The sequence below is a fragment of the Pteronotus mesoamericanus genome, unplaced genomic scaffold (assembly GCF_021234165.1).
Source record: "Pteronotus mesoamericanus isolate MK-2021 breed Mesoamerican mustached bat unplaced genomic scaffold, CSHL_Meso_final contig_52, whole genome shotgun sequence".
NCBI lineage: Eukaryota > Metazoa > Chordata > Mammalia > Chiroptera > Mormoopidae > Pteronotus > Pteronotus mesoamericanus.
In genome coordinates, this window is record NW_026555189.1 from 13,822,572 (window position 1) to 13,892,646 (window position 70,075).

A 70,075-nucleotide genomic window follows, 5' to 3' on the forward strand; every position below is an offset into this window, starting at 1 on the left:
AAAATAAAATTTATCTTAGAATTTATCATAGGCATATCGTGATGAAACTACAAAGACAAAGGGAATGTTGAAAGCAGCAAGAGAGAAACAACTTATCATATACAAAGTTTCCTCAATAGGATTAACAGCTATTTCTCATCAGAAGCCAGGGAGGCTAGAAGACAGTGCATTGACCTTAGAGTGCTGGGAGAAAAAGCCCATAAACCAAGAAGTTTATATCTGACAAAACTAACCTTCCAAAATAGAGAAATAAAGGCATTTACAGATTAAAACAATGGTAAGAAAATACTAAAAATACTAAAAAATACTAAAGGGAGTTGTTCAAGCTGAAATGAAAATACACTAGACAATAGCTTCAATCCACATAAAGATCAGTAGTTAACAGCAATTGTACAGGTAGATATAAAAGACAGTTTAAGTATATTTTTTTGTTTGTAACTTTTCTCTACTATATGATTTAAAAGACAACTGCCTAAAGCAACAATTATAAATCTATATTGATGGGCATACAATGTATACTAAAAAGTAATATATGTATATGACAATAGTAGTTCAAAGGAACGGTGGTAGTAGAGCTGCATAGGAGCAAAGTTTTAAAAAAAAAATTTGTTTATTTTAGGGAGAGGGTAAAGGAGGGAGAGAAACATTGATGCAAGAGAGGAACATTGATCAATTACTTCCTGTATGTGCCCTGATTGGGCACTGAATCTGCAGCCCAGGCATGTGCCCTGACCGGGAAACAAACCAGTGACCTTTTGCTTTGTGGGATGATGCCCAATGAACTGAGCCACACTGATCAGGCTAGGAGCAAAGTTTTGTATTAAGTTGGTACAAATTTTATAGTCCTAGGGGGGACCACTAAGAAAATAAGTCAAAAAATAGAGTAAAAGATTGACAAGAATTAAAATGATGTGCTAGAAAATATCTATTTAATATAAAAGAAGGCAGGATTGGGGTAATAGAGGGGAAAAAAACATAAGATATAGAAAACAAATAGTAAAGTGGCAGGCATAAATCCTACCTTTTTGGTAATTACATTACATAGAAAAGGATTAAACACACCAATCAAAAAGCAGCGATTGGTGCCCTGGCTGGTGTGGCTCAGTGGGTTGAGCGCCTGCCTGCCTGTGAACCAAGAGGCCGGTCAGTGGTTCTCTTTACAGCCAGGGCCTGTGCCGGGGTTGTAGGCCAGATCCTGGCTAAGGTAGCAATGTTTCACTCATACATCTACATTTCTCTTTCTCTCTTTCTATCTCCCTACCCTTCTCTCTAAAACATAAATAAAATCTTAAAAAAAAACCCAAAACCCAGAGATTGGTAGGATGGATAAATTGCCATGATCCAACTATATTTTGTATACAGAATTAAAAGACACACTATTAAAAGACACACATAGGTAAAAGATAGAAGAAGATATACCATGTAAACAGTAACCAAAAGAGAGCTGGGATGACCATTCTACTATCAGACAAAATAGATTTTAAGATAAAAATTGTTCCTAGGTGCAAGAGGTACCTTTTATAATGCCGAAAGGGTCAATCTGTCAAGAAGATACAATCATTGTAAACATACAGGTTCCTAACAACAGAGACCAAAAATATGCAAAGCAAAACCTGATAGAAATGAAGGGAAAACAGACAATTCAAGAATAACAGTTGATTTCAGCTCCCCACTTTCAATAAAAGATAGACTAAGCAGAAATCAAGGAAATACAAGACCTGAACAACACTAAACCAAGTGCCCTAATAGCCATCTATACAACACTTCATCCAACAACATAGTATACACATTCCTCTCAGACATGGAACGTTTTCCAGGATATGTTATGGCAAACATACATTATGGCATAAAACAAGTCTCAATTAGTTTACAAGGATTGAAATGATAAAAAGCTATGAATCAATTAGAAATCAGTAACAGAATGAAATTTGGAAAATTCACAAATATGTGGAAATTAAACAATACATTCCTAAATGACCAGTGTATCAAAAGAAAGAGAGAAATCACAAAAGAACTTCGAGCAAAAATTGGAATTGAGATCGATCGATCCCTGAGAGCTTCAAAAGGTAGTGTTTGTGTAGAGCACAGTTTGCAAAATACCATTCCTGGGGGACACGCTGCTCTGAAAACCCTGCTGGCAGGGGTCACGGAGCAGGGGCCACGCGCAAGTGGGCTTTATCCCCCAGACCCTAGTTCAAGACCTGAGTCTGACATGAAGGCATCCGCTCCTTGTTTTGATTATGAGATTTCCCCGGCAGGATCCCAGCATTGGGGTCCACACATCCCAATAGTGAGCCAGCAGCTGACTGTTGTCAGCCAACTAGTCAGAAATTGATTTCCTCCCTCATTGCTGAGGTATCTCACCTCCCTGGTTCTTCATTTGCCAAAAGGAAATGATATTGCAGCTTCAGCTTCTGGAAGTCCTTGCCTGATGTGCAAGGTGGGTTGGGGGTGGGGCGCGTGTACAGAGACTGGGCGATGGTATGAGGTTCTGAGAGGAGAGGGGGCTGGACTAGGTGTCCCTTGTCATCTGCTGCAATCCCTTTTCTGTGGTGTTTCTGAAATCCTATTGGCAAATGTCCCCTTGCTCCTTGGGGTTCCTTTGATGATCGTGGTGGGGGTGGGGGTGTGTGTGTGTGTTTCACATACACTCTCTTAGCTCTAGAAATGGAAGAATTTCAAGATCTTTATTTAAGTATATATATATATATAAAAAATACAGTACGTCTCATGCACCAGTGTGGTCAATATATAGTCATTATCCCTAGAACAATCATGACAATGATAGGAAATAGAAGGTTACAGGAATTTGTTTATTCAACTAAAACAACTGAATTAAAATTGTTAACCTAAATAGCAACCTTATTATGCAAAACAAACAAACAAATAAACCCCACCTTATATGTTTGTGAGAGCTAGAAATGTCTAAGTACTATTAGTAAAAAAAATTACAAGAAACTAGTTATTGGTTAAAAATAAAGTCAGTGTTATCTACAACCCCTGACAAGGGAGGGGCCTTGCCGGAGTGGAAACCTTAGTCATGACCAAGAGTGAGCTGGAGGATTTGCCTCCTTTCCTGCCACTGCCTCTGAGTGATGCCCCTTCTCCCAGCTCTTTGTTCTAGGAGGTGCCATGTGTGGCTGGAAGTGGGAGATGCACATAGGACTACAGGGCTTGGGCAGGGCAGAGGCCGTGCCTTTTGCAGGGTGTGCCTGAGGGATGGGGTCCTGCTGGGGTTCCCTGAGATGTGGCAACAACGAGGTGTAAAGGCAAATCGCGTGGCTCCATTTTGCAGCAATGTTTGGGTTTGGACATTGGCCAGAGTTGCTCGTTGCTGTGGGTCATATCTTGAGTGCCTCTCAGTCAAGAGATAAAGAGGAGAGAGAAAAGAGCGAGTGTGAATGCATGGCCAGGCGAGGCAGAGATGGGAAAAGCTGTTGCGCTCGGGAGCATCTCTTCTCACTTCCCAGGCAAAACTAGAGGAGTGTCAGGGAGTCTCACACTGGGGTTGCCACTGCGCTAGGCCCTCTCCAGGGAGTGTGGGTATGGAGGGGGCCCTCACCCTATGGTCTGTCATATGTGGTCTCCACTGTCCCTCCAAGATGAATTCACAGTTGCTAAAAGGTTCAGCCAGCCGTTTCCCTGACTTCGGTTGAATTTTCAACGCTCAGTGCAGTGCAGTTGCAGGTGTGATGGACAAGTGAGGTCACTGAGGACCCAAGGTTGGGAGCTGCCAAGGCCCCTTCCTCCCTCGTGACGGGCCTGGGGAGGGGCCTAGGAGTGGTAGGAGCCTTGGGAGGGTGTTAGGAAGGTGAAGCAGGGCAGGCACCCTTTGGGCTGGGCTGCAGAGAGTGCCACTGCAGGTCATGTTCCCATGCCCTCTGCTCCCCACAGACGGGCACCAGGGCTGCACCACTATCACCAAAGGGTTTAGGGCCCTCAGGGGAAGACCTCTCCCTGGTAATTGAACATAAGCTCTTTGAGGAGCCAGAGAAAAAGTCGCTGAGTCGGGCCTGTGGCCCTGGTGGTGGGTTATGCGGACTCCCAAGCCAAGCAGAACCCTAGCTTGGGTTTTCCAGCATTTTGGGGGTAGCCATCCCCGAAATACGTTCCTGGACATTTCAGGGGCCTGCAGTCTGTGAGCCAAGGTGATGAGGTCCCTGGGACCCACAGGGAAGGGCTGCTGGGCTAGGTGTCGGTGCTGTAATTCGGGGGCTCAGGGGCTGGTGTCCAACGGCTGGGGCTGCAGTGGTTTGGGTCCCCAGGCCCAGAGGCTCGCAGCCCCTAATACCCCAGCTCCTCCCGGGAGTCCGTGCTGTACAGTTCAGCCAACATCTTGAACCTGGGCCCCCAGTCGTTGAGGAAGTCATAATCGACATCCGAGTCAGAGGAGTGGGTGCCCAGGGAGCTAAGGGACTCCGCGATGGACTCGGAGCCCTCGTAGTCGAACAGGTGCAGCGTGTCGTAAGGCAGGCCGCTGCTGTCTTGGTCCGCCTGGTCCTTCTTCACCTCGATCACAGTGGCCATGTCCCCGGGCTCTCCGGGCTTGGTGAGGGGCGCGTGCCGCAGCGGCTTCTGCACCTGCGCGTACACTGCTGGCGGCACGTCCCGCCTGGGTCGCGGGGGCTTGGCTCCACCGTGGCGCGCAGAATTGAGCACCGACACGTCGTAGCTGGTGGTGTCCATCTCGCCACCGCCCTCCTCGTCGTAGGTGACCAGCTGCTCATGAATCTCCAGCGCGCTTTTGCCTTGGGCACGGGCTTGCTTTCGGAGCCGCCGCCGCAGGAAGATGAGGAGGGTGATCACTGCGAGCAGCGAGCGAGCGGTTAGAGGGAGTCAAACGCGGCTCCGCCGCCCGTGGTGGGGGCCCTCACCCTCCTGCGCCCTCCTCCCTTCCCTGGGAATTCCTCCGACTGGCCAGTGAGACCCCAGCCCCACACTGGTTTGCTTTGGTCCAGGTCCCTGGTGGGTCCACCTCCCTGTGTGGGAGTCTCTGCCTCACCCTATGCCCGTGTGGTCCTGACTGGCGCTCACAGCCACTGGTAAGGATGGGAGGAAGAAGGGTACAGAGCTGGCCTCCCTCACGTTCATTCCCTCCTTCAGCCCCAGCCTCATCGGCCTGCATCCTCCTCCCCTCCCTTCTCATACTGCTGTGGAAAACCCTTTGTCACTTCTGAAGGCCAGCAGCGGGCCAGCGGGCAGGGCAGAAATGGGGAGAGGGTTGGAGCTGGGATTGGAGCGCAGAGATTCAGAGCCATGGCTCCCTCATGGATAACAGGGGAGCTGGCAGTCAGGGCGCTCATCCCAGCAGCAGCGGTCACTCTTGAGCACCTACTATATACATGCTGGCATGATATTGGCACATTTTCACGTTATCCCACTCAAGGTAGGTATTCGTATTTCACTTCAGAGTTAAGCAAACTGAGCTCAGGGAGGCCGAGTGACCTGCTGAGACTCACGGTCAGGCAGAGGTGAAGGTGCTGGCCCTGTGCAAGGCTCCGAGGGGTGTGGGTGTGTGAGAGTCTCTAACCCCTGAGCAGGGGTGGACCGTGTGGTACTGGCTCCTAAAATGAGGCTCGGATCATCCCCAGACTTTATCCTTCTAGCCTCTTGAGTTTCTTAACACACTATTACGTTCATAGATAAAGTTGGGACACCCTCTCTGAACCTCAGCTTCCCTGTCTATAAAGTGGAAATGATGACTTCTCTGCTCTGTTTATATCTGGTAAGGTGGTTATAAGGTTAGTACAATTCTACACGTGGTGGCCATGCTACTGTCATTATTATTCATCATTACTCAGAGGGGAATCTGGGTGTGGACCCTCCGCCACGGAAGCCCTCCAGAAGAGGAGCACACGCAGGGGCCCTCTCAGGGGGCTCCCGGCAGGAAAGGCCTGGGGTAGATCGCGTGGGTCCCATCACTGTAGGGCAGAGGGTGGCCTCCGGCTACCTGAGGGTGTCCTCAGGAGGACCAGCCCCTGCCCCACCCATGGCAGGTGACATGCAGGAGAATTTGCGCCTCTGGGAGGAGCCCCCGCGACCAACTGGTGGGAGTCGGTGGATAAACAGGGGCGGTGAGTGCCACACTGCCTCCCAGGCCCCAAGGGGAGGAGGGTCCAGTGACCCACGGTGGCAACTTGTGTGGAAATGCCCTTTATCCTCTGCCTCTGTTCCCCATCTCACGACCCCTCTTCCTTCTGGGCTTCCTGGGAGTACCTCCTGAATAAAACACTTGCACCCCAATCCTTGTCCAAAATGCCTTCGGAGGCCCAAACAAGAAAAAAGATGTCAAGGCAGAAGGAAGCCTATGAAAGGAAAAAAAAAGAAAGCTCCCAGAGGTCATCTAAATTAGAAGTTTTTTAAATTTTGCATTTCTTTCCAAAAGATGAATGGGAGCCCCTGTTTTTAAAATAGATTTTATGTAAATAAATTCCTAGAACAGTGCCTGGTACACAACGAGTATTCAAACTACTTCCCTCGCTCCCCGCTTGTCCATCCCCATCCTAGGGGATGTGCCTAGGGAGGTGGAGCTGGCAGTCCCATTTCCCACAGCAGCTCAGGGTGGGGTACCGGCCCAGGGCTGCACTGTGCGCTGGGGGCAGGGCTGGGCCTGGAACCCTCACCTCTTCCTCCTCTGGAGCAGCCCCCTCGGTGTCCCCTCCCCACCCTCCCGGCACTAACCTGTGATGGTGAGAATGCAGAGGAAGATGGCTACCAGCGCCTGGATGCTGATGCCCAGCTGGGCAGCTGCCTCCTCACAGAAGGTGAACTCGCCACGGTCGTTGCACTTGCACACCACCACGCGCAGCGTGTTAGTGCTCGTGAGGCTCGGCCTCCCGTTGTCCGAGATGAGCACGGGCAGGTCGTGGACCTTGGTGTGCTCCCGGTCAAACTGCCCATACTTGACTCTGATGTTGGCCGTGTTATCTGGAAGCACCAGGCCTCAGAGTCAGGTTGTGCTGCTTGGAGCGCCCGTCCCCTTGTCCACACTGACAGTGTGGCCTGCCTCCTCCAGGGAGTCCTCCCTGATTGTGCCAGCCCATGTGCCACCTGGGGTGCTTCTGTGTCCTTTTCATCCCTTGCCTTTTGTTTCAGCCAATTGAGCACAAGTCTGTTCCCCCAGAGAGCCAAAACTTTGGGCAGCAACTTGGACTTAGCTACTAAGAATGGCTTGGCCAGAATGTAAAATCCTTGCTTTCTATTTCTGTGGACAACTGATAAACCTGACCCCTCCTTCCCTAACTTTACTCTAATAATAGGTGACTCTCTTTCAACTTAATTAATGAATGTACTATTTCAGTCTTTCAGAAGTAATCAGGGGGAAAATGAAATTTTAAAAAGCCTTTTAGCATCAGGCTAACTTCTGAGGCTCTTGCTGTTATGCATGCAAATTGGTTAGAAAGTAAAAACAATGCTTATGTTCCTGGGGGCAATGAAGAAAAGATTACATACAGAACTGAGAATATCTGAGGCGGCCTGGAATTGGGACTGGGCTCTGGCCCAAATATTGGCTCTCCTCTCCTAGCTCCGGTCAATGGCTTCATGTACAGAATTCCCCAGGGAGCTTTCTAAACCTGCTGATTTTCACAATCCCCCCCCTCCCCGCCTCCACCACCTTCTTGCTTTTCTTCCCTATCCCCTCCCTTCCACATTTCTGAATCAGTGGCTTCTGGCAGAGGTCAGATAATCTGCCTTTTGTAGGTTCCCTGAGAGGTCACTATGCTGATGGTAAGGGGTGGGCCTGGGGGATCCCTGCTCCAGGATTTGGAGGGGGAATTTGACCAGCTGTGTCGGGTTGGCCTGCTCAGAAAGCCAGCTGAAAGCAAAGGAGGCCATCTTTTTTATTTCAAATGAAAGCCAGGTACATTTCATAATTAAGTAGCCCTGCCTATTATAATTGAGAGTAAATGATATAGGCATTGGCACTTTATGGGAGAAATAAGAGATTTTTTTACTAGAGTCATTTAAGGCTATAGTGGGACATTCACGCTCTCAGTGAATCCAAGACCAACAAGCTTGCCTCCTGGTCACACATGGGTGTCTTTGGAGTATCGCTTAAGCTGCCTGCCCCACTGCACACCCCCTGTGAAGTGGGATTGAGGCGGACCTTGGTGATGGGGTGGTAAGTAGTTTTGCTATATTACTTACTAATAAAGACAGCTGAACATGGAATGGTCTGTCATTGATTGTCAACCCGTCCTGGCTCCCTTCCCCGCCCCACAGGAGGCTGCGGCTAATCCTCTGGGTCTGCCCCTACTCTCAGGAACCCCACTTCCTGACCTTCCTTAATGGTTGCAAGGGCTGTTTCCATAAAGGGGTCCTCATCAACCACAGTTTTGTCTGTCAGGGACAGGCAGGGATTCCACCCTGTGCTAGGTGAAGGATTGCTCTATTTAGATTTAAGGGAAATTTTTCCCTCCTATTTTTTTTTAAGGAAGCTGCCGAAGCCTAGGGAGACCAGACCTGCCTACTGTTGGCTGGAATTCAATCAACTCAGCAGGATCCCTCTCCTAAGCACATACTTGTTGGAAGCTCTGATTGGCTACTACTGACATCACAGGGCTCTCTGGGCTGTGATTGGTGGACCAGATTCTGTCCCAGGCTCCCCTGGTGGTAAGTAATTATTGTAATTGAATTAAGACAAAGTTTTCTGTATCCTTGGCATTTTGGATTTCACATTTCTGGTTGTGACTCCTTGGGAGTGACCTCAAAGTTCCATGACAGAGTAATCTGTAATTGTGCTGAACTGAGATTCTGTGTGAGAAGGAATCCCTTGGCTAGTTCATGAACAGAGCTGACTGTTTGCACCCTATATCTATTCTGTGCACCTAGCATCTTACGGGGAATGGCAAGCCATGTGGACTTGGTCAGGGCACCTCTGACCATTGTACAGACCAAAAAGGTATGTGGCAGAAGTTGTGCAAGATGTGCCATAACATGAAAACCCCAGTGAGGGCCTGCCGCCAGTTTGTTGGCTTGGTTCTTGTCCCTGGCATATCATGACTGACCGCCCCCAACCTCCCCCCCCCACCCCCGCTGCCAAGAACCAGGCTAACTGCTTTCGTGCGTACATACTGTGATTATCTGTGAGGGTGAAGTTGGTGTCTTCGGTGCTCAGGGAAAATTTGAACTTCACGTCCCTTGGCGTTATGTCCTTGTCTGTTGCTGAGATTTGCACCACCAGCTGGAGTGTGGAAAATGGGGGATGGTCAATGATGATGCCGAGGTGGCCTGGGGTTCAGTGATGGAGACTTTGGGTTTAGACTTGACCATGGCTGCCTCTCACTTGGAACACTAACCTAAATCATTGCCACAGATATATTCTTTGTACCAGCCCCCTCCCCTCCGTGTAGTTTCTCTGAGCCTCAGTTTCTCCATCTGTAAAGTGGGGATAATGATGTCTTTCCCCAAGGCTGTTGTGCAGGTTACATTAAGCAGCCGACTGGGTGGGAGGTGCTGCCCCGAAGCCTGTCCTGGACGGTTGCCCTCCCACCTGAGCCAGACTCACCTTGCCCCGTGGAGCGTTCTCGCACACTTTGGCATCGTAGTCCTCGGCAAACTCGGGGGCGTTGTCGTTCTCATCCAGAACTTCGATGTGGACCTGTACAATGGATTCTTTGCCTGTGGGGGTCCCTGAAGGGGGAAAGGACTTGTCATCATAGTTGGCTCAGACGGTGTGTGAATGGGATTCCTGGAGGGGTGCCCTTCCAACAGGAAGAGGGGACTGCGGACCCCTGGGAGAGAGGCTAGGGGTGGGGTTCTGGATGAAAGGAGTGGAAGAGGTAGGGCCTAAGCTTCATGTACAAGGATGCTTCAGTTATTTGTAAGAGTATAAAAGTAACTTAAGTGAATTTAAAATGGCTTTAATTAAATTAATTGAATTAAGTAATCATTAAACTAATCTAATGATTTGATTAAGTAATTGAATTAATTTGAACATGTGTAATTTATTAAATTAATTAATTATGAAATGATTTATAAGGTAAACAACCTAAGTGAGATTGGGTTAATAAAGAATGGACTTTAAAAGAATGGACTATGTGGCTATTTAGAATGCCCATGTAAATTACATTTTAAAATGTAATTAAGAAGAAGACATTTTAGCACCCTGAGAAAATGGTTCTGGGAGAAATTTAAGTAAAAATGCGGGATGTGAATTTATACAAATATTGTAAACTAACTGGAACATAAAGAGCCCCCAAAGCAGGGTAATCCAAAATCCACGATAAGGAGAATCGTTTGGCCCTTATTCAATGCATATTCCTTCGCCTCTTTTCTGGCTCACTGGATCTGAACCTCCAGGTAGTGGTGTGAGAAGCTCTGTGTTAAGAGGGGCCCTAAGTGATTCTCATTACAGGGACATCGGCATCCTGTTTGTTGGCAGTGCTTCTTAAACCATACTGTGCGTTAGATTCTGATTCAGTCTGGGGCCTGGCATTTGGCCCTTACAACAAGGTCTTAGAGGATATGGATGCTCCTGGTCTATCCACACTTGGGGATGAAGGCTTTATAGCGTCCCAGCCAAGCGGCACTTCAGTAGGAGTTTATGATACCTCCAGAGACCCGCCATGATAGATTATGACGATTTTGAATAAATGAGGGAAAGGAGAAAAGGTACCCTGGCAGATGGGGCTACTTACCACTGGGATACAGCTCTTTGGCCTCCACAGTCAGGTTATACCAGGGGTAGACTTCTCTGTCCAGTTCCTTGTCGTTGAAAATGTTTCCCTGCTTGTTTACTTGGAAGAACTGGCCCTTGTCACTGGTCCTGCGGATAAAGTATCTGCCCAGGGGAAAAGAGATTCATGACTTTCTAATGTTCTTTGCTGAGTCCAAATTCCTAGCACGACAGACAAGGCCCTTCAGGATCTGTCCCTTGCATTCTCCTCCGTCCTCCTCCCCTGCCCATCATACTCTACCATCCAGGGGGGTTCAGAGTAGTGAGGCGATCCCTCTGATTTTAGCAGTGTTGCATCACTGGACTGCGGGTGCAGCCTGAGACTCCTTTGGTAGCACTTTCGGGGCTGAGGCAGGGGCACTGTCCTGAACTACACTCCAGCTGGGATTGTTTTTTGTGATGGGTGAGAGGATACTTGGGAAAGATCCAGGAAGAGATAAAGAAGGAGCTGGGAGGGATAAGAAGTGAGTGAAAGACAATTAAGTTTGTGAAGTAAAAATTCTAATAGAAATCAAAAACGAAGGCAGGACTAGATGAAAAGAGGGAGCAAAAAATATATAATTATATATATTTGGAATATTCCAAATATATGTATTTGCCACTACTGAAGAAAATTCCAAAACAGGTGGAACAGAAGAAATGACAAAAGGTATAATAAGAGAAAACTTTCCTGATTTGAAGAAAGGCCTGCGTCTACACATTTTTAAAAAGAGGCCACTGATATTAAGCATAATTTTAAAAAGAGATCAACATTTAGATATATACTCTGGACACTTTTGAATTTCAAGGCTATACAAAGAAACTGAAAAGAGTCCAGACAGGAGAAAGTGCATTCTTATAAAGAGAAACTAGATTCACTTTAGAAAATCCCTATAAAATTAAATGCTAAACCACATTGATAGTAGTTTTGGAGCACAGTGTCTATAATATGAGTATTGTATGAGTACATCTAGGTGTTATGAACATAAGAAGGCAAAAGAACTATGGTATTTCTAAGTATGCAAGAAATGAGGAGGTATGTCGCCCACAAAGATGAATCCTGGAAAATATTGTTTTGAAAACTTCATCTAATTGAGAAATGTCTCAATATAAAGCAAAGACTTTGTGTGAGAGAAATTAAAATGAAACTATTGATTTATTATTACACACAGAAAGCAACGGGGTGTGTGTGTGTGTGTGTGAGAGAGAGAGAGAGAGAGAAAGAGAGATTTTTAACCAGAAAATATAATTCCAAGAAAACATAATTTTATAGATGGAAGTAAATCTCACTGACAAAAATAAAAATGAATGTACTATACCCAAATATTTAGGAGAAAAAAAATAGATTGTGGAAAAGAAAAAAACCATTACGTTTGAGAAATTGAAAATGTAAAACAAGATAAAAGAAGTAAAATTAAATATTTATGATGAAAAATGTAAACAGGTTAAACACAAGGCATTCCAGTTTAGATGAAAAAGCAAAGCCAGCTACATTGTATTCTTGAAAGACAACTTAATGCCAAATAACTGAGAAAAGTTAAAAGTAAAGGATGGAAAACTCATGTCAGGCAAACACAAATAACATGAACATAGGATTGACAAACTTAACATCAGGCAACGTGGAATTGAAGGCAAGATATTTAAGCTGAACAAACTGGGTATGTCATAAGGATGAAAGGTACAAGTTGTAATGAAGGTAAAATAGTTATAAACCTTTGTGAACAATATCAACATTAAAATACACAAAATACTCTAGGAAAAAGTGAACACAAATACACTTGGATTATATCACAAAACAAGTTAGAGCAAAAATACAAAATACCCTACCACTTGCAACTGAAAAGAAAAAATAAATCTCTTAAATAAACCCTTGGAACGATGAAGATTTCTTGTGATAAAAGTGGTCATTACAGACTATTTAAAATAGAATGGCTATAAAAACAGTAGACCCAGAACTTATGAGATGTGGCCCAAATGGAGGGGAATATTTTGTCCTTAGTAAGAAGACCTGACACCATAGAAACATTAAGTCCTCCAAAATTGATATATAAACATGAGTCTCATTAGAATTCCAGTGTTTTTTCTTTAACCTGGATAAAGAATTTTAAAGTTCATATGAAAAAAAGAATGTTTTAGAGTGCATAAAATTATGTAAAGTAGCCTTGACTGGTGTGGCTCAGTGGGTTGGGCATCCTCTTGTGAAGCAGAAGGTCAGCCGCTCGATTCCTGGTTGGGGCACATGCCTGGGTTGCAGGCCCTGATCCTGTTTGGGGGTGTGTGAGAGGCAACCAATCGATGTTTCTCTCTTGCATTGTTGTTTCTCTCCCTTTCTCCCTCCCTTCCCCTCTCTCTAAAAATGAATAAATAAAATCTTTTGAAAAAATATGTAAAGTAAAAGAAACCCAAAAAAGCAGTGAGCGAGGGGCTTGCCATAGACATACTAAGTTTCAGTGTAAAGCTGCTACCACAAAACAAAGTGATTTTGCCACAGAATAGATAGAATAGAGGATTCAGAAATAGATTCAGGTACCTACAGGAGCTTAGTGTATAAGGAAGGTCAGAAAATGATGAGTCATTTAAATGGTGCTGGCACAATTGGCTACTCATTTGGAATGAAATGTGATTGGATTAAATTCATATTTACTATCAAATGTTAAGTACCTCTAGGAAGTATGAGTTAGAACTATATCTTTTGTCTCAGAGGATAGAAGAGAGGAGTCTAGTTGAGATAGAAGGACAAATAGTGATGAAATGGGCATGGTATAATCCCCCCCAAATTTTTTTCAAACATTCAGACACCAAAACCAGACAAGCAAAGAACAAATCTGCCATGAATGTATCTTGATGTTTGTGTGGTCATGAAAAAAGGAATGACAGGACCATGTTCAATATGAGTTCGGTGAACATGAGTTATCTGGGAGTGGGGCCTGCTGATGTTTCTTTATCCATCTCTGTGTTGTTCCTCTGCGAAATGAACGCTTACTCCTCGTACAGTTTGGGGAAGACAAATGTAATAAAACATGTCTGGTGAAGAGGATTCACATACATTATCTATTTGGTTGTCCTCTTGACCATCAGATCTCCCTAGATGGGGCCTGTGGGAACCAGAGTCTAAAGAGCGGCTCTTCAAGGTTGAGCAGCCCAGATGGCCAGTGCTAGGTGGGTGTTCAGGCAGGACAAGACCCCACATGGCCACATGGGTCAGTGGAAGAGCTTGGGCTACTAGTCCCGTCTCTACCACTTCCCACATATGTACTGGGAGAAACAAGTTTCTCCTTTGGCTCCTGCTCTCAGTCCAGCAGGGAGAAGAACCTCAAGGTCAAGATTGGCATGATCACCTCCTTCTTACCCAATGTTCCGCCGCGTGGCATCAGGGTCCTTGGCCAGCACTGAGCCGATCAGAGGTTTCTTCAGGTTCTCCCGCAGCTGGAAGTGGTAGAAGGGCTGCTGGAAGACGGGGGGCTCGTCCACATCTGTGACATTGATGGTGATACGGGCCTTGTTTTTGCCAGAGATGCTGCCCACGTAGCGGAGGTTGATGGTGGGGTCCGTGGCCTCGATGGTGAAGCTGTATTGCTGGATGTGTTCATAGTCCAGGGGCTGTGGGCAGGAAAAGTTTGGTGAGCCCCTATTCAGAGTCAAGCATGTGGTATGTGGTCTTTATAGCAATCCTGCAATGCAGTTCTGGGATGATGCACATTTTGTAGATGAGGGGCCTGAAGCCTGGAGAAATTTCTAGGGTCATCAAGAGAGTGGCTGGGTCTGGCTGTCTTCAGCTGCCTCTGTTCCATCATTCCACCTCAAATGCTTTGTGGCCGCACTGTCAAGCCTGGCTCTATGCCTGGCCATGTTCCAAGTACTGGGGACAGACAGGGATCAGCCCCAGTCTTGCTCTCAAGGGGATCAAAGACTAGTGGTTTTAGCCACAGCTCCTTAAGGATGAGTGTTTTTGTATGTTTCTGCTCAAGAATCTTCACTTGCCTGCTTACTGCTCTCACCTGTCCAGAAGCCAATTCGAAGGTAGTCCGGTGGTCTCTCAGAACCCATTCTGGCCCCTTGTAATATGGGAAATTGGTCCTGCATGGACTGATGTGGTACTTATACTTCCTGCCCTTTTTGTCTTTGCATGTCTTCTCTGCTCGCTGAGAACTTTGGTACCATGGAGGCTGACTGATTCCCTTGGGTGTCTCTAGTCCCTAGTATAGTGCTGGGCCAGAGACAGACTCAGGAGAGGTCTGCTAGAGGTCTGAGTCACGCAGAAGGTTCTGGAATGTCCCAGTTGAGGTGGATCATCCCTGACTGAGGGCCTCTAGTCCCCTGCATGGTCATTCTGGAGGCTCTTTGTGCCCCTGGCCGGACCCTCCCCCGTCTTCCGGGTTCAGTCCATCTGACTGCTCTGTCTGTCAGCAGCCTCTGCCCACGGCCATCGATATCCCCACGGCACTCACCGTTTCCGCGTGAGCCGAGGGCTTTCTGCGGCAAGCACCTGTGACTCTACCAGTGCTCTAGCGGGTGGTGCCCAGGGCAGGCTGGAAAGTGCCAGGGAATGAATGCCCCCAGGTGCGGCCCTCTGTCCACACCCTGGCTCACCCTCAGCTGCTGCAACTCCGAGGCAGCTGCCACCCCGATGTCCCCAGTGACCATGCCCCATTGTCTACAGTGAAAATCTGTTCACTGAAGAGCCCCACATCATCTCCCTCCTTTCATGTGTCACTGCTCCTGGAGCTTCCTGGGATCGCCTTCCAAATAAACTGTTTACACCCAGATCCTTGCCTGACGGTCTGTTTCGGGGGTAACCCAGCCTAAGGCATCGACCTTTCCCTCCTAGCGGCCTGTCCCCGTTCCCATAAGCACACGGCCAGCTCCACACTGACCCAGACTGCACCTGTGATGACCTCTGACCTGGTAGCAGCCCCTGTGCAAGTTCTGGGCATGCTGGGAGCTCCTGACCCCGTATCTGTCCCCGTGCCCCAGGCCTGCAAACCTTCTTGGACTTGATGATACCCTCGTTGCGGGTGTGGTCTGTCTCGATGGTGAAGGTGTCTCTGTACTCGCCCTGCACGATGCTGTACTTGGTCTTCCGGTTATCGGGCTCATCTGGGTCCTCAACAGACAGACAGCCCAGGGAGCTGCCCACGCGGATGTCTTCAGGCACCGTAAATGTGTACTTGGCTGATGCAAATAGGACACCCCAAAGGGCATAGGATTAATGACATAGACAAGGCGATTGTCCCTCCCACTACCCTAATATATTCTCGTATAGGAAAGGGACATGGGACAATAATAATAATGCCACTAGAATTTTGAGTCCCAAGTCAAAGTGATTCTGCTCGCCTGTCTGTCCTTCCTTCCTTCCCTCCATCCATCCAACTAATTATCGAGCACTGGCTATGTGCCAGGCACTTTGCTAGGGGAGTTATTCATCTACAGGAGAGACAAGGAAATGAGTCCTGCTTTCAGGGACCTTAGGCCACACACAGCGAGGCCACTTGAGGAAAACTGGCCTGTCCTTGGGGTGCTTGAGCATTGGGGGTACAAGTAAAGAGCCTTCTGACTTCCTCCCAGCCCCACCCAGGGCATGTGAAAAGCTCTTGTCAGACATCTTTGGGGAGGATTGGCCTGTGGGTGGGGTCAGTGTCCTGAGTCTGAGAGCAGCAGGACAGTTTTGGGAATGTGTGCAGGGATGGGGAGCAGGTCCCTCCCTTCACCAAAATGACTTCCCTGGGCCTTAGGCCCACCCTGGGGTGGGGGAAGAGGAGGGGAGTCTCTTGGCTCTGTCCCTCGTGTATCCCAATCCCTGCTCTCCCCGGGGCCCCAGGGGAGGAGCTTACTCTGAGTGAAGATGGGGAAGTTGTCGTTGATGTCCTGCAGAGTGACCAGCACCGTGGCCGTGCCTGACTCCCCCTGGAGGCCTTGGGCGTCTTGTGCTTCCACCACAATCTCGTATCTGGCCTGCACCTCTCGGTCCAAGTTACTGTGTTTTGTGGAAATGACTCCTGCAAAAAGTGTCCCAGCAGGAGCCAGGTGACCCGAGGAGCTTGGAGAAAATGCTGCTGTCCAGGCCTCTCCAGAGAGCACCTGACTTAAAAGCACCCAGGTCATTCCAGGTGCATCGAAGGCTGAGGGATGCTGGTCAACCACCCCCTGCCTCCACCCCCTGCCCTTTGAGGCCAAAGCTGCCCAAACAGGTTGGTCCGGCCTTAGCCCTAGCTGCCTGGAGCATTGTGTGGAGAAAGAGTACGAGGCCAAAGGCCACCGCGAGACGCAGCGTGGAGAGAGCGCCGTGCTGGGTCGGTGATGGCTGCCTCAGCGCTTCACAGTGCGTGGCACTGTCAGTGCCGTGCACTTGCCGTATCCCTGGGCCTGGCCAGCTGGGCTTCTGTCTTGCTCCCAAGACTCAGTCGATACAGTTTTTAAAGTCTCATTGAGTGGACAATTACAATGGACTCTGTGCTCGCTATACGTTGTCTAATTCGTACTTTACAGCTACCATGCAGGATGAGTATCAGCAGCCCCATTTTTCGATGAGGGAACCCAGGCTTACAGAGGTTAGTTGACCTGCCTGAGGCCTTTAGAGGAGGTGAGTTGAAGAGCTGGGTTTGGAAGCCAGAACTCTCTGAATCCACACCCAGAGCTGCTAACCAGCTTTCACTCCTGCTTCCTGTGCCACTGCTTGGGTCCTTGCTTGGTTCCCAGAACTGGAGTCCATGCCTTGGGCACCTGTCTGCTTCCTTCTAACCTCACCAGCCACCTTGTCTTAACATGTGATACTGACCACCTCCCCAGGACAGTGTTGTTCAGTGGTCGGTGGCACGGTCAGACTGGACTTCCTCCAGCATCTGCACCTGGAATATTTTCCTCCCCCCCCCCGCCCAAGCCACAGGAGGGTTAGTCATACAGACCATTATTATCAATGCGAAAATTTTCGCCTCCTTTCAGTATTTGGTACAGGACAGAGGTGTGGTCTCCCACGGTGGGGTCATCTGCATCCACTGCTGTCAGTTGGATGACAGGGGTCCCTGCGGAGAGAGAGACCAGGGGTTGCAGCCTTGTGACTGCAGGTCCTTCACCCCAGTTGCAGATTAGGGCAGATGGAGCTCAGCGTGTTCCCTGAACCCACCTCCCCCAGGTCTGGAGGGAGGAAAGGCTGCTTTGTTCCCTAAAGAGCCTTCATGGGAACAAAGTGCAGGCAGGGGTAGGGGACCAGCCTGGTCAGCTTTGAAGGGAGCATAGAGAACAGGCGGTTTTCATGGATGCAGCTATGAGGGAGGGGTACATGATTGAGGTCATGAGGAGAGACCTAGGAGAGTGAGGGGGTTGCTTCTTTCCTCCACTAGAAGAGAGGAAACAAGGGAATGGGAGGGTGCCCCCAAAGGGGCAGGTGTCACAGCTCTTTTCCCCTTGAACTTCAGGATCCCCATACTTAACAGGAAGGTCTGGTCCCGGGGCCTTGGCCAGGGACCCTGGACCAAGGTGGGGGAAGGGAACCCTTTTCTGGCACCTCCTGGCGGCTTGGGGTAGAACTGAGGGATGAATAGTAACCTCTGGTGGCCCGTGGTCCAGGCTGGAGACACACCTTGGGGTGAGGGCTCTAGGCCTCCCCCTCTACTCCTGCTTGGATCCCAGAGATGACTCTTACTGCCCTGGTGGCAGAGTTGGCATTTATTCACGTGCGAAAGCTACGCTCTTACACTCTTACTGTGTTAGTCCTGAGAGTCAGAGCAGCGGGTGGGGTGTGCTGTAAAGCGTGGTCACACGTGTGTATCTCTTGATGGTTAAAGCTCAGCCCATCACCAGGGTCAGGCTTCAGCCCATGACCAGAGTCGGGGCCCAGCCCATGATCAGGGTCGGGGCCCAGCCCATGATCAGGGTCGGGGGCTCAGCCCATGACTCGGGTTGTCACAATTGCTGCCTTGAACTCACTGATCCTGGCCCCAGGCAGTGAAGTTGCTGATGGAGGGGGTGCTTTCAGGCTGCAGAGGAGGGAGAGGGACGGGAGCGGGACAGACTGAGTACCTACCCATAGTCGACATCTCGAGCACACTTGCATTGAAAAACCGGTGAGTGAACACAGGCCACTTGTCATTCACATCATGAACTTTGATGGTGAAGCTGGAAGGAGACTCCAGGTCTCGGTTGGTGTTCTTGTCCACCACGAGGGCAGTGAGGTGGTACTCGGAGACCTTCTCCCTGTCTAGCCTCTCCAAAGCGTACACGTCCCCTGTGTTCTCATTGACCCGGAAGACCTTGCCGACAGATTCTCCTCTGAGCAGGTACTTGGCGTTCTTGCTGTTCACACTCGATTTAATCTAGGAAAGAAGAGGTGCCCTGTGCTAGGAACGGGCAGTGGCAGCTGTGTGTGTGTGTACCCATGTGAGTGTGCAAATGTATGTACATGTATATGCACACATGCATGTTTGAGCACATGTGTGGTATTGGGGATGTGACACTGCAATTTTTAACAATTAGAGTATAGTGGTTATACAACATTACATTAGTTTTAGGTGTACAACATAGTGAGTCAACATTTATGTTCTTTAAGATATGATCACCACAGTAAGTCTAGCGACCATCTGTCACAGTACAAAGTTATGATATTATCGACTGTATTCCTTATGCTGTACATTACATCCTCATGACTTAATTATTTACTTATAACTGGAGGTGTGTATCTTTTATCCCACTTCACCCTTTTCATTCATCCCCCATCAGCCTCCCCTAGGGCAATTAGTTTGTTCTCTCTCTGAGGTTTTTTTTCTGGTTTGTGTTTTTTAGATTCCACATGTAAGTGAAATGTGTGTGTGTGTGTATCTCACATCTTTTCTATCCATTCGTCTGTTTATGGACACCCAGGTTGCTTCTGTATTACGAGGATTGTAAAGAACACTGTGCAAACATAGGGGTGCATGTGTATTTTTGAATTAGTGTTTTTATTTTTCTTTGGATAAATACCTAGAAATGGAATTGCAGGGTTGTGTGGTCGTTCTATTTTCAAATTTTTGAGGAACCTCATGCTCTTTTCCACAGCAGCTGTGCTAATTTACATTCCCACCAACAGTGCACAAGGGTTTCCTTTTCTCCACATCCTCCCCAACACTTGTTATTTCTTGTCTTTTTGAGGATAGCCGTTCTGACAGGTGTGAGACGATATCTCATTGTGGTTTTAATTTGTATTTCTCTGATGATTAGGGATGTTGAGCATTGTTTTATATGTCTGTTGGCCAAGAAAGAGTGGATTTCAGACAGAAAATGGAGCTTCGAGGAAGGTGTGGCCAAATTGCATGAGGTCTGGGAATGTCCCTCAGATTTAGCAGTCCCTGGAGCCCGTGGTGCGGGCAGCATCCAGAGGGTGGCGGGGTGAGAAGCCAGATAACAGCGCAGAGAAGAGCCTGCCAAGTGAGGAAGTAGAGACGGGGAGGGAGGACACTCTCCTCAGATGGGAGGGAGGGAGAGAGGCAGGGCAGCAGTGAGAGGTGGTAGAGCTTTCTGGAACAGGGCTGTGGGCTGCGGGGTGCAGGGGCAGGCAGGTAGGTTCAGGAGGAGGTCCTGCAGCTCAGTGGCTGGTCATATGATGAAAAGTGAGGCTCTGTGACCTGTGGCCTGAAGGGACAGTGGAGACTCGGCAGGAGGGACAGCCTGGGGCCTGTGCGAGTCGTTCAGGGTTTGGGTAAGATGGTGATTCCAGGCTTGGCTCCGAGTGGGTGTGTTAGGGGCCACATGGCTAGGAACAGTGAGGGGCCGTCAGTCAGCTTTGACCTGTTGTATTAGAATTCTGCATAAGATTTCATTTGAACATGTTTCTGTTTTCCTTCCCCCAACTTCTCTTAAATAGACTTTATTTTTTAAAAAAAATTTTAGATGTAGAGAAAAGTTGAAAAAGATAGTACAGAGAGTTGTCATATACCCCGCTCCCAGTTTCCTTTATTATCAACATCTTACATTTGTCTGGTGCCTTTGTTATAATTAATGGAACAATATTGGTACCTCACTATTGACTAAAGTCTATCACTTATGCACATTTTTCTTAGTTTTTACTTAATGTGCTTTTTCTGTTTTCAGATTCCCTCTAGGACACCCCATTTCATCTAGTTACCATATTTCTTTAAGCTCTTGTGGGCTGTGGGAGTTTCTCAGACTTGCATTGTTTTTGGTGACCGTGACAGTTTGGAGATGTTCTGGTGTAGGATGCCCTTCTCTTGGAGTTTGTCTGACATTTTCCTCATGGTTAGATTGTGGTTGTGGATTTTGGGGAGCCCTCCTCTCTGACAGTGATCACTATCTTTGGGCATACCCTCGGTCTCTAGAGCACGCCCCCTCGAACCTTGTTTTCGAGTGTGCTTGGTTTTCTTTCTCCTAAGTTCCAGGGGCCCTTCTTTTGCCTCTCTCTATAACTTGTTTTCTGAGCCCATGCCCAGCTGGTTCACTTTTCCTACCTCTGTGACTTTGCAAATAAACTTTCTGTTATTAAAAAATAAATAAAAATAAATACAAATAAAAATTATCACTACATTTGGACATAACATCTTAATGACGGTTAGTTGTGGATTTAGAAGACTGCCCAGGACTCACTTCCATTGTCCAGCCAGCTCTGTAAACAAAGGCTCCGTGTTCCGCCCTTAGTAAACAGGGACTTCCTTCCCTTAGGTGACGTCTTTGGGAACCAAGAGGTGCTCCTGGGGACCCTTCTCTTGTCCCTCACAGGCAGCCTTGCTGCTGTTCAGGGTAGGGGTTGCATGAGGCTCTTCTGTCCCCCAGCTCAATGCCAGGTACCTAGTGAACCCTGATGGCCGATTACAGCAGACCTGACGCTCTTCCTTCAGCTCAAAGACCCTCGGGTGAGCCCATTCAAGGTTGCCACGTCAGGCTGCGTGTGACGCAGGTGTTTCTGTTTTCTGTTTTCTGCTGATTCTCCCTGACTCATCCTTGGGTCCAGCCACTCTCTTCAGTGGCTGATTCATGACATAATTATTCCATTTTGAAGGATGTGGGTGGGTTGATGGCATTTTCCTCTATGACATAGTGTTCTTATTCGTGCTGGAAGTCAGCAACCCTGTGCTTTCCTGGGACTGCGTTCTCCTAGGGTTCTGTCCTGGGCAAGTGTCTTTTCCCCGTAAGTAGCTGCACTGAGGGATTTAAACTTCCCAGTCAATCTTGGGAGACAGAGGAGCCCCGGCACACAGTAAGCTGGCTCTTGGCCGGGCTGCGAGTGGGCTTCCCCAGCCGCTGTGGCATTTCTGTTGCGAGGCCAGACTGGACCCTCCTCCATCAGGGGGTTCCGTCCAGTCTCTTTTTCTGTAACCATAGGGCTTCTCCATCACCGCTGTTGGCGGAGCTCTTTGTCTAGTGTGTGCTATGCTTTAAGATGAGGGTGGGCAAACTGTTTCTATAAAAGGCCAAATAGTAAATATTTTCAACTCTGTGGCCTTCATCACAGCTACTCACATAGGCGAATGTAGTATGAAAGCAGCCACCACAATTTGTAAGTGCATGGGCATGACTCTGTTCCAATAAAACTTCATTTACAAAACCAGGTGGTGGGCCGGTTTTGCCAGCCCCTATTTTAGACCACAAGTGCCACAAGGATGGGGACCATGTTATCTTTGCTCACTGTGTTTGGCACTTTATTTCCTCTCATCAGTACATTGATCTATTATTCCTCTTTAGCCAGCCATGTTTAGAGTCCAAGAAACTGACATGGTGAGATTTTATGCATGTGAAAGACATTTTTTTCCTCATTGATAACTCTCAAAATACCTAGTCCATCTACCTGTCCTTGTGTGTGAAATTCCACTGCCAGAGCCATTCTTTTCCATTAGAATGGTTGGTTTTGACATCAATAACACTGTGACACAGTAAATCAGTTCAGTTGTCACTCTAAGTTCTAGGAAGGTGACTGGGGTGAACAGGTTTTAAAGTGGGAGGAAGTAGGAGCTGGAGCCCTGGAGGGCAGGCTTGTGTTAGTTGCCTTCTTGTGGATGTTCTAGAATCTGGGGAGTTGTGTAAGGTGACAGAAAACTAGGGAGGGATAGTCTGAGAGGAAGTTGGTTTTTTTTGAGGAAGTTCAAAGGTCTAGACCAGGGTTGGCAAACCATGGCCTGGATGATTAGCTTTATCACCAGCACAATTTTGTAGAAGGCTGCTCAGGTTTACTAGACCTCTCAGGTGGGAAACTTTTTTGGCAGACTTGGCTGGTTCTTCCCTAAGCCTTGGGCTGGTCTTTTCAGCCCGTGCATGGGGTGGTCCTTCCACCGGTGGTATTTGGTCCACAGACCAAGATCTGGGAGAAAACGGACCCTGACATTCACCATCATTTCCGCCACAGCCACACCCTAACACCGCACCTCCAACACCACTACCACCGTCACTGACACAGTCACTCTGCCACCAGAGCCAACAGCAGCTCCCTCTTCCTCACCCTCAGCACCGTTATTACTACCACCGCCGCCGCTGTAACCTTCCTCTTCGTCCTCACCATCACCGCCACCGCCACCTCCACAGTCACTGTTACCTCCCTGACCACCGTCACCACCTTCCCCCTCCCCCCTCCTCATCACCTCCGTTATTACCCCCACCGCCTCCCCTTGCCCGTCGCTCTCACGACCCCACGCTCATAACCACCCCTTCCACGACCCTCCTCTGTGCCATCACCATCTGCGTCACTACGGCATCACCCTCGCGGCATCCCCTTTCCCTCCATCATCTCGGCCAGCACCACCACCGCATCTGCCCCACCCCGTCCATCCTCCCACCGGTACCATCACCCTCGCGCGGCCAGCCCCGCCCCTACCGCCGCCGCCACCTCGCCACCACCGTTACCACCACCACCACGGGCCACCTGCTGCCGAGGCCTCTCCTGCTCTGGGCCTGAGCCTTACCTTGCCCACGTGATGGGGCAGTGAGGTGTTTTTCTCTTCATCAATGTGCATCTGGTTCCAGATCCAGTCTCTCTTCTGGCGCCGGTGGGTGGAGAGCATGCCAGGACTATCCAGTTGGGCAGGGTCAGTGCGTGTGACAGCTGCTGTCAGCAGGCCCAAGCAGGGGCCCACTGTGGCCAGTAGTATCGGAAGCAAATGCATCTTCTGAGAAGGCACAGATCTGGGGAAGGAGAGAAGACACCATCAGGGCATATTGGTTACTACCCGTGTGAGCGAGCAGCTCCCAGGGACAGCCGAACTCTCCTCATCTGTCCACTCTTTCATCCTTCACCCTCTGCTGGTACCAGCAGAACCAGACTCTGTCCCTGCCCCAGAGAGCTCCAAATCTGGGAGACGAAGGCAGACACAGAAAGAATTCCTATTTAAGTGTCACGTGTGCTACTGTGGAAGCAAGCACAGGCGAGAGGCAGGCCCAGAAGGGGGCTGTAGGAAGGTTTCCTGGAGGTTGGGGTGGGGGGTGGGGGTGCGTGGTGAGGTGATGCTGATGCTGATGGTTGCTCCCGAAGCCCTGTGCAGTGGGCACCCAGTTATCCTCATTTTATACCTTAGAAAGTCAACGTACAAAGAAGTGAGTGCACCTTGGAGCAAGTGGTGGTGACAGCGGAACCCAGCTAACATTTATCCCTCACCGGTTATTGTCCTGACACTGTTCAAGCGCTCCGTGTTATCCTATTTAATTCTCCCAGTAGCCCTCGAGGTGAGTATAATTGTAATCCTCATCTGACAGGTAAGCTGAGGATCAGAGAAGTTTAGTAACATTTCTGTGATCATTCAGACTGCAAGGGAGGGCCAAAAGTTCATGCTTTTTCCTTCTGCTCTCTGTTTGTTTGCTTATTTATTTATTTATTAGAAGTCGATGTACAATGTTAAATTAGTTTCAGGTATACAACCCGATGATTAGATATTTACATAACTTTATGATCACCCCAGATAAATCTAGTACCCATCCTAAACTGTACATAGTTATTACAATATTATCAGCTACATACGCTATGCTGTACTTTACATCTTCATCACTATTCGATAACTACCAATTGGCACTTATTCATCTTGTCACCTTTTTCACCTGTCCCCCCCCACCAAAACCCTCCCATCTGGCAACTGTCAAAATCTTCTTTGTATCTGTGAGTCTGTTTCTCTTTTCTTGTTTGTTTATTTTATTTTCAGATTCCACATATATGTGAAATCATATAGCATTTGTTTTCCCTGTCTGACTTCACTTCACACAGTACCCTCCAGGTTCATCCATGTTGTTGCAGATGCAAGATTTCATTCTTTTTTTTATTGCTGAGTCATATTCCATTGTATATATGCACCACTTCTTCTTTATCCATTCATTCTATTGATGAACACTTAGGCTGCTTCCGTATTTTGGCTGTTGACAATAATGCTGCAGTTGTCCTGACCTACCTGGCTCAGTTGGTTGAGCATTGTCTTGCAAAGCGAAGGGTCGCTGGATCGATTCCTGGTCAGTGTACATGATGGGATTGTGAGCCAGGTGCCCAGTTGGGGTGCGTATGAGTGGCAACTGATTTATGTTTCTCTCATACATCGATGTCTTTCTCCCTCCCTTTTTCCCTCCTGTCCCCTCTCTCTAAAAATAAATCAAATCTTATAAAAAAAATAAAATAATGCTGCAAAGAGTATATGGATGTATATGTCTTTTATTTTTTTAATTTTTATTTATTTATTTTTTTTGTCTTTTAGATTTAGTGTTTTGGGTTTTTTCAAATAAATACCCAGAAGTGGAATTGCTGGGTCCTTCTTTGTCTCTTGTTATAGCCTTTGCTTAAAAATTTATTTTGTCTGGTATAAGTATTGCTACCACAGTTTTTTTTTTTTTTTTATTTCAGTTTTCATGAAATGTTGCTTTCCATCCCTTTACTTTCAGTCTGTGTGTGTCTTGATTTGAAGTGAGTCTTTTATAGACAGCATATGTAAGGTCTTGTTTTGTTATCCATTCAGCCACTGGATGTCTTTTGATTGGAGCATTTAATCTATAAAATTGTTGATATGAATTTATTGCAGGTTTTTTGTATTTTTGATTTTTTTTTTCTTTTTAAAGAAGACCCTTTAATATTTCTTATAATACTGGTTTGGTGGTACTGAACTTCTTCAACTTTTTTTCTGTCTGGAAAGCTCTTTATCTGTCCTTCAATTCTAAATGATACCTTGGCTGGGGAGAATACTCTTGGTTGTAGGTCCTTGCTTTTCATCACTTTGAATATTTTGTGCCAGTCCCTTCTGGCCTGCCAAGATATTGAAAAATCAGCTGACATCTTATGGGAGTTCCCTTGTAGGTAACTAACTGCTTTTCTCTTGTTGCTTTTAAGATTCCCTCTTTATCTTTAACTTTTGGCATTTTAATTATGATGTTGTCCTGGTGTGGGCTTCTTTGCATCCATCTTGTTTGGGATTCTCTGTGCTTCTTGAACTTGTATGTCTATTTTCTTCACCAGGTTAGAGAAGTTTTCTATCATTATTTTTTCAAAATAAATTGTAGAGCAGGTAGAGCTGCTCTGTCTCCCAGTCTTGGTAGAGTGGCCTTATGTAACAGGTGTCAAGTAGGGCCCAGGGGCATAGCCTCTCTCATCACCTGAGTGGATGCTCCAGGTGTACCCCCGTGTGAGTTGTGTATGTCCCCCCTCCCCCCATTGTAGTTGAGCCTAGATAGCTGTTGGCATGTCATTGAGAGGGATTTACCCCAAGGCCAATCAGCTGCAAGGACTAGCTGTGACTACAGTGAAACGCTGCTACAGAGGTCCACCCTGTGGAGCAGGATTTTCTTCAGAGGGGCTCTGGTCCCCGGTGGGTTTGCCACTTGAATGTGTTGCTCTGAAGGTGGTTAGGTGGCGCTGCAGCATGACCTGAAGCTGTCTACCTGGAATGCTGGCTTGGGGCCTTTGGGGTGGTGCTGGCCAATGTCAGTCACCACCTGAGCCCTGTCTGGGGCCACCTGACATGAGCTACAGAGCAATCTGCAGATAGCTGCTACTTGTGCTGGGCCTGGGAGAGCCAAGCTACGAACCAAGGCTGGCTGTCCCTAGTGAAGTGCCTGGGGCCACTTTGCAAAAAGTGTAGGACGCGCTGAGGCCAGAAGCTCCTTGTTTGGGATTTTTGAACCTCGGAGAGATTTTAGGAAAATCTGTAGCTTGAGCCAAGACAGGCCTCGGTAGGAAACGGCCCTCGGAGTGGCTTGGGTCTGCTGCAGGTTGGGTGGGGCGGAGTCTCAGGGAATCACCATGGCAGGGCAAACAGTGTTAGCCAGGTTTATGGAGACTCCGTTATGGTGCCTGCCTGCCTGCTCTACGGGGGAGGGCTCAGCAAAGAGCAGTGGCCTCTACTAGCACTCCTGTGTGGGAGAGAGTGGCCCCTTCAACCCCTGCCCCAAAGCCAGACAATTCAATTCCTCCTTGTAAGTCCCTGGTGCCTTTCGAGCTGCTTACCCCAGCACTAGAGCTCAGATAGACTGAATCCAAGGAGGTCTGGATAAGGGAACCTTCATGTACTCCTGGCGGGAATGCAGGTTGGGAATCTATCCGAAGGAACCCAAAACATTTAATTCAAAAGAATATATGTACCCTTAGATTCATTGCAGCATTCTTTACAATCACCAAGATATGAAAGCAACTTGTGCCCATTAGTAGTGAGTAGATTAAAAAGCTGCGGTACATTTACACAAGGGAATAGTGCTCAGCTGTAAAAAAAGAACAAAATCTTACCTTTTGCCACAACATGAGTGGACCTGGACATTATTATGCTAAGTGAAACAATCCAGTCAGGGAAAGACAAATACTATATGATTGCACTTACATGTGGAGTCTAATTAACAAAATAATTGAATAAAACAGATACATAGAACAGGCTGACAGCTGTCAGAGGGGAGGAGGGTTGGGGGCTGGATGAAAAAGGTGAAGGAATTAAGAAAAAAAATACATATGACAGATAGGCATGGTCAACATTATGGTGATAACCAGAGGGAAAGGGGGGCGGGAGGAGGTGGAAGGGGGCAAAGGGGGGGTAAGCGGGGATGGAAAGAGGCTTGACTTTGGGTGGTGTGGGCGTGATGCGGTGCACAGGCGATGTTTTATTGAGTTGTACCATTGAAACCTATATGGTTTTATCAAGCAATGTCGCCCAAATAAATTCAATTAAAAAAAAAAAAAAAAAAGAGGAGTACCTGGGACTCCAACAGCCCTCTGTCACCCTGAGCCACAGTGACCGCTGGTTTTCTCAGCCAGAAGTCGTGGGGGACTTCTCTTCCTGGCCTTGGAACCCTAGGCTGGGGCGCGTGGTCTGGGGGTGAGACCCCTCGCTGCTCAGCGGTGGGTACCTCTGTAGCTGAGATATCCCTCTCAATTTTTAACTGCCCCACAGGGACGTCGGACCAGCCCCTTCTGCCTCTCTACCCCTCCTACCAGCCTCGATGTGGTGTCTTTTTTGCATCCATTATAGGACTTCTGTTCAGCTAGATTTCAGGTGGTTCTAAATGATAGTTGTTCGGGAGTTTGGTAGTAATTTTGATGTGGTTGTGGGAGGATGTGTGTACTGCGTTTACCTACTGTTACCTTGACTGGAACCTACTATTCTTTCTTGTCCCAGCAGCTGCTATGATGTGGGATTTAAAGGCTCCTTTAAGTAAACCTGTGCCCTGGCCAGCCTTAGAGTCTCTGGGGTAGCATTGCTTTGGTGCTGTCTTAGAAGGCTCTTAGGAAACCCGGACACCTTAACCAAGAGGGCCAGGCCTCACTCCAGAATTCACTGGACGTGATCAGCTTAGCAGCAGTCTCCTGAGCAAGGGGTAGGGGGAGACGGGAGAGGTCGAGAGCCTGGGCTCACAAGACTGGCTTTGTTATTTTCAGAGCCTAGTGCCAAATTTAAGTGTGGTGTCCTATGTTCAAAAGTTACTAAGAATTTCAGGATGGTGATAGAAGAACATAATACCAAGCCCGAGGCCCTTTCAAGCTCAGGGTCCCAGCGATTGCCCAGATTGCATGCCCCTGAAGGCAGCCCTTGGATAGCCTGGGCTGGGACCTGGGGCCGCCCATCGATAGGGGCTCGGCTTCATCCAGAATTCCAGGAGGAGGGATTGCCCCATTGCCCCAGGTGGAGGCTCCACTGCCCAGGAGGTGGAGGCTCTGACCATGGCTGTCACTGTGCCCTCACAGCCCTGACCCCGTCCGTCCTCCCCTGCTGGGTCCCTGTGTCACTGACCTGTGGCCCCCGGGATGGCTCAGGGGAAGAAGGTGGGTGGGTGGTAGTGGGACCAGGGCTTCTGCCTGGAGAGATGCAGACCCGCAGGGTGCTGGGTAGGAAGCCTCTTCTACAGCTGTCCCCTGCCCCGGCCTAGGGGAGAGGCTGGACTCTGCACAGCACGGGAGATTTCCAAACTCTAGCAACTTCCTCTGAGACACTGGCGCCAGGCTCGCCTCCCTGAGGGCTGAGGATGTCTGCTCTGGGCCAGCCCGGCCTCGGACTGCTGATCTTAGCATCCAAAGCCCCCACCTTATGGCCTCTGCCACTGGCCCATAAGGAAGTGGCTTGCTGGGGTTGGGGTGGGGCAGAGCAGGCTACAGAACGCAAGTGCCATGTGCCTGGGGGGAAGCCCTCCTGGCTTTGCGTATCACATTCCTTAGTCACAACCCAGGCGGTTTACTTGGAAGAGACCCAGCCCCCTTTGATGTAGGATTTGGAAAGGGCAGCCATTCCAGGCTGGAGGCAGGCAGTGAACAAAGGTGTGGGAGGTTGGGAGCCCTGGACAGGAAGCTGGTCCTCACTTGGGGGAGGCGGCACGCATGACCCCAGTCCTAGCCTCTCTGGGCCCAGGCCTGGTGGGTCATTTCCTTTCTTGCCTAGAAAGGAACTACTCATCTTGGTTCTTCTTCCTTCCTCAAGAGAGAAATGACTCAAAAAAGAAAAAGTAAAACAAACTGAATTAAAACTGAGAGAAAGGGAGAGAGAATTTTCAGGCCTCTGAACTGGACAGGGTGCTAGCCTTGAGGGGTCCTGAGCACCCATTGTATGCTGGGCCCCCTGGGGTACAGCACTGAGCAAGATAGACAGGGCCCACCCTTGGGGAGCACACACTGTAGTGGGAACACCAAGAAAATAAGTAAATGGGAAAAAGCATCAGCTAGCGATCCGGAGGTGGTCCAGGGTTACAACAGAAGACGCGGCAGAGGGGGCAGCTGGCCAGCGTGGAGGTAGAGGCCAGGGAAGGCCTCTCAGAGAGGCGGCACTTAGGGCAATAGCTGAGTGTCAGCCCCAGGAATGCAGGGAAAGGAAGGAAATTCTAAGCGCAAAGACCAACAAGTGCAAAGGGCCTGAGGTAGAGAAGTCATTAGTGTATTTGAAAAACCAAAGAAGGCCCCTGGGTCAGGTAGAAATGAACAGTGAGGGAGTGTGGGGCTCAAGAAGAGGGGTCAGGTCAATTCTGTAGGCTGTACCCTGTCCCCCGCCCCAAGATGTGCATGTTCTTGTCCCTGGAACCCGTACAGGACAGAAGGGCTAATTTTAGCAGATAAGATTAAGGATCTTGAGATAGAGAGATTATCCTGGATTGTGTGGGAAGAATGAAGGTAGGGGGTAGGGTGGGAAAGAATCTGGAAAAAGGAGACAGACAACAGAAGAGCAGAAACGGAGGTTGGAATGCTGTGGGACCACAGGCCAAGGACCAGGCTAGGGGATGGATTCTCCCCCAGAGCCTCCGGAAGGAAGGCAGCCCCGACGGTCGCCCCCTGAAACCCCTTTCAGACCTCTGACCTCCAGGCTGTAAGATAACAGACCAGTAAATCAGGGTGGTCTTAAGCTGCCGCGTTTCGGGTGGTTCCTTATAGCAGCCATAGAAAGCTAATGCACTCGGGTTGTGCAGTTGGCTGTGGGGAGGGGACTGACCGGGTGAGGGGGGATCCGGGCGGCAGCCCCTGTCATCCAGGTGAGAGAGTGAGGAGGGGACGGCCACTGATGTGTGTTTCAGGTAGAGTTAGCAGGCTTTGCTGGGGCAGGGGCTGTAGGGGGCGCAGGATGGAAAGGTATCAAGGAAACACCCAGGCTTTGGCCTGAGCAGTTGGGGGGACAGCAGGACCTTTATTGAGATTCCGAAGACAGGCCGGGGGTGGGGGGGTGACATGTTTGGAGGGGAGGAAACCGAAAGGTCTGTGTGGCCTGTGTCAGGCTGGAGTTGCCTATTAAACGTCGCTGTGGCAATGGCCAGCCCCTGCTGGAGACCAGCCTGGAAGGCTGGGGGAGGAAGCAGGGCTGGAGCAGCGTGCAGAGGGCTGCTGTGTGGATGGCGCTTAATCTGCAAGGCTGGAACAGCAAGGGGAGCAGGTCGCTAGAGAGGAGCAGTGAGCCCTGACAGCTCTCCCCCCCGCCCGCCCCGACCCGCAGCCCTGCGTGCCTTTGGGTATCGTCCACTGCAGCACAGCTTGGGGCTGTCGCAAGGTTGATGTCCAGGCCCCACAGCTTCCTCTCCTTCCCGGAGATCTTTGCATCTTGCCCCACTGACGTCTTTCCCACTCCCCAAGGCCTGGCCACGGGTCACGTATGGATCTTCCCTCTTTGGGCTTACTCAGTGCAGGGTCACGGCTCTGACTGCAGCCTGTCCCTGAGTGACTGGGCTCAAGACACTTTGTTCACTGAGCTTCAGTTTCATCATCTGTACAGTGGGGACACTAGCATCTACCTCTCAGGGCTGTTTTCAGGCTGAATTAGAAAATATTTGCTACATGGCCAATAAGCAGTAGCTAAAAGTGGAACCTTACACATATGAATCCTCCTTGCTCACGCTCGGGGTCTGTTACACCGAGCACTCGCCCTTTTTATTCCTTCATATGCAGCCACTTAGTTGGGGGATTTGCAGGCCACCACTGGCCAAATCCACACCCTCCTGTCCGCACCCTCTCCACCTCCTCTGACCTATGCTCTGTGTGTGTGTTGGGGGGGTGGGGGACGGGTGCTGACCCCGGGGCTTCCTGATTCCTGCTGTTTGGCCAATAGGGGCTTGGCAGGAGCTCTGAGGGTGGGAGGAGGGAGCAGGGGTGTTTCTCCCTGTGGCTTTCTGTGCTGGTTCATATTCTTTGCTGTGGCTGCCTGCGTCCAGGATGACAGCCCCTACCAGGCAGCCCCTCCATGGCTCTGCCCCTCGCTGGGTTCTGGAAACCACCTTCTCTCCCCTGTGCCTTTGGCCCTGGGCAGTAACGGCTCTCAGTGTTACTGCTCCCCCATGTGCTGCAGTATCCCTGTCCCCTTAGCCAAGCCCCCAGTTCTGTGAGTATTCCCTTCACACAGTCTCCTCATTTGAACCTGGGGGGACAGTGCTGTCTCCTGTCTGACACAAAGACAGCTTCCTCCTTGCTGGGGCCTGCTTGGGTGGGCTTGTGGTCCCAGGGCCGACAGCAGCCATCAGCCGAACAAATGGAGAACCACACTGGACTGAAATAAAGCAGAGGCTGCCAGTCACAGGCTAGGGCCACGTGCCTCACAGGGGACATCAACCCCTCAGTGGCCTTTGGCTGGCCCCACATACAAAGCATTCTCTTAACGTGCAGACAAGTCCCTCAGGTTCCATCCGTGTCCAGCAGAGGCCCTCGTGTGAGCCCCTGAGAGAGCTCCCTTGGCACACAGGACTGGCACAGGCCCCACAGAGTCACCCCACGTCACCAGTGTGTCTTGGGATGGGCAGGGGGAGGGGTGTCTATGTGCTCAGTGAGCTGTAAGTGACATTCCCGAGCACCTCCTCAGTGGCACAGGGCCAGGCTGTAAGGCCGTTGTAAGTAATCCCATTCTGCAGGTGAGGCCCAGAGGGGTAGAGCGAGTCCTCTCGGGTCACACAGCAGCAGGAGGCAGAGCCAGGATTTGGATTGAGGCTGCCTTTCACCCCACAGAGTGCTTTTGTCGTCGCGTCTCCGCTCTCTGTGGAGACAGACATGCAGTGACTATAATAAACTGTTCGCCGTGCTGGGCCTTCTCAGAGACCGTCTCATTCAGTCTTCCCACTGTCCCTAGAGGCAGGAATTCCCAGCCCCATTTCACAGAGGAAGAAACTGAGACTCATGACAAATGGCTTCAGAGTCGTCGATCTGGAGCCCTCGCCCAGATCTACCTTCTCCTACATCCTGGTCTCCGACACCTTACCTCAGTAGGACCCGAGAGGCTTTTCTGTCTGAAAAGCCATGTTTTTTTGTCTTTTACCTTTTGTGTGAGAAATCTGGCTGTTAAAAAGGGTGTCCAGGGGAAGAGTTTTACCAACAGTCTTTCCTCCTGATGCTGCTAATGGGGAGGAAGCCCCGTGGCGGGAAGGACTGTCTCCACAGCTGGAAGCAAAATTTCCCTGGCCACACCCCCCTGCCGTCAGTGCCACAGCTGAGGTCAGACTCATTGTAACCCTTGACCTTGCCGCAGGCAGGAGTCGTGTCTCCTGGTTGCTCTCACGATTTTCAGAGTGATCCGGCCGGTGCAGGGTGGATTTGGGTATGACAGATATGCAGAGGTTGGAAGATTCTGGAAGTGATTTCCACGCTCAGAAATTCCTAGCTGAGCAGCCATGAGAACTTGCCCTACAACTGCCTTGAGGGGAGAGAGGATTTGCGTGGCAGCTCAGATGTGCGTGCCGGGCACGCAGAGGCCAGGCGCCTGCCTGTGTCCCTGTCCCGCAGGGTCTGGGACCATGCCCATCCCCGGACCCCTGTTAAAGACTGTCGGGGGCAGCTCCAGATAGACTCGTGGATGTGGGCAGGCCTTCCGTGCCCTCCATCAGGCTGGGGAGGTCTGGAGGGCCCAAAATGAGAGGACAGTGTGGCCCAAAGCCCCTGGGGAGTGGGCGGGGAGACCAGGGGCAGGGGAGCCTTGGAGGACCAGTGGCTGGGTTCCGCCACACCTGGGTGCCGGGACGGGGCTGCGGAGAGCCGCCTGTCGGGGTCTGTGCCCACAGTGAGGGGGAAGCCGAGATGCCTGGGCTGGGCCTGAGGACTGACCGGGGGCTCTCAAGGCCCAGCCAAGTGGGGGTCCTGTGCCTCTGTTTGCTCTTCCTTGTTCACCTGTCTGGGTCCCAGGGGAGCTTGGTGAGCCTCCCAAGGGTAGTGCCAGCCCATAGGATGGTAGCACCCACCAGACTCGGTCCCAAACTGGCCTTTGCACTTGCTGCTCTCTCTCCTCTGCCTGGATTTAGTTCCCATGTCACTGCCTCTCTGAAGCCTTCCCTAGAGCCTTGGGGTCACACAGCCACTCAACAAGCACTTATTGAGCACTGACTACGTGGCTAGCACTGAACTGTGCTTGGGGAGCAAACTCAGGCTGCATCCCTGTAGAGGAGATGGACACTGCCATTGGATAAAAGCTGTTGTTTCAGATGGTGGTGCATGCTTTGATGGGGGAGTCAGGAAGCTGTGAGAGAGCTGAGGGCCGGGGAGGGGGCGGGGGAGTGCCCTCGGCTGGCTTGAGGCTCTTGGTTCAGGAGTGAGTCCTGCCCCTCTCCATCCTGCTGTGCGGGAGGTCAGGCAAATCTAACTTTGCTCCTTTTCTCTTTGTGGCCCCCATGTGTTACTAGGGCTGTGAGATCTGCTTAGCTTTGTGCTCTTTAAAAGGAGGGGCTTGGGGGTCACAGGGCACAAAGGGAGAGGAGGGGAGTGGCTGGAGTTGCTTCATTTGTAGCTAAATCGACCCCAGGAAGCCTGCACCCAGCTGGGAGCCACTCAGCGGGGCAGCCTGGCAGATACTCCTGGGCTGGTCCTGCCCCTGACCATCAGGCAGACCCCTGCTCCCGACCTGACCAGGGCCCTGCTCAAGCCTGAGGTTTCAGGGGCTAAGTCTGGGCTGTGGGGGGTTATTGAATAGGCTGAGGACGCTGGGGGTGGGGTGGAAGAAGCCTCCAGGTCAGGGATACACACATGTCCTCAGGCTAAATGGATACGCCATGCCCTCAGATGTGCCCACACAAGTACACACGTCTGTCTCCAGGAGTCCGCCAGCTCCTAAAAAGTCTCTGCCCCTGGGGTCTGGCCCGTCTGCTCCCACCCAGCACATTCACTGTCAGCTGGGACAAGACTTGCCAGCTCAGCCTAACGGCAGGCAAAGCTCCAGAAGGGGGATTGAACACTTAGTCCCAGCACAGCCTCCTGCAGGCTCTGGGCTCTGGCCCAGAGGCCCCAGGTCAGGGATGAGGGCCTGGGCCCAGAGCGTGGCGGAGGGGTGTCTTTGGAAGGGGATGTGTTGGGCCACGCAACCCTGCCCCTGCTCCATGTGTGGCCCTGGGCAGCTCTTCCTGGCACCCTCCCACCCCACAGCCTCAGTCCAGGGCAGAGGTTGGAGCCAGGGATCCCCAAACTCCTTCAGGGATTCCCAGACTGGCTGCTGAGCCCCAGCATCTGCAGCAGGGCCTTGGCAGCCACACACTGGGAGGATGGAGGGTGAGGCCCTGGGAGCCTCAGGTTGGGGAGTGTTGGGGGTGGGACTGAGCTGCTCCTGGACTTTCTCCTGGTTTGTGGCTCAGTTCAGCCCAGGGACCTGCTCCTGTGGGTCCCCGACCTGGTCCCCTCCCCTCGGGGCCCTTCCATGTCTTGGCTCTGCTGAGAGCTGACCACACTGACCACGCAGCTCCCCTGCTGAACCCCCTCCCTGGCTCCCCACTCCCTGCAGGAGGAATCTAGCTCTTGAGCCAGAGTTCAAGGCCAGCATGACCGTGTGTTCCCTGCCCACCCCTCCAGCTCTCCTCTTCCCCACCTCCCTGCCCTTCCTGGCAGGAGGAGAACTAGACCCTTCTGGAATGCACAGGGTTCTTCCTCTCTCCAGCAGGCTTTTTGCATAGGCTGTTCCCTTTTTCCGAATGCCCTTCCTTGCTCTGTCCCCTGAGTGAATGCTGTACTTCTTTTCAAGCCCCAGGCCCCTTCCCTCATGAGGTCTTCTGATCGACTCCTGCCCCTAGGACAGCTGAGGGTCTCTCACCAGGCAGGTCTGGGTCTGTCTCCACTTCACCCAACATCCAGCTGCATGAACCCAAGGCCCCGGTGTCCCCACTGCTGCCTGCCAGCCTGCCTCATCTCCAGTTCTGGCCTTGTCACTGTGTCCTTCCTCACTCACGGGGTTCAGGACCAACCTGTGTGTTTGCAGACAGCACCTTGGGTGGTCAGAGCAGTGCAGTAGTTTGTATAACTCCAAGAAGCCCTTCCCTGTCCCTAAATAGCCTCTTGAATGGCCCGTGGTGTTATCAGAAACACCACTCTAAGATCGGATCCTTTGAGGACATTAAGTTTTTCCTTCTTATGTGTCCTCGATGAATATACACCTACCACTGTGCAGGGAGCCTCTTGCAGTTAGAGCGAGCTCATAGGTTGTCACTCACTCATTCTCATACCCTTGGTAGACATCACTAATCAACCACAGTGTTTATTCCCACTGAACTTGAACTCAGCCCCTGAATCCTCAATATAAACTTTGAAGTAGGAACTACAAATTTACTAGAGCTGGTTTGTGATTTGAAACAAGTTTGTGCTAGGGTCTCTGGGTTCTGGGATCTTCCAGCCTATGCCCCTGTCTCCCAATGGGGCATCTACGGGGCTCAAGGAGAGAACCCCTGCCCCCCGGCCTTTACTAGATCCTCTGGACTTCCTGACCTTGACTGGGGCTCTGAGGCAGTCAGTGGGGGCAAGAGAATGAGCCCCACCATTTGCTTGTTTGAACCAGCTCATGAGCTGTATGGCCTGAGGCCCATCCCCTGCCCTCTCTGAGCTCTAGCTGCTTCATCAATAATAGCTCGTCTGGAGCATTAAATGAAATCAGTTTGAAGCCCAGTATACAGTAGGTGCTCAGTAAGTGTCTTGGCCCTCATCTACTCACCCCTCCAGCCCAGAAGGCTATGAACTCGACTGGCCGACTCACATCTGACCTCATTTCCTGGCTCTGCCCTGGGTCCACCTTCTGCTCCCCTCTGTTCTTCCCCAGAAGGAAATCTCATTCACTGCCTGCCTGGCCTGGCCTCACGGGCCCCACTTCCTCCTCTTCCTGGTATCTCCACTTGCCAGGATCTGACTGTTGCGCTGGGGCCCCACACAGGCAATCTGGAGGTCCCTGAATGAGTTTAGGGCCCTTTGGGTTAATCCCCTGCCCTAGAGAGATAAGACTGAGGATCAGATTGTAGACCCAAGACCTGACAGTATCTTATGGGGCTTCTGCTCTTCCTCCAGAAAATCTTCCATGATTTCTCCACCCAACATCATCTTGGACCTGGGTTAGGTTGGGCTTTTCAGTATTTCTCCATCCAGAAAAGCCAAGCTCCTCAGGGTAGGACTTCTCTCTCAGAGCATTCCTCCCCTAAGGTTACTGGGCTCCTGGCTCATCCTGATACCTACAGTCCTCCCTGACTTCTCTTCTCTCTGGACTTGATTATGGAGTGTGGTGGGGGCTGTGGGGCCCAAAGGACCTGCTCTCACTCATACCCTTCTTTCATCTCATCCTGTAACCTCACCACTCAGCCTCTCTCGGCCTCTGTGGTTCTGTCTGTCAAAGAGGCATTCTTTTAGTAGCTTCCGTGTTGCTCGCTGGTGGAGGGGGGCATAATTAGTGGTGGTATAGAGTGATGGATGTAGCAGGCATGGGTCCCCACGGCTAAGGGGCTCACGGTTTTTCCCAAGCTGGTGGCTACTGTGTCCACCTTGTGTCCCCGAGGCAACAACAGAGCTGTGAGTCATCTAAGGATGGGAGAAAAGCATGGCCCCCTCTGGCTTCCTGCCCCCACGTCCGGCCCTTGTGCGGCAGCACAATTGCGCAGGTCCAGACTGCAGGGCGGGCAGTTGAACCCCTTCGAGGCCAGCGGATGCCGCCCCTACCCCCTCATCACAGTAAGCTGGAGTTGGTAGGGCCGCCTGAGACTCAGCAGCTCCCAGGCCTCTGGAGGTCACCTGCTGCCCTCCAGGTTGGAGCCCCCCGATGGCTGGATTCAGGCCAGACAGGAGAGGCCCTGCCCCCCGTCCCCTGAAGGTGTCCCCTGAAGACTCCTGGTCCGGGCATTCCTGGCCTCCAGCATCACTAGCCCTTTGCCATGCTGGGCTCTGCAGAGCCTCCAGCCACACTGGGCTCCCCACGTCCTCTTCCCTGCCCCCCTCAGAATGCCCTTCATCCCCTGTAGGGTTCTGTCTGCCCACCTGTCCTGGCAGAAACAGCATCGTCGTGGGTGGGGAACAAGCGTTGTGCTTGGCTCTGAGGAGCTGCCCACAGCGCTTGCCAGAGGAAGTGCCGAGTTGAGGTCCTCTGGCTTTCACTGCCCCACTCAACTGCTGGGGGCCCCCTGACCTCTGGGGACCAAAACTTTATGACATTCACAGCCACAGTCAGCTCTGGGGTAGAAGGTAAATTCAGCTGTGATTTTTCTTTAAAAATCCTCACCCAAGGATATATTTATTGATTTTAAAGAAGAGGGGATGGAGAAAGAGAAACATCAATGTGAGAAACACCGATTGGTTGCTTACTGTTCTGACTTGGGACTGAACCCGTAACCTAGGTGTATGTGCCCTGACTGGGGAAAGAACCCGTGACCTTTTTGGTGCATGGAACGACACTCCAACCAACCTAGCCACCTGGCCGGGGCCAGCTGAGGTTTCTTGAAGATGCCCTACCATGAGTCATTCCTGAGAGCCAGGCATGTGCTTTGCCTCAATAAACTCACTCGCGAAGGGACCACTGCCTTTGTTTGATGGATGAGAAAGTTGAGACATGGAGAAGCTACATGGTACCAGAAAGAGCCTGAGCTTCAGGGTACGAGATCCTGGTTCAAGCCCCCCACCCCAGCTCTTACTAAACTTCTCCAAATCTCAGTTTCCTTCACTGAGAATCGGAGAAAGGCTGTAGCTAACTCCTGCGGTGCTTGGTAGTAGTAAGATAAGGAGCTCCATTGTATGAGAGCTCCTGTGCCTTGCCTCCAATCCCACAGTGAATTGTTCAGACAAGCAAACTGAGGTCTGATAACAATGTGGAGTGATTTTCCCAAAGTCACACGGGAAGCGAGTGGTAGAGCTGGGATCTGCACCCAGGACCACTGTCTCTGGCCTGGGCTCTCACCCTAGACCGCCTGAGACAAGTCCTTTTGAGAGGCTTCCCCAAAATTTGAGGGCTGTGGGTATCTGGGTGTTGGGGGAGAAAGGGTGGGCCGCCCTCCTGACCCAGCTCCCACAGCTCTGAGTGGGGCAGGTAGGGGAGGGGCTTCCACAGGCAGGGCCCCGAGTGCCCAGAGTTAAGCCTCAGTTTGCCTGTTCTGAAACCGGGGCACAGGCTGACAGGGCGCCGAGGCTCCGTGCTCCCCTTCCAGGCCTCCTCTCCCAGTCCCAGCACAGAGCCTTGGGCCGGGGGGCATGATGGCAGCCGCAGTTAATCCTCTCCCACGGGGGAAGGAGCGCCAACAGGGGCCTAGGCCTGCGTGCCAGTCCTCTGGCCCTGGTGGGCCGGCGGCTCAGGCAGCACCCTGCTCGTTTGAGCCCAGCAGTGATGGGAGTCACGAGGGGGAGAGTACACGTCGGAGAGCCTGGCCCTCACCCACTCGCTCAGCCTTGAGGATGCCCGCTCAAGTGCTCCTCAGCCCTGCTCTGTGCCAGGAGGAGACCCCATCTGCCCCGAGGCCTGGCTCTTCCCTGGGGACCCCCACGGCAACCATTCCACAGATGGGGAAGGCAGGGACCCTCCTGGCTTGGGCACGCGGCGATGGGTGTGGGGTGGGTCGGGGTGTGGGGCGCGCTCACTCACCGTGCTGTGGGCTGGGAGGTGTCTGTGTTCCGCCAGTCAGGCTGTCCGTCTGGGCCGAGTGCTGTGGAGCTCTGGAGCTCCTCCGCAGCCTCTCGAGGGGAGCCACACCCGGCAGCCCGAGGGAGGCCGGCCGCCGCCCCTTCAGGTTTTCCAGCTGGCCCTGGCCCACTTCCCCCTGGGATGGTTTCCTGTTATTGTTTCTGTGTGAGGGCCGGGCTGGCTGCAGCTAGGCAGGCCTGTGGTGGGCGGCCGCCCGGCCCAGCCAGGCTGTCCCCATGGAGGCCTAGGCCTGGGACGCTCAATCTGTACCCTAACTCCAGGCCTCAAATCTGGGGCCCTCCGCTCAGCACCTGCGAAGGGCCTTAGTCTGTCCTTCTCGTAACCCCAAGAGCAGGTATCATCACTGCCATTTTATAGCTCAGGACACTTGAGACTCAGCCCGTGTAAGCCTGTCCCCCCAGCTGGGGCATAGCAGAATCAGAGGTCCAGCCAGGGTCAGTCTGGCCCAGGGCCATATTCCCCCAGGTGACCTCCTGACATGCTGCCGGAGGCGCGGACTCTGCAGGATTTGGGGCGGCTTCAGGAGCCTGCGAGGTGGAGTGGGGAGGAGAAGGGGTACCGACAGCAGCTCTTGGCTCTGGAGGGCCCAGTGGCCTCTCTATGGTCGGGGTGGGCGTGAGTTCCAGCTGAGGGGGCCAGCCTGCGCTGGCGGGGGGCTGTTTGGGTTTAGGAATATCAGGTGGAGTCGAGTGCCCTGGTTCTGCTTCTCATGTGACTGGGCCGGTCGTGTCCCCTTGAGCCTCAGTTTCCCCATCTGTGAGATGAGGATAATCAGAGCCTCAACCCTAAGGGCTGTTGACATAAACAAAACTCAGATTGCATCTTGGAAGACGGAAGCTGAGGCAGGACCAGAGGTCATGGGGACCAAGAAACTGGGCGGGCAGGTGAGAGAGGGTGCCTCAGACTCATGTGAAGGTCATGTGAGGGACTTTCACAAACTACGGATGCTGGGGCCCCACCCCAGGCCATCGGCTTTGGAATCTCCCAGGGCGCGCAGTGGGAGCCTGCCCTTTGAATAATAGCGGCCCGTTTTTCCACAAGCGACTGAATGGTTGGGAAGTCCCAGCCGGGTCCCTTTAGACAGCGGGCAGAGACCTGAGAGGGGGAGGGCCCTGCACAGGGGCACTTGGGAAGTCAGCAGACACTCGTCTGGAGAAGGGGGCGTGGTGTGGGGGAATGTTTTTCCGGGGAGGGGGAGATAAAGATTCCTGGGCATGTTGAGTTTGAGGTGGCCCTTGGACACCCAGGGGCCGAGTCAAGCCGACAGTTGGAGATGTCAAGCTGACAGGTGGATACAAGTGGCCTGGAGGTGAGGTTTGGAAGCTGGAGCCTTCTTTCTGGCTGGCACCTAAAGTCCTGGGGGTGCACACGCTTCCAGGGAGGGGGGCCTTGGGCCTATGAAATGTGTAGATCTTCTAGTGAAGGGAGCCCATCGAAGGGGGTGGGAAGCCAGGGAAGCGAGGTGAGAAGTGGGAGTGTGGGTGGGGGGCAGTCAGCAGGGTCAGCCTTGGAGAAGTGAGGGTGGCTTTGGAAGAGGGGGGCCAGCAATGACTGTGACCAGAGCAGGTTCAATGGAGGGGAGTAGACAAGACAGGTCAGAGGGGGCTGGTGAAGGGGGTGAGGAAGTGCAGGCATGTGCAATCACAGCTCCTGCCTCCGCACTGGCAGTGAATGGGAACGGAGCGATGGGAGGTTTTCTTTTTTCTTTTTCTTTTCTTTTCTTTTCTTTTTTTTTAAATTTAAAGCTACGTTTGTGTGCTGAGGGGATGTCCAGCAGTCGGGGAAGCAAGGTCTGCTGGAGGTCTCATTCCTGAGGTGGCCTTGGAGTAGTATCCAGCACATTCGGTTACTGTTTGTGGAATAAACAAAGCTCAGCCTTTCCTTCTCCAATGGGATTAACTCTGCCTTCTCCGGCTGGGGTGGGGGATGGGAGGGCTGGGGATAGGTGGGGGGAGCCACAGAGGAGCCAGGCCAGGCCAACACTCTGTCCCTGGTGCTCCAGCCCCTCACCCTGACCTGTGCCAGCTGCCTGCCCTTCCGGTGTACGTGTCCAAGGGCAGAACTTCCTCCTGGGCCTCAGACCTGGTGCTGATGGCAGACCATGGCGGGGTCTGTCCCGGCACTGTCTGCCAATTCCCTTTGTGTTCCCGGCCTGTGGGGAAGTTGACTGCCCTGAAACCCACTGTTCCGGTCTCGTTGTAAACAAGGGGCGACCATCCAGGCTTATGCCCCTGGGGTGGGGACAGGGTTGCCATGCCGAGGCAGTCCTGGCCCCAGGAGGGAAGCTGCTGTCCCCAAGGGTCTCATGCCCCATTTCTGCCACCGCCCATCCCCCTGCTCCAACCCGCCTGGAGGCAAAGGAGGTAATGGGAAGGCGCAAGGCCAGGAAGTGCTATCAGGAGCAAAGGAGGCAGCCAGTAGGCTGGCAGGAAACTGGGATGGTGTGCGAGACCTGATTAGCAACGAGAGGAGGAAACAACAATGGGGGCCGTGGGGAGGCCTGGGGGCACCCACCCAGCCTCTGCCCAGGGAGGGGGCCCTGGCACGTTTTGTTTGGAGAGGCCTGGCCTTGGGGGTTGGCAAGCCCAGGCCAGATCCTCCCCTGGCCCGTCGCTGGCTCTGAGACCTGGGGCTGTTGGCTTGCTTCTCTGGGCCTCTTTCTGCACCTGGGAAGCAGGTGTCTGGGTCAGACTTGCAGGGCTGTCCTGAGCATCAAGTGAGACAATGAAAATAAATGACGGCAAAACAGCATTTATTGAGCAAGTGTCTCTCCACCTGTCTCAGAATCAGAATCAGTTGTTGGGGGGTGTTGAAGTGCAGGTTCCTGGACCCCTCCCCAGGCCAGTGCTGTCCGACTTGCTGGCAGGGGACCCCTGAGACCTGCCGTTTGTAGCTCCCAGGCAATGTCGGTGCGCCCATGGGGCAGGGCCGCAGTCCGGGTGTGCTGCCAGCGCACTGAGCTCTCCCCAGGCTCTCCTCTTTCCATCTCCGGGCAGCCCTGGGGGACAGCGCTACTGTCACCCCTATTACACAGATGGGGAGACAGAGACTAGGAATTCAGCACCCCTCACGATCGGGGCTTGCAGTGGTGGGACGGGAATTCTGAACGGGGCCTCCCATTCCACCAGGCTCTCCAGTCCCGTGAAGTTCCCTGTTGCTCCTTCCCCTCTGTGATTGTGGGAGGCCCATGGATGGGGCTGGAAGCTGTGCCACTGGCTTCAGCAGAGGCAGCGCCCTCCCTTCACGCAGCCACCTGCACCAGGGCCTCGGCTGCCTGGGCTGCTCGCTCCCTGCCCTGTCACCTGCTTCCGGAGCCCTATCTGCCTTCTTCCCACATCTTGCCCCTCTGCTCCACATCCTCTTCTGGGCCCCAGAGCGTTTACAAGGCCTCCTTTCCTGCCCACCACCTCCCTCACCAGCTCATCTTCGCTCCCTCCACCCCGGTGGTTCTCCCTTGTGCGTGCATCTCTGGTGGGCGCTGGTGCAGGGTGCGTGCTCTGTAAATGCTAACTTGAAACTGTGGACCCCTTAGAATGGCAGTCAGTGTGCTGTGGGCCAGGCTGGCCGCTTCTGCAGGGGCTGTGTGGGGTGTGGATCCCTTCTCCCTGCACCGAGTGGCCCTGGACTCACGTGCGGAGCCCTCGCAGAGGGGGATAGTTGAGTGTGTTGGGCTCACAGGCCGCGGCTGGGTTCCTGGCTGCAGGGAGAGAGGGCGGCTTGGCCTGCTGAGTTATTGCCCAGCAGGATTTGGGGAAGCCCCTTGGCTTTGCTGAGGGGGGCGGATACAACCTTCGGGGGAAAGAGAATAGGGGTCAGTATGGGGTGGGCTATGGGGGCTCTGGGGGAGGGGAGAACAGGAAGGAGGAACAGCTGTGGCCCCACAGAAGCAGGGGGCGCTCCTCAGAGCAGGGATGGGGCCGGGCCCATCTTGGAGTGCCCGGAACTGAGCTTAGGGTGGGGTCGTTGAACAAGTGGAGGCACGAATGAGGGAGTGGCTGAGTGCGTGAACCACTGGCACGCTGAGGCCGACAGAGGCGCGGGGCCAGGCGTGCACCTGTGTTCCACGGTACATTCCAGCACACAGTCAGTCCTTTTTCCCAAGGCTTCAAGGAGGCACCCAGTCAATCAATCAGTCGGTCTCTCTGCCCTGCTGGGTGCCCAGCTCTGTGCCGGGCTGAGGATGGCACTCGGGGAAGTGAAAGACACTGTCCGTTGATAAACCCTGACACTGTGGTACAGTTAATTACAGTCACCAACATGACCATGAACTGAGCTCTGTGACCTTGAGGCTCCTTTGCAGCATTAAGTAACGAGCCCACTGTGTCCCTACCCAGCTTGAGCCAGGGCTCAGCTGAGTGTGCTGAACCACCCAGATCTGCTCTTAGGCTGAGATGCCGCAGCTTTCTGCCCCCTAGCCTGTGCCCACACCCCCGTTGCCTCCTCGGGTGTCTTTTCCTCTCTGCCTCTGCCTGCCTAGACCCTCCTAGCCCTCCAAGGCCCGGCTCTAGGAATCTGTCCAGCCTTCCTAGATTCCCATTCTGGAAAGCATTTTGCCCCCTGGGAAACTTCCACCCTACCCTGCACCCCACTTGTTCAGTTTCAGAGACAATTGGGCCCCTCCCCTATCTTCTCGTGTAGGCGGTGATTCCATACCACAGCCTGGGGAGTTGTACGTACTATCTGTGTTCCCTGATAAGGGAGCTGAGGCTCCGAGAGGCTGTGTCACTTACCCAAGATCACACAGCTCCCGAGCAGCAGAGCCAGGACCGACCTTCGTCTTTTGGTTCTCAGTTTAGTGCTCACTCTACACCATCCTGCTCCTGACAGCTTGTCATTGTTTAACAATGTTTTGTGCTCAATGAGTATTTAAAATTATGTTTGACAGTGTCCAAACTTGGCGTAGCTCTGAGCTGGGCATGGAGGACACAGAGGAAACTCAGGCCGGGTCCTTGCCCTTCATGTGTCCCCACTTTGAGGGGAGAGACAGATGCCCTGTGTGTGCTGTACTGGGTTGGGCTCTGTTGGTGGCTGAAGTGTGTGTCCCATGCTGGGTGTGCTCACAGCCGTGAAGTCCCCAAGCTGCTCTGAAAGGATGGCCAGGAGCTCACCAAGCACAGAGCAGAACTGGCCGAGCAGAGGGAGCAGCAAGGGCAACGGCACAGAGGCCTATTTAGGAAGGAGAAGCCATTCGTCGGGAGCGGGGGCGGGGGGGGGTAGGGGGGAAGCACTGAGGTGCAGGGAGGGGCTGGCTGGGGATGAAGGCGGGGGGCGGAGCCTCTCATGCCACACTGAGAGCTCAGGCAGGGGGACCCTGGGTGCCTCACCCTAAGCAGGGGCCCAAGGAGCCCTGACTTTTAGGAGAATCGCCCCATCCAGGCTGGTGGCCTGTGGGCAGTCCAGGGAGAGTCCAGAGGCTGGAGAACCACAAGCCAGGGCCACTGAGCAGGCGGTCACTGGCGCTGGGTGAGGGGACGCGAGCTGAGGGAGGCCCCTCCGTGACCAGGAAAAGACGGGCTGATGAGGGATTGAATTCCCGACACTGAGAACAATGCCTCGTCCGCGGAGCACTTTCCCAGATGTGTCTCACTTTTCTCTCACAACATCCGGGGAAGCCGTTAGGAAACCGTGCTGTGGACCGGAGGGGAGTAGCAAGGATCCCGGACAAGCCACAGAGCCTTTGTGCTTTAGTTTCCCCTTCTGTAAAATGGGAGTGATTGCATTTCTTTCTCATGGGGTTGTTGGAAGGAGGAATTGAGAAGATTCAAGTGAAGTGCCTAGAGCAGCCTCTGGCACATGGTAGGTGCTCAATAAACATGAGTCATGACAGTGAGTTCACATTGTTGCCACATATGTACACATGTCAGGGTGTGAGCACAGGCACTGTGCACTCGTTTGGCAGCCGTGTGGCTACATGTGGACATGGAAGAGTATGCACAGAACTTGTCAGGTGCCCGCATGGATATGACCGTGTGTGTGTTCAGGGTGCATGAGTGGGCTGAGAGGTGCGGCTGAGCCAAGGGAGAGCCAGGCCTAGGGGCAGCACCCTCCTGCCCCATCATCTGGAACCACCTGCCCGTTGCCTGATGGACCAAGCCCTCTGCACCCTGCTGCAGAGGTACAGGGAGGCCAAGGCCTTGCTGCGGCACAGCTCGGCGAGCTAGAAGGGGCCCGATGGGGCCAAGACCTCTCTGGAGGACGGGCCTGAGTTTGGCAAAGAGACCCCCCTCCCCCCTGCCACGGAAACCAGGACTTCCCGTCTCCAGGCCCCGCATTCCTTGTGCCCTCCGTCCAAGTGTCCTGGAGAACAATGGGTCAGAGGCCTCACCATCTGTGGGGCAGGAAGGTGGGTCAGGGGCCAGCCAGTCCTGCCCCTTAATGGGTCATCCAGATGCAGCTCTAGCACCTGCCCGTCCTGCTCCATCCCATCTCCAGACTCCTCAGTACACACTGTCCTTGCCCCTATAGCCTGAGGCGGGTGTTCTGGGCACAGACCAGCTAGGGAACAGGGAGCCCGAGCTGGTCCTGGGGAAGGGAGAACCCAAGGCAGACGGGATGGGACTGATCACTCAGGCTGCTGGAGGTCCCAGCCTTGCCCACCTGCCATGCCACTGAGAACCGAGAGGGAAAGGAGAGACTCTAACCAGCCAGAAGGAATCCTCCCAGCCCCCGTGCCAAAGCTCATACTCACAGGGGTGTTCCGTTGCCTGTTGACTCTCAGTTTGCACACAGTTCTAACTCGTCTGGTGGCAAGAAAGGGCAAGGCAGTGGTGGGGCAAGTCTGTGGAAACCAGTGGGGGTGGGCTGGGGGGACCAGCCAAGAGGAGGAAGCTGGGGATTTTTTGTCCACGTGGGCTGTTTCTGCACTCCCTTGTGCCTGAGAACCTGGCTGCTGTGCCAGGCTCCCTTGCTTTGGGCTAAGGGACCATCTCTGAGAACAGCTCCCTCAGTCCTCCTTATATTTCTGGAAAAGTTTCCTTCCTATTCTGGGCCCTGGCTGGGGCCACACACTGGAAACACATGGTGGGTCTTGACTGGAGCAGAGGAGGACTAGGGTGAGGGGGGCGGAATTTGGGGGGGCGGGGCCATGTGGAGTCCTGGGGCTGCAGAGGCTCGGTGGGGCATGGCTGCCACCGCCCCTTCTGCCCCCTGGGCCAGTCCTGCGGGGCCTTCAGCTCTGGGATCTCCACTCTGGTCCTCCCTCACCCTGGAGGGCCACGCATGGCCTCGCCCCGCCCTACCGCGATTCTCACCCGTCTGCTGTTGGTGCCAGTTCCTGTGCCTCAGCCACCATCTTTCACTCCTTGGGACAAGGTACAAGCTCCTTAGCCTGGCATTCAGGGCCTGCTGCCCCCTGTAGCCAGGTCCACCGCACTGGGGAGCGGCGTTCCCCGTCAGCGCAGTGCTTTCTTGGGCACAGGGCCTCGGCGCGCGCCACCGCCACCGCCTGGAATTCCTCTGTCCCAAGGACCCCAGCCTCTCCAAACTCCCCGAGATCCAATCCAAATACATCCATGACAAAAGCAACAATGAAGACTACAGATCGTCTCCCTTTAAAAATTACTGCTTTATTGAGATATGTTGCATATATCATAAAGCTTGCCCTTTTAAAGCAAACTAGTCAGTGTTTTTAAAGTATGTTTACAGAGTTATATAGCAATCACCAATAATTAATCCTAGAACGTTTGCATCACCCCCAAAAGAAACCTCGTACCCATTGGTAGTCTTCCCCATTCCCTTCCCCCCAAGTCCTGGCAATGACTAGTCTACTTCTTGTCTCAATGGATTTGCTTATTCTGGACATTTCATACAAAGGGAATCATGTACTATGTGGCATTTTGTGATAGGTTCTTTCAATGAGTACAGTGTTTTCAGGGTTCATCCGTGTGGTGGCACGTGTCTGAACTTCATTCTTTCTTACGGCTGGGTAATAGTCTGGTGTGCAATATATCAGTCTTTCTCCCAGTTGATAGACACCTGGGCTGTTTCTGTTTAGGCTACTATGAATAAGGCTGCTATGAACACTGCGTACACGTTTTTATGTGAACCTAGTTCTAATTCTCTTGGGATACATATTTAGGAGTGGAATTGCTGGGTCATGTGTTAACTCTAAATTTAATCTTTGAGAAATGATCAAACTGTTTTCCAAAGCAGCTGCGCCATTTTATGCGGGTAATCCAATTTCTTCACCTTCTGACCAGCACTTGTTAATATTTGTTTTTTTTAAAAAAATTTATTCTAACCATCCTAGTGCATATAAAGTGGTATCTCATTGTGGTTTTGATTTGCATTTCCCGTATGACTCAAACTATGAGCATCTTTGTATGCTTATTGGCTATTTGTACATCTTGTCTGGGAAAATGTCTTTTCAAATTATTTACTGTAAGAGTTTTTGTATGTTCTGGATATAAGCTCGTTATTAAATACGTGGTTTGCAGATGTTTTCTCCCACTCTCTGGGTTGTCATCACTTCTTGGTGGTGTCCTTTGAAATATAATGAACCCCAATTTAGATATGGTTTTTCTTTTGTCTATCATCCTTTTGGTATTAACACTTAAGAAAACATTGTCTGGCTAAGGTCATGAAGATTAGTAACCAATTCTTGAGATTTACCCTGTGCCAGGTACTTTACATAGATCATCTTCTTTCATCTCAGCCTGGCAAAGCAGGGGTTTTTACTCCCATTTTACAGATGTGAAATCGAGGCTCCAAGATTCATTCCCGGGCATATAGCTAGTGGATGGCCGGGTGTCTCATTTCAGAGCTGAGCCCAGGTGGGTGCCAGGGTGATTTCCATGTGGCCTGGAAACACAGCTGTGGGTTAAGAAAAAGAGTAACTGATGCCGATAGAGGTTTCCTTGGTGCTGGGCGCGGGGCTCCATGCGCGGTATGTGTTAGCTCAGTTCCTTTCCCTCCACGTCAGGGACCAGTGGTGGCTCTCAGACTGCGGCGCTGGCCTGCAGCATCAGCCAGTTCCTGGGCCCCACCCCACCCTAGCAAAGTCAGAAACTCTAGGGAAGGGGCCCAGCAGCCTGTGTTATTTGACATATTCAAGGGACTCTGATGGTGGCCGACCATGGGAACGACCATGGGAACTACTGCCTTAGAGCAGTGTCTCCCCCTGCCCCGCCCCCGCACTCAGCCGTTGTCGGGGCAGCTCTGCTTTGCCTTGTTTTTGTTTCTAAATACCAGAGTAAGGGAAGGCACACCAAGAGATTCTTATTTCATTGGCCTGGGTGGGGACGCCATTTTTTTAAGCTTCCAGAAGAGCATAATATGCGCCCGGGGGTTTGATCACTGCCTGAGGGGTAGGTACCACCACTAGCCCCACTTTGTGGGGGCATGCGCGCTAGAAGATTAAAGGATCTGTCCAAGGTTGCATAGCCACATAGGAGGGAGAGCTGGAATTCAAAGTCCCTGCCTTCCACTTCCCTCCTTTCCCCCCATTTATTACTTTTTGATTAATTTAGAACCAGTGTACTGATAATAAAAAAAATTTAGAACCTGCATGTTGGTTCCCAGGCTGCTTTCTTTGGAAGAGCAAATGATGCATAATGTCTCCATCTAGTGGCAATTGAGGAGAACTGACGAACATTTTCAGGAGTTCAGTGACTGTTCTCAGGGGACACCTGGGAAGAGGAAAGGGGACCATTGACAGTTGCTTAGACAGACGTTTTGGGGAGACTTGGGCCCATTTTTCCAAAAGGTATCCTTTGGGAAAGTGAGAGGGGAATGGCGGTGGGTTTCAGTTTAACCTCTGCTGAGGCTCTAAAACCTTCTCCAAGGCCCATCTGTGCACTTCCTTGTAAAATTCTGTTTTAGCAAGAACCCTGCTAAGTCAGGTTGACCAGGACCTTCCACCCTCAGTATGTGTTCATCCTCGAATCTGATCAGATCCCTCACCCCCCACCCCCTCCAGATGATGTCTGATCAGCTAGAATCCTGTTAGGTTGGGTCAGCTGGAAAGCCCCACTCTCCCTGATGTTTCCTCCTGGCAATTTTCCATCTACGGACCCCCACTTGTGCTGCCACTTGGCTGTGAGCCCCCAGTTGCCCATGCTGCAGTGTTCAGAGGTGAGCCCAGTCTCTATCCCTGACTGCAAAACCCTGTTACGGTGGTCCCTACACCTACTGTGCTGATCCTGAATAAACTCAGCCTCACCATCTTAACAAGTGTCACAATAATTTTTTACTCTAACCCTGGGGAGGCTGGGTCCCAGGTGCGGGGGAGGGGGGAGGGGGGACAGAGGGGATCTGGAATGGAGAGTGACTCCCCAGGGCAGCAGAGCTCCACCCGCCCTGAGGGGCTGTCACGCCTCTGTTTGGACAGTGGTTCCTTCTTTGCTTTTTCATGAAAACACTGCTTTAGCCTCTGTTGTGTGCTCACCTCATCTGACCACAGACTCCTTTATTCCTGAATGCGTATTTGTATCCCATGGAAAATAAAAGTTCCATGGAACACAGTTTGGGAAACTCTCACCCGAGGGAGGTCTGCACTGGTTTGCGGCCGCGCTCATCCCAGGTCCGCCTCGATTAGCGTTCCCATCAATAACTTAGAAGAAAACATCGACTGCCTACGGATCAAATCAATGGGCTATTTAAACACTGATGGGATGAGAATGCACTGGGCAATAGGGCTAGTGTCCAAAGACGCCTTGACATAGTGAGGAAATGGTTCACGGTAACAATATGTAGCACTACAGGGGTGAGCTGAAGGCCTTGCACTTGTGCTTAAAAAATATCAGGAGCAGCTGCCCAAAGATGGGGGGCGGGGGAGACACATACGAGAGACACTGAGGACACTTGGTCAGTGGTTGGGATGATAATATTAATAAAAATACTGCTAGCTAATGTGGCTTACCTTCTTTGGCCCTTATAACCATGTCCTATTGTAGGCAGGTAGGTAGGTACTGTTATTGATGCCCATTCAGCAGATGGGACAATGGAAGCTTTTAGACGTGTAATAACTTGCTGAGCATCACGTAACTAGTAGGTGACAGAGCATTCTTCAAGGACAGGACCTCCTTCAAGGCCTGCTGGCTCTGCCCTGACCAGACTGAGTGAAATGATATGTTCATTCCTTTCAAGCAGCCATTGGATGCGTGGGAAGCAGCTCTAGGGAATTCTAGCCTAAAGTAGACTATGAGGCCATTGAGATAGTGAGCTCCCCATCCCTGGGGATATACAAGCAGAAGTTGGAAGACCCTGGCAGCGTGCTGGCAACGAGGATCGCAGCATCAGACTGGGACTAGGATAAATAGTATTTAAGGTTCCTCCATCCTCTGCAATTCTATAATTCTGCTACAGCAACTTACGACTTTAGAGTCAAGTTTATGACATGTGAGAACTCTATTTTTTATGCACTGAATGTATGCATTATTTATAATACTTCAGTATTTCTCCTATGACAAATATGCGCACTGTATTTATTCCCAAGTGCTGGGACTTGTGACAAATTTTACGTGACCATTTAGAGTTTATGTTTTGGCTGATTATTAAGACATTTACACTTATTGTACATTTATATTTATGATGCAGGGTTGGGAATATTTATGAGTTCCCAGTGCCCAGTCATTGATCAGGAGCCCCAGCCGAGCGCCGTGCATCGTTCCTGTGGGACGCGCGGCCTGCTTTGTGACGATTTGCCTTCAGATGTGGTTTCAGAAACTCAACGGGTTTCCTTGGGGGCAGAAAACTCCTGCTGCCTCTAGGTTCGGGGAGCGTCCTGTAGATTCAGAGGTAGACAGACCTAGTTTGCTGCCTGGCTGGGATGAGTTTCTCCACATTTCTGTGCCTCAGTTTCCTCATTTTGGAATCGGAGGGGAGGAGACACACCTTCCCGGCATTACTGTGGGGGTGCCTGTCCTCGGTGACACATCCTTCCATTCTTTTTGTCCTCCTTGGCGTTGAGGGCGCTGCCTTGGGAACCGGGAGCCTTGAAGGCCAGCAGCTCACCAGTGGGCTGCAGCTTTCTGGGTTCTTCCTTTGCCAAACAGCGTCTTTTCAGCAAACTGAGGATTTTGCTTGGGGCCTCCAAACTAAACTGGTTTCACCTTAAATAGGAGAAATCAATGTTCACAGCTGAACTGTTGCTACGACATTGATTTGGCATAAATCCTGAGGCAGCCTGGCTAATAAATAAGCACAAAGGCAATAAGCATCGGGGGAATTATCTGTGAGGGGGTTGGGGTGGGCAGTGGGTGAGGGTCTGGTGCCCGCTGCCCTCGCCCCCTCCCTCCTGCTCCCGCCTGAGCCCTCGTCAGGGGTAGGGTGGGCGGCAGGGCCGCCTGATGGGGGCGGTAGATTTGGGGAAGTGGGGGAAGGGCTGGGGCCCCCTGGGACTCTCTGTTGCACAGACCAGCCTAGCAGAGCAGTGGGAGGTCTGCCCCGCTTGCCCGTGGCGCCCGCTCCCCGGAGACTGCACCTCCGCTCTTGAGCTGTGGGATCGGGGGCAGGTGAATTAACCTCTCTGTGCCTTGGTTTTCTCCCCCGGAAAACTGAGGGTTCTTCTAGCAGGATTTTGTGAGACACCAGCACACTGCCACCTCCAGTCAGCATGCCAGTGCGTGTCAGCTACGGCTGTCACACTATGATCTGTCTGCCAAGTGCCCAGCGCACAGTAGGTGCTGTGGGAATGGCAGGTGTTATACTATTCTGGGGCGGGGGGCACTATAGGCTTTTGAGCCTCCGCCCTCAAGTCCTGGACCCTTCTGTTTCCTTGCCACGTGTGGGTCCTGCTGCAGCCCCACGGCGACCTCAGGATGATCCATCGTCACCTGGTGCCCCTTGAGTCCCCCAATTCCCAGTCTCAGGGTTCAGGGTCCTTGCCTTCTCCTGGACACACCTTCTACACCCCTCCACCCCAACCAACTCTCAGCTTCCCTGGGCTCTCTGGGTCACAGCCCCCCGGTCACAGGGGTGTAGCATGGTCCCTGGCCAGTTCTGCAGTCCTGCTTGCCCGTCATGAGAAGGACGCCCTTGCCTGCCTCATTGCATTTTTCATAGTGTGTTAGCAACTTAATTACCAGTTAATAGGAATCTCAAATAAATAACTCTTACCTGCATCTGCTTACTGGTAGGTGGTGAGAAGGAAACAAATGTGCATTCGAAAAGTAATACATTTCTCCCAACATGATTTCTGTCTCTGGTCATAAATGTCAGAGATAAATGAATGTATTTTATTAACAATCAGCACACTGGTGCAGGGAGGCGTCTGCTGGGCCGTCAATCATGGAGCCCCTGGCGACCCGCCACCCCCACCCCCGTGCCCCACATTGTCGGCGCCTGCCAGCATCGCCTTTCTGCTTGGGTACTGGGAGCTTGGAAGGGCTGGGCCAGCCCCTGCCATCCAGCCACCTGCCTCCCCACCAAACCCAGGCCCTTCCAGATGCCATACCTGTTGGTGCAGGTGGCTTTGCTGTGCCAGTGTGGCTTCCCCAGGACCCTGACCACAGCCACCTGCCCCATCCCCGACTTCAGAGGCAGTCAAGACTGAGCTGTCATCTCAGCTCCATGTTGTGTGACCGCCAGTGACTCGCTTGTACTCTCTGAACATCAGTTTTCTCAGCTGTAAAGTGGGAGCACTGATGTCCGGGGCTAATTTATCCCTTAGGTACAGGGGGACCAAGGTGCTAATTTAGGGGCTGTGCTAGGCAGAATGAATGGGCTCCCAAAGATGTCCACATCTTAGTACCTGGAAACTGTATGTTACATTGTATGGCATGGAGAAGTTAAGGATGCTCATGAATTAGGTTTGCTAATCAGCTGACCTTCCAATAGAGAGATTCTTCTGGATTCTCTGATGACAAAGGTCCGCAAATGTGGAAGAGGAAGAGAGAGTGAGTGGATGTCGGAGAGATATGATGTAAGAAGGACTCGACCGGCCATTGTTGGCTTTGAAGACGGAGGAGAGGGACCACGAACCAAGGAATTTGAGCCACTTCCAGTGGCTGGAAAAAGAAGGCAGAAATGCAGATTCTCCACTGGAATCTCCAGAAAAGGATTGCAGCCCTGCCAAACCCTTGATTTTAGCCCAGTCAGACTCATTCTGGACTTCTGACCTCCAGAACTGTAAAATAATGCGTTTGCTTTTTAGCCACTAAATTTATGGTCGCTTGTTATAGCAGCAGTGAGAAATGCATGCCATGCAATCAGGCTGGGTTATCCTTGTCTTTGTACCAGTGTGGTCATAGTGTGTAATTTTTACTGTTTTGTGTTCTGGAGGAAGGTGCCCGCAAAGGCGCAAGTGTGGAGGGCCGAGGGAAGTCCGAATGCAGTCCTGATGCCTCCCGTCTCGCAGCCTGCCGTGGGCTTACAGGGGCGGCTGTTGGCCGCGCGCCTCCTAGTGCATGCGGGTCACGTGGTGGGGGTCAGAAATGGCGGCAGCAGTTGCATTCTTGGTTGTGGCCAGTGTCCCTTCTGAGCACCGAGGGTCCCCACTCGGGTGTTTCTGCCCCTCCCTTGCCCTGCAGCCTGCCTTGGCTGGCTGTCAGCCACTTGGTGAGGCTGTGGGCGTGTTTCCCAGCACCCACATATAAAAGTGGATGGCCACCGCCTTCGGAGAGGCAGCTCTGCATTCAGTCGGGGGACACGTTCCTGGCTGTCTTCCCGAAATGCGTTGGGTGTGGGCGCTGCCGTCAGAGTTAACGAGCTTGTGTATCCTTGACTGTACTCATCTGTGTATGTGTGCGATGGCGTGCCAGCCAGTGTGTGCATTCCTGTGCGCAAATGTGTTTACATCTATTGCCATCAGGAAATTTCTTTGAAGTTGTCTTCTTGTTTTAATAGGGTCCCCCAGCCCCTTCTCAGTCCACTGGGCTCTTGGCCAATGAGAGGCAGCCGCCTGGGAAATGCTCCTTCTGTTGATGGAAGAGCCCGGGCCGCACCCTGGAATTTCTGCCTTTGACCTTAGCAGTCTCACAGGCAGAGGGTCACCTCACCTCCTGCCGTGTGAGGGGCTGTCGGGGCAGGAGCCCAAAGCGGGTCGAGCTGGGCTTGGGAAAAGCAGAATGAAGGGCTCTTTCTTAATGTGGGCAGTCGGTCAGTACTTAGCAAGCCCTAAGCATTCTGTTAAAGGAGGCCTGAGTGGTCAGGGAAGTGTCGTGGAGAAGGTGCTGCCGCAGCCGGTGAGGGCCCTGGGGGTTTGGCAGAGAGGACGGGGCGGGGGGGCCAAAGCTTGGGGCATGGAGTGGAGAGAGACACCAGGGTGGGGTGGGCATTCTCTAGAACTGCAGAGGACCCTCGTAGTGGAAGGCGGAGGGGGGGGTTGTGGGATGCGCCACAGAACAGGAAGGGCTCGTGCCCCCAGTCCTGGCACAGCCACGCCCCCGAGAGCTGCAGTGGAGACTGATCGGCTGTTTAATTGCTCCGTGGCGCCACCCAGGAGAACAGGAAGCTGATGCTCAAAAGCTCAAACTCCCCAGTAGCATGTAGGTTACAGATTATATAGGACAATGTTACAAGATATGGTGGGTTAGGGGTTTGAGGTCATGTTGGCAGCTGATTGGTTAAAAGTGGAGTAAGGGTAATAAATCGTCGTCCCTCCCCCGTTTTGTCTCATGGGAAGGTAGTCAGGGGGTCCTTCCACCTTAGGGCTCAGGAGCTGGAACATAACTTAGGCCAAGATGTGAGCTTCACAGACACTTGTACCCTGTGACCCTTAGTCAAGGCATGGCCATAGATTCTGGCTGCCTCAGGGGGTTAATGCCTAGTAAGACATACAGGGCATAGCTGTGAAGAAACCGAATAGAGTGCTTGGGGCTACCCATTAAATCAAAATCATACATTATAGTAGGACCCTCAGCTTCAGAAGTGCTCAGTAAATATTTTGCCTTACTGTGGAAGGAGGGGCAGAGCCCAGTACACAAAAAATGGCAGAGAATGAACATCATTCATTTCCCCTCCACTTTCAGGGGACGCTATCTGATGATCACACACACTGCGGGGCGACCTGCTGGTTCCTTTGGCATCTCCCCGGCTCTGTTCCTGGGTGTGAGACCTCTGTCCTCTCCTCCTGAGGGCTTCTAGCCTCTCTTGCCCCTCTGTCGTGTTGCCCCCTCCGTCCCCCTCTTCCCAAGGTCCCGCTTTGTCCTGAGGTGGACTCCGAGCGGGGTTCTCCCTTGTTCCTCCGCTGGGTGGTGGTGCGGAAGCCTTGAATCTGAAGGTGGAGGTGGCCCCGCGTGAGGGGAGAGCCCCTCAGGCGAGCCTGCCTCAGGGCGCAAGTGCTGAAAACTGTCAGGGAGCTCACGCTGAGGAGGGTATGAGGTCTTGCTAGTGTTTCTCACAGACCTTGTTATGGTCCAGAGGCTCTGCTCCCCTTGAGTTACAGTGCGAAGTGTTCCTGCTGCTGTGAAGTGAACCATCAGGGTGGAGGGTGGGGCGGGCTGTCCTGGCTCCAGGGTGGGGAAGGGAGACAGTCTCCGTCCACCGGACGTGACTTGGTCAGCTGCCTGTCGGAGACCTCGTCCAACTGCCTGTGGGAAGCAGGGGTCCCTCCAGGCCCCACAGGAGCCTTTGTCCCCTCTGGGAGAGGCAGCTACAGCTCACCTCTCCTGGGCTGTACAGGCGTTACTCGTGGGACATCCTGGTGTCTACCTCGTCTAACACTTGCTGCCCCCCAGGGGACGCACACAGCCTAGCAGGGAGGGCGGGAACCATTCCATTTACCCCTCCTTGAGGGGACAGTGTGCCCCAGGGAGCCAGGGACCCCCGCACCTGCGCACCTGAGTTGGGCCAGGGCTCCTGCCTGACATCCCTGTACCCACTCCCCTGCTGCGCTCACCAGTGGGCCTGTGAGGTCTAACGACTTCTGCCAGGGTGCCCCGAGAGCTGCACCCTGTGCTAGTAACTGCCCCCGGGGAGCAGGGGGAGCCCGGAGAGGCTGTGTGGACTTGCCCGGGGTTGCACTGCCTGGAGCACTGCCTGGAGCGCGTGGGTTCTGGACGTGGCGTTGGGGTCCTGGGACAGTGCCCTGCTCTCCCCCCTCTGCCAACCCCAAGTAACATCTGTTTTTTCTTTGCTGGGTGGGGGTCTTCCTCTCCCTGGGTCTCCCAAGCACCCATTCTCCACCTGGGGGGACTTCCACCTGCCCACATCACATCTTCTCTTCTCTTTACCTAGAAAAGAAAAGAAAAGAAACAAATTGTTTGCGGGACCCAGATGCCGGGTGTGGTGCCTTTAATCTCTCTCTCTGAACACCCTCTTACTTAAGAATTTGAAGAGGGAAAACAGCCACAGAGAGGTTTTTCTCTCTAAGAAATAATGTTTTTCTTTACTCTCCTCTTTTTCAGGAGACTGGGAGCTGGGAATTAATTTGTACCAGGAAAGATAAGAAAAAGCCTCTCCCAGAGGGGACAAAGGCTCCTGTGAGCCCTGGGGGACCCCTGCTTTCCACAGGCAGCTGGACGAGGCCTCCGCTAGGCGGTGCTCAGGTGTGACTTTGAACTAGGTTGGGAACAGAATACTAGAGATGCTGATTGATGGGTTGATTCATTCATTCATTGAATGTCACCCTGTGACACAAGGGTGGCACAAGGAGTGTCGTGGGAAGCCAAATACAGTCCTGGTCTCCTCCAGGGCATTTTCTGTGTGAAGTCCGGACTTGTCTTTTATTGCCCCCCCCCCCCGCCCCCGTTGCCAGAGAGATTGTTCTAAAACACAAACCCAGTCACATCAGGTGCTCGCTTACAACCCTGAGGTCTCCCCACTCACTTCGGTCAGGGGCAGTACAGGCTCTTCACCGGTGCTTGCGTATTCTGAGTGACCGGCCCATCTGCCCCCGTAGGTCACCTCCCCTCCTGCCTTCCTCCCCCTCCTCATCGCATCCCCCGCCCCCACTGCCACCACACTCTCCGTCTAGCCTGGCCCGCCCTGTTCAACCCCAGGCGCTCCACACTAATAAATCCAGAAAGGTCTGCTGAGAGCATTGGTCCGCCCAGAATTCTTCGTGCTCGTGAATTCAGGATGGTCCCTCCTGTCCAGCGCAGGGCCATGTGGGCTGGAGGATTCATGATGTTCTACACCAGCTCTGTCCGAGAGAAGTAGACTGCGTGCCATATATTCAAAATTTTCTAGCGGCTGCTTTTCAAAAAGATACAGATAAAGCCAATTTTTATCATATTTACTTAATAATATCAACAATTTTATCAACATGTAATCAGTGTAAAAATTACCAATGAGATATTTTATCTTTTTTTGCACATCTTTGAAATTTGGTGTATATTTCATACGTATAGCACATCCCAATTCAGGGGTGAAATATTTCATTGGAGACATTTGATTTGTATTTAGATTTCATAAAATAGAAATGGAAATGAAATGAAATATTTAGTTCCTTAGTTTCACTAGCCACCTTGCAAATGCTTGGCTGTCCTAAGTGGCTAGTGGCTACGGTTTTAGACTGTCCTACACTGTCCTACCCAGGACGGTCCATGCTGTTATCCCGGGTGGTCCTCAGCGCCGTTTCTCAGCAGTGGCACTGCTGACTTTTTGGGTGGGCAATTTGTTATTGGGGGTTAGGTGGCTGTCCTGATCATTTTAGGATATTTAGCAGCTTCCCTGGCCTCTACCCACTAGATGCCAGTGTACTACTCCCACTAACACACACCTCAAGTTGTGACAATAAACAGTGTCTCCACACATTGACGGTGTCCCTTGGAGGACAAAACCACCCCCAGGTGAGAACCACTGGTCTACACTGTCTCATTTAGGGCTATCCATGCTGGCAAATCCAGAATAGCGCACTTGTCTAGTTCAGTATTGTTCGTACTGGTCAACCCAGGTCCATGTAGGGTTCCTCACCCTGTCGATCTGGGGAGATGTACAACAGAAGTCATAAATTGGCGCCCCAATAACAGAACCAGATGTGTAGGTTGGTGTTAGGTGACTTGTAAAATGGTTAAGAACTTTGGACTCGATCGATAACATTTTAAAATCCGCACATTTCGCATAAAAATCTGACTTCGCAGTTCACCCGGAAAGCTCTGACCTCACTGAGACCCGTTCCCTTTCAGCAGCTCTCAGTTGGAGCTGAGCCCCTCACTGAGAGCCTGAGCTCCCTCCGTTTTGTGTGCATGAGGTCCCCACTCCACTCATTTCACATTCCAGGGGTGCCCGCCTGAGCCCTCAGGGCACCTGAGTGTGTGACCCCTGGTCACACAAGTCTATACACGGGTTGGTTCAGGCTGCCCTAGGAGGAAGATCTCAAAGAGGCTTGATCTGAGAATCGGCCAGGCAGCTTCTGAAACATAGGGACTCCCAGGCCCATCCCTGGCTTCCTGAAGCTGGAACTGGGAGGTCATGTGCCTTTTTAAAAAGTTTCACTGTTGAGTCTGGTGGTACTTTGATTTGCATGTATCCAGTATAAGACATTTGAGGACATTTGTCTGGAGGGACCACCTATGTGGACCGTCCACTGGCGAGCTGGCTCTCTGGAGTAGTCTTGGGTCTCTAGTGAGGCTTCGTGGCTGCTCGTAGGCTCCTGGCATCATGTCCAGCAAGGCAGCCCCTGAGCTTGGGCCTCACTTTGCCGACCCAGATGACCACAGAAGTCACAGTTTGTGGACTGAATTGGGCAAATGGTCCCCTCCTCTGAGCATTGCCTGTCCCTGAATCCAGCTCTGGCTGCACAGTCTGTATTTTGGGGCAGGGGGCCCATGGACCAGGAGGTTGATTTCAGTCCCCACTGTGGTGGGTATTGGGGCGCCTGACCCAGTTGCCCCCATCAGGGCTCACACAGCCATCCCTCAGCTGCTCCGTCACTCACGGCGAATTGTCCTTGGCTGGTGGGAACTTCCTTGTGCAGCGTCAAGCCCCTCCTGGCTAAAAGCCTGTAGCCAGTGAGTGGCTGATGCATGTGCTATCGAGGCCTGCCTTCTTGCCGCCGTTTGAGGCCTTCCCGGCTCCAAAGCTCTTGTAGGATTGCTGCTGTGTTGTGGGTCAGCCTCTCCCTCCACCCAGCCCAACCTTCCCTTCCTCTCTTCCTTACGGGTGTATGTCCCAGGCGCCCTCCCTGACAAAAACAAACCTCCTGTGAGCAAATATCCATCCCAGAGTTTGTTTCCAGGGAACCCGCTCCAAGACACCCGTCTTCTTGACAGACAAAATCATCCTGGAACATCTGGGCCTTTTTATGGCTGAAAATTCCGTGGAGAAATAGGCTGTCCAGCTGTGGCTCGTGGCTGAGCGTCTGCCATTTGCTGAGCGAGTCCCTGGATTATTTGGATACTGTGGCGGCCGTCTCAGATGTTGATATAAAACAAGGAGAGGCAGTGAGAAGTACATTCCATTAAATGAATCAAATCCAAACGCCTGTAACCACAGCTGTGTGGAAGGAAACTGCTCCCGCCCCCCAGATTCACCCAACTGTGGACCTTCTGTCTTTTTCTAACCAATGTTTGTCTTCTGATTTTCACTTAGATGTGTAACACCCAATCCTAGTTGACCAGCCCAAACTGGAAGGATGTACCTCATGGCCCAGTGACCCCTTCATCTCATCCCCCATGCCAACCACCTGAGTTATATTTCCAAAAACAGTGTCTGGCTTGGCCAGTCCCCTGCTCAGGAGCTCCTGTGCTTGCCCCATCACCTTCAGAACGAGGTTCAAGTTCTTTGATCGGAGTTCCTGCACCAGGCACGATCAGGTTCCTGCACAATTTCTCAGCTTCCTCTCAAGCCAGTTCTCGAGCATTCCAAGCTCCAGCCAAACCAAGTCACCTAAACTTTTCTCGAACATTCCCTGCTTGTTTGTGTCTGGATGTCAGTGGATGTGTCATTCCCTCTACCTAGAAATCCCTCTGGACTTTGTGTGATTGGGGAACTTCTACCCAGCTGTCAACACCCACTTTGGACATCATGCCCACCGGGAAGCCTACCCTCACTGTTCCAGACAGAATTCATCTCCACCGTCTCTGGGCTTTGACGGTATCTAAAGCCCTTTCTGATCAAAGCTGTAGTTTCATGCCCTTTATATTTATCTGCTTTTTGATGGGAGATGATGGACACTTGTCCAAGTTTCCCAGCAATAACAGGGTCTACTGGGCCAGTCCTTTTCTTTTTATCCTTTTGCTGTGAGTTGGCCCCATATTCCAGTGGAGAGAATCACTCCCTTTAAAACTGGACATTTAGAAATTTTCAATGAAAACTTACATTCTGCCCTGGGCACCATTGGTTAAGAACTGTCCTAGGTATCTATTCCACTCCGGCCTAAAGTTTCCTCTTCTGTGTGTCCCACATGTGTTTGTCCTGGGACAGTTTTGAGCTATAGTGGTAAAAAGCATCCAGAGATCTCATATTGAAATAGAATTTGAAAAATTCAGGAAGGCAGGTCCATATCTCCCCTTTTTCCACCAGCCTTTGCCAGGGAACTTTAAGGCAGTGACGTATAGAGTTGCCCCACATCTTCACTTCCTTCTCTCCTTCCCAGGGAGCTGGGTTCGAGCCCCCCCTCGCCCTCCCCACCCCCCGCCCCAGCGTGGAGGCAGGCAGTCTGACTGTGTTTCCTCCATCCCACTTGAAGATCTTCCCCAAAGTCTCTGCTCTGAGGCAAATTTGGGTCCAGACACCCCTTAACCCCCAAGGCATAGATGACATCCTGTGGCCACTGCATCCTTTAACTTTGTATTTAACAAGGACTTAAATAATGAGAATTTTAGAGTCAAATACTGGAGTACAGGATAGTCCTAAAGGAGGAGGGGTTGTCTTGAGATTGACACCTGGGAAAGAGACGGGTAGGAAGGAGGGATGGACAGAGGGTCAGCCAGCCCCACAGAAAGCTCCGGAGCTGGAACCATCCTCCAAGAGTTGCCTGAGAACAAGGGTACCCAGCCTTTATACTCCACTGAGCTGTCATTAACACAGGCTGTCCTTGGAAGGACATGGGACCCCGGTGGAGGCAGATGTCTGCAGCTGAGGCAATTCCTCAAAGGGGGTTGGCAGCCAAAGACCGTCTTCTTTGCAGCACACCTGGCATCTGGGGGAATAAGACTTTCATTTTTCAAAGAGGGATGCACAGATCACTGTCCCCAGAATCCATATATTACCTCATTTAAGTCTCCCAACAACCTGATGAGATTGATATTATCGTTGTCCTCATTAAACAGATGAGAAAACTGAGGCTTGAAGACATTAACACACTTTGCCCAAGGCCGGGGGGCTACTGCCAGGCAGAGCTGGCATTGCAGCCCCAGACCAGCTCAAGTCTTTGCCCATGAACCAGGCTTTGTCATAAGTTGCCCCAAGACGACCTCAGAGTAATGATTTCTAAAAGGGATCCTGGGAGTGTTTCCTGGTGGCTATGCAGAATTAAAAATTATAAACTCTGAACACTTTAAAATCAGATTTGATTAAAATTAAGTTGAGGCCAGAGGCTTCAAGATTCAGTAGCAGGTACCTTGAGAGGATGCAAAACCCTGGATTAACCATTAGCCTTTATTTAGCGAGACGAGAGAAGTGCAGCAAATATTTACATAGCAGTCACCATGAAATTCAAGCCAAGTCTGTATTTGTTCTGTATCTTGTCGTCATAAAGTTGATTTTCTGTCCAAGTGTATTTCCCAAGGGGACCAGGAGCATTCCTGAAATAGTAAAAGGTTTAATTTAATAGTTCCAAGGACTGTAGACTTTTACGTTTGAGATGATGAATATTTGTTACAGGAAACTAAACTTGTTAGAATGTTGGTAGAAAATGGTTTGTTCACTTAAAGTTGTAATATACGGTTTTTATATGAGGTTGACTTTATTCACCAACTCTGAAAATGAGCCCATGTGGACCTCCCAGATACAGTTCTAATGAGCCCAGTTTGCACAAAAGGCTGTACCCATTTGCGACTGGGAACACAAATAAAGCCATTCATCCTTCTAGAAAGACTGTTTTGTAAGAATAACAACTACGTGGGGGCAAACTGAAAACTTTAAAATGCAGCGCAGAGCCTTGGCGTTCTGTGAAAATGCTAGAGGCCCTTCGTGATTGGGGGCTGTATTTCTGGCCGGCGAGCTGCTTGGCTGTGAACTGTAGGGCCAAGTTTACCCCCAGCCTCTGTCAGTTGTCATCAAGGTGGTTTGGTCTTGGGGTGATGTAGGTTGAATTGTGTCTCCCCCCGACCCCCCACACCCGAAGAGAGAGGTTGTATGTCTTCGCCTTCAGTACCTGAAAATATAACCTTATTCAGAGACTGGGTTTTTACGGAGGTAATCAAGTTAAAATGAGTTCGCTAAGGCGGGTCCCAATCCTATATGACTGGTGTCCTTACGAAAAGGGGAAATTTGAACACATTCACATAGTGGCAAGACCGTGTGAAGTGACAGGGAGTAGACAGCCAGCTCTCTTGCAGCCCTCAGATGGAGACCACTGGCCAGCACCTCGATTTCACACCTCTGGCCTCCAGAACTGTGAGACCATACGTTTTGTTTAGTCAGCCTCGGTTGTGGTGTTTTGGTATGGCAGCCCTCACTAATGAATGCTGTGTCTGAGCCTTCCTGACTTCTCTCCTGTTTGTGCAAGTGTCGGCACGTCACTGTTTTGTCCTGCCTGCGCTGTCAGCAAGAGGAAGAAGTTACTTCCTGATTCGGTCCCAGCTGCCACAGTGCTTTCTGGAAAGCCGTTGCATACCCGCTGCCCCACCCGTGCGCAGTTCAGAGGCAGCTTCACCGCTGGGGCTTCGATCACAGCCCCATGCATTTCATGGTGCTCCTGCCTCCCCTTCGTCCTCCTGCTCCCAGCCTCCCGGTTTCCTGCCCCCGCGCCTCCCTCCCACAGACGTGAACCCCTCACCCCTTCGTTGCCACTGATGACAGAACTCAGCGCCAGCCCCACAGTCCTGCTCAGACATTCCTCTGTGCCCTTTCGTCCCAGCCAGTGAGACAGGCTGTGACAGTGTCCCCATACCGTGGGGGGAAGCTCGGTGGCAGCATCCGCCGCGCTGAGACTCATTCCTACCTTCTTGGTCTTTCTTGGGTGTCATTTGTTAAATGGAAGTTGGCACCAGGTTAAGGATAACAAATCTAGAAAGTGTGAAAAGAAATTTATTTTCCTCTGAGGAGCTAGGGAAATGCTTTAAATATAAGCTGCGGGTGCAGCTGTGAGGTGGCGCATTGTGAGGGAGTGCGTGTGCATACATCTGTGAATTCGAGCCTGTAGCTTCCATTGTCTGGTCGTGGGTTGTTGTGTGCAAGTGCCTGCGTATGTAGAAGGTGTGTGTGTACCTACGTCTGGACCTGTGTGTGTCTGTGTGTGTACAGACGGGGCTGAGTATGAGTGTGCACACGTGCTTGATTATTCGCACACCTCTTTGGGTGCGTGGCCTGAGACATGGGGTCTGCAGGCGCCAAGGGGCCGGTGGGACTGGTCTGGGAGTGAGACCCTGGAGGAGCTTCATGGGGGGATGAAGTCCAGCTCCTTCTGCCACATGCTGCCACTGCCCATGTCAGTCGGCTGCCAGGTCTGCATTTCAGAGGCCACGTGCCAACTTCCTCAGTCTCCTCAGCACACGGTGTCTGTGCCGCTTGCCTGCTCTCAAGCACACTGTCCCCTCCGAGAGCTGGAAGCGCAGCAGCGCCCCTGCACTGGCACAGGCCCCTCCGCTCTGCACGCTCCACCCTGAGGGGTGGGGCACCCCAGCCCCTCTCCTGCTGGCCAGGTGCTGCCAGAGGCCTGGGCTACACCTACCTGTCACCTGGGCCTGTTCTGGACAAGAATGGCCCTTAGCTCTAGCCTGACCTGGTTGCTCTGCTCACTGCCTTTTAGCTTAACTTAGCAAAGCAGCATGCTGGGCGCCCCTCTGGGGCCGCTGCCGTCCCTCGCCCTTCCAGTTTGGGAGAGAAGGTGTGTGTGCAAGAGAGCTCCCTGGCCCTCTGCTTGGCGACTCCTCTGCAAAGGCGGGCCTGCGTATGGCCAGCGAGGCCACTCCACCTTCCTTCCCAGCGTTCAGATCTCCGTTTTGGGCCCGAGGCTCTGCTGCGCCCACCCCGGCTGCGCCCACCCCGGCTCCAGCACTGCCTTCTCGGCAGATGGGAAAGCCCCCGCCCAAACCCCCAGTGAGTTCCGCCCCTGCCCTCACTGGGAGGGGGCTGTTCAGGCAGGTTTTCATCCACTTGCGTCGCGTGCTGAGTTTTGCCTCAAAGTGTCAATCTGCACCAACCACCGCAGCCCCTGCCAGGGAGCCGGCACTGCCCCCCTGCTGTTTGCCAGTCCCCACCCTTCAAAGGGACTCAGAGGGGAAACCTAGGCAGGTGTGACAGCCTAACCTAACGAGATGGCTCAGTGACCCTGCCCAGGTGGATCTGAGGGCCAGAGGGGACTGAGGAGTTCTGGGTGCGTTTTCCAGGGCACCCAGTGGAGGGGAGAGGCGCAAGGACGAGGGGTGGGGCTCCAGGATGCTCTGTGGGGCAGAGTGAGGGGCCTAAGGGGCTAATGACCCGCAGACCAGACAGGTGATGTTCTCTGCAGAAACCAGCAGGCCCCGCGGGCACGGCCTCCCCGATCTGTGCCGGGTGTGTCAGGCCCGCCCAGGGGGCCCACCGGCTCCGGAGCTGCTGCGGGCCTGACCCCGGTCCTGCCACTTCCCTCAGAAAGGAGCCGAGGGCAGGCCATGTCTCCAGGGCAGGCCAAGGAGGCCACTATCTCCGAGTCAGGTCTCAGGATGGCCGCTCGGGGGCCACCTGGTCATGTCCATCCAGCCAGTCACTGCCTTTGGCGGTGAGTCGGTGTCCCATTGAAGTCTCAGGGAGAGGGGTGACAAGGTGGATGGGGTGACAAGGTAGGTAGTGACTACGGAATCTCAACAGGCAAGGAATAAAAGGCTGCGTACATGGGGCTGGTTTCTGGTGGTTAGTTTAAAAGGGGAACTATTTTCTGCCAAAATCTTAAATACAAAATGGTGAGGTAAGGCTGGGAGAAGAGACACCTGGCTTCTGTCCTGTGTGTGCTACATGCCTCTGGGGGTCCTGGGGGCTCCTGGGTATGCTGTGCAGGCTGTGACTTCAGCCAGCCCTCAGCCTTCCTGAACTCATTTTTCCTGATAAAGTGGCGATGCTGCCTCGTAGGGGGCAAAGTGAAGGACCTGGCCCCATGCCGGCCACCAGTAGTAGGTGCCTCTCTCCACTACAGTCAGCAGAGCCTGGACCGGGCTGGGCTTGGGCCCAGGGATGCAGGAGACACTGCGTCCTGCCTTCTGGAAGCTCCCCGGCTAAACAGAAAGACAGCTCCCGAGGCGGCTGTGGGCGGGGCTGTGGGCGGAGTAGGGGGTGCTGGGTGGGTCTACAGGGGACTCCAGGTCCTTAGGGCAGGGGTGAGGAGTGGGACAGGCCAGTCCTTGACATCCTCCAGTGTCTTTGCAGGCTGAGCCCGCAAAGTGGGGCTGTCTGAGGGGAGCCCCTTAGGAGGGTTTGGGCTTGTAAATGGCATTCAACCCTCGGATGGTTTCCCCTGGAACTGGGACTTTTCCCTCAAAGCTGCTCGAAGAGGAGTGGAGAAGCAAAGCTCCCGGGACCTGGAGTCGAGCGGAGAGGAGGGGACCGTACCCCGCCTGGCCTTGTGGCCACAGCCTGCCTGGTTAGGCTTTGCTCCACCCGGCCCTCGCCCGGGGCAGTCCCCTTGTCCGCCTGCACCAGCCCCCCTGCCACCCTGTCGGTGCCCCCTGACAGCTGCCCCCGCGGCCCTGTGGCTCTGACGTGACCTCTGGCCAGGCTCAGGGTGTGAGGGATTGGACTGGAGGGTCCACGGACCATGCTGATTACCGTGTGCAGGGGGCAGTGCCTGACTGGGGACAGAGGTGCCCTGAGGCCACTGTCCCTTGGCCGTTCCCCCGCCAACAGGCCTGGTCTCCGACTGTGGAGTGATTGGGCCTGACATGTTCATTTGCTGCCTGTTAAAAGTCCATTTCTGGGCCCGAGCAGGCGCCAGCAGGGCAGGTCTGAGGCCTTGCTGTGGACCAGCTGCCGCAGCTGCTCAACGCGCCGCGTCAATATTAGTTTCTCCCAGAAAGAGGCTCAGCTGCAATTGTCTTTGGCCGATGGACGTGACTGGGCTGTCTGCCCACATTCCTCCCCTGCCTCACCCAGCTCGGCAGACCCTTCCAGAACCCTGGAAGACTGGGTGTGGGCTGACCTCAGTCCAGGGCCACATCCGCCCCCAGGCCCCCCATGGAGAAGAATTCCACCCTGGGAAAAGGAGTTGCTGGGGTCCCGGGCCAGCGCTTCCCCTCCTGGCGCCCCTCCTCATCTGCACAGCAGGAAGCGAGGCCGGGCCTGCTTTATGCTTCTGAACCCAGCACCTTGAAGGAAGAGGTGATGCCTGTGGACTCGTTCTTTGTCTTGTCCTTGGCCTTGCCCTGGGCCACCATCTCAGGACACCCATGGAGTCCCCAACCTGGTGGCGAACCCTGCTCACATTGCCTCCATCCTTCAGGGCACATTGATTGGGTGTCAGAGGCAGTGCTGGGTGCTGGAGTGGTTATCACAGGATGGTCAAGGTCACTGTGGGCACAATCACACCACTCAACAAGAGGATTTCAAACAGCGTCTGGTGCTGTGGACAAATCCTGTGACAGGGTGACTGGGGGCTAAAATAACATGGTGGTCACAGCCTCTGGGAAGAAGTGGTACCTTTGAGCTGAGACCTGAACTTTTGTGACCCTCCGTTTCCTCATCTGCGTGTTGTTAAGACATAAATGGGATCGGGATCATGCATGTAAAGGGTCTGGCGCATTGTAGGAGCTGTGCCCCTGGGTCTTTGAACAAGCGTCCCCATAGCATCTGGCTTTTCTCACTGGCGACTGCATGCCCTCTAACCACGTCCTCAGATTAGGGCTTCCTAAACTTCTAAGTGACTCAACATCACCTGGGAAATGCGTTAAAATTAATATACAGAGCCTCAGGCCCCCAGTGATTCTGCAGGGCTGGGCCCTGGAAACTGCATTTTATAGTCACTACAGGTGACATGGTGGCTCACGGAAGACACTTTGAGAATCATGGCGTAGATACCCTCAGGGAGACTAGCATCCTGTCTCCAACCTCTGAGGCTTTACTCTGTGGATGGGTGGGGTGGTAGCTTTGGGGAACAACTTGCCCCAGCCCCGGTAGACCCAGAAAAGCTGCTTTGATAGCTGAGGCCCGGCTGGTCTCAGATCTGGGTAGTGTTTGCCCGCTGGACCGTGTTGAAATGTTGCTTTGAAATAACCAGCTGCTCAGAATCTCAATGTGTCCTGAATTTATTAACACGCAGGCCATCTTCCGTGAGCCTGATGGGGAATATTAAGTACCGAGGGTGGCCCTGGAATGAGGAGGGACGGGGGGGAGTGGAGGTGCGGTCTGACAGGCTGAGGGCAGAGCAGGTGCACTTACCCGATCCTGGAGAGGAAGGTCAGTCCCCCAGAGGTGAGGCTGGTGGGGGGGTCATGGGCGGGGGACGTCCCGGGTGTGTTTTGGCCACTCTGAGAGGTCCAGAGGTTGGGCAGGGGTCCTCTGCATCTGCCGTCTTCCCGCCGCCTTCCTGGTCTGAGCCTTTCTCAGGCCCAGGCATCTCATCAGCATGGCTCACACGTGCTAACGTAATAACAGCCGTTAATTCTGTGTCCCTGCGCTTACTCCGCTGCCAGTTGCGGGAACAGAAGCAGGATGATTCAGGGCCAGGAGAATTGCCCCTTCTCCTGTCCCCATATGCTGTTTGATTCACAGCTGCTCTCCCCTCCTCATCCCCAGTTATTTTTAAATTGCAAAATTTGGTCCTTTCTGAAATTTGTTCCTACTTCTCACCTCTGCCTGGCCAGCCCCACCCAGCGAGCTGTGTCTCCTGCTGTAGCCTGGCCCCTGGAGAAAGGGGAGCCCACTGTGGTCCTGGGAGAGGTGGGGGGGGGTGGATTTCCAGTCAGTGCTGTGGGGAGGCTGACACCTAGCAGGCAGGGGCACCTGCCTAGGCGGCGCCCTCCTTTGTTGCTGGCTGGAGCGCTGGAGCCTGTTTCCTCTACACAGCCCTCTACTGGTGACTTGCCGCGAATGGCCCAAGGCTACCCTGTCCTCACTCCCTGACAGGATCTGCTTAGACAGAACCAGAGCGGGGAACAGAGCTCATCATACTGGACGCCCGCCACCATGCCAGTTACCCAGCCTGGGTATCCACCCACCACCCCCTCATCCTAAGGCCTCAGTTTCTCCATGTGCCTGATGGAGACACCAGCACCGCTCACCTCGGCAGGCCCTGGCCAGAACCAAGTCAGGGGTCCTCAATCCTGGTTGTGCATTTAGAATCATCAGGGCGACTAAAACAAGGACCAGTGCCTGGGTCCTCCCCTAAGTCCCCCGTGGGCTGATATCATCAGCATTTCTGGGCAGTGGGGTCTGGACGTCAGCATTTATTATAAAAGCTGCTAGGCGATTCCAAGGTGCTGCTAGGCGATTCCAAGGTGCAGCTAGGAACGAAAGCTACTCTATATGCAAAGGTTCTATTACACAGTCTGGTGCCTAGTTGAACATCAACAAATGAGAGTCCTTGTTTCATTATTGTTTATTATTGTGTTAAGTGTAGTAAATGGCATTGCATTTTAAGCCACTCATTTGAAATCGGGGGACTTTATTAATTTAAAAAATCCTTAATAAAAGAAAGAAATAAAAACGTGCCAAAGGCAAAGGGTGAGTTTATGAAGAAAAGCTTACCAGTTTCATCATATCCTCCTCCACCTCCAGGGAAGAGGTGAGGGGACAGAGGGAAGAAGGTTCTGGTAGGATAGCTGTGAAGAAGGCTGATGGAGCCCCTGGGAGGAGATTCCCCAGACTGAGAAGGGTGTAGTGTTTTTGGTGAACCCCTCAAAGGATTTTGGGGAAGGGAGAGTTAGCTGGAGGCAGGAGAGACAGGCTTTGTGGGGCACCTGAGGAAGCTAAGGACATTGGGCCCTGGGGCTCCTTGACCTACCCCCGGGTTTGGAAGAATTTTGGATGCAGGCTCTGACCTCAAGTTCAAAAGAATGCCCCGAGGGCTGGAGGTGTTATTGCCTTCCATCCTGCACATCAGGGCGTTCCCACCCCCACCCCAGGAAACAGATGGAATTTCCCATCATCTCGTGGGGTAGGGCTCTGGACTTCATCCCCAGAGCCGGACTTCCAGCATGAGGCACTGGGGGCTAGACTTAAGGACCCCCATGTGTCCTGGAAGTGGGCCTACGGAGACAGAGAAGGCCAGACCCTCTAACTGAGAGGTCAGGGCTGGAGTGTGCTTCCTAAGCCTGCATGGAGAGTTAGGAACTTGTGAATACAGATTCTCAGGCCCCGCGCCCCCAGATTTGGATACAGTCGGTCTGGGGACCTGGGAATCTGCATTGTCAATAAGCTGCCTGGGTGATTGTGATGCTCACTGAGGCTGGAGAGTCGTGCGGCTTGGGGAGAGGCAGAGGCAGGCTGCCCTGTTGGAGCTGGTGGGGTGGCACTGGCCACTCCCCCTCCCTGCTCTCTGCGCCTGCTGTGGACGTGGACCTGCCCCTCCCATGGTGGGGCCATTTTTCTTGGAGAGGGCGAGGCTCTACAGAGGGGGTATGTGCTGGCACATTTGCTTGAAATGAACTCTTTGAGTCAGTTTCATTCTCCTCGTGCTCAAATATGCTACGCTGCTGTGCCTTTCTGTTCGTAGCTGATTTTTCTCTCTGATGAGCAGAGTGTCCAAGGCACCAAGTACATGAAAGGAGAGAAAAAGAGATTATTTCCAGGAATTAAGGAGTGA

At 52.3% G+C, this 70,075-nt stretch overlaps 1 protein-coding gene across 2 annotated transcripts; it reads right to left on the minus strand.

Moving 5' to 3' along the window:
• Positions 1 to 2,728: 2,728 nt before the first annotated feature.
• On the minus strand, positions 2,729 to 39,414 carry CDH5 (cadherin 5). 2 transcript variants are annotated; one of them, XM_054579357.1, is made up of 12 exons: positions 39,319 to 39,414; positions 23,533 to 23,752; positions 18,678 to 18,966; positions 17,560 to 17,676; positions 16,489 to 16,653; positions 15,642 to 15,829; positions 14,007 to 14,257; positions 10,641 to 10,783; positions 9,509 to 9,633; positions 9,076 to 9,184; positions 6,682 to 6,927; positions 2,729 to 4,805 (listed from the first exon to the last, which is right to left on the minus strand). In XM_054579357.1, exons 2-12 carry the CDS (start codon positions 23,731 to 23,733, stop codon positions 4,285 to 4,287), a joined length of 2,355 nt encoding a protein of 784 aa, XP_054435332.1. In that variant the 5' UTR covers positions 23,734 to 23,752; positions 39,319 to 39,414; the 3' UTR covers positions 2,729 to 4,284. The 2 variants fall into 2 exon arrangements, with proteins under 2 accessions (XP_054435332.1, XP_054435333.1); XM_054579358.1 differs by lacking the exon at positions 39,319 to 39,414 and adding an exon at positions 28,807 to 29,148.
• Between the last annotated feature and the right edge of the window lie 30,661 nt (positions 39,415 to 70,075).

Coding starts and splice junctions, on each gene's coding strand:
- CDH5 (XM_054579358.1), bottom strand. CDS start 29,084: ATGCTAAGATCAGCAGTCCGAGGCCGGGCTGGCCCAGAGCAGACATCC. Junction 9,185..9,508: donor AGAACGCTCCACGGGGCAAG/GTGAGTCTGGCT, acceptor TCCACACTCCAG/CTGGTGGTGCAAATCTCAGC. Junction 6,928..9,075: donor CACCCTCACAGATAATCACA/GTATGTACGCAC, acceptor TGGTGCTTCCAG/ATAACACGGCCAACATCAGA.